At 40.5% G+C, this 63,494-nt stretch overlaps 1 protein-coding gene across 1 annotated transcript; it reads left to right on the top strand.

Annotated features, from left to right (window-relative positions):
• The first annotated feature begins 9,632 nt into the window (after positions 1 to 9,632).
• wnt10a (wingless-type MMTV integration site family, member 10a) lies at positions 9,633 to 29,395 on the top strand. The gene is made up of 4 exons (XM_031858439.1): positions 9,633 to 10,085; positions 11,762 to 12,027; positions 17,584 to 17,957; positions 28,835 to 29,395. The coding sequence occupies exons 1-4, from the start codon at positions 10,024 to 10,026 to the stop codon at positions 29,393 to 29,395; spliced, it is 1,263 nt and encodes a 420-aa protein (XP_031714299.1). The 5' UTR covers positions 9,633 to 10,023.
• The last annotated feature ends 34,099 nt before the right edge of the window (positions 29,396 to 63,494 follow it).

Genomic DNA, 63,494 nt, shown 5'->3' with positions numbered 1-63,494 from the left:
ACACACACACACACACACACACACACACACACACACACACACACACAAATGCAACCTCCCACAAAGTATTAATGAAGGGTTGCCACTGTAAATGGATCTATAGTGTTGAGCTGCAGACAGCCATTTCCGTAAATCAGTCCAATAAGTAGAGTCTTCCTATTTCTTATCTCCTACAGTGGAGTCTAGGTGGTCTGCTGCTTTTATTTACCATGCATTTCCTGTACACGTGTGTGTTTGTGTTGACTTCCAAAAAAACAAGAAGAGAGCTAGAACATGGATAGGAGGGATGAGCTTATATAAAAATGAGAAATCGGTGGGCCATTGCAGGGAAATGAGTGACAAGGGAGGGAAAATTATTAATGAAGGAAAAGGGAAAGGAGGCAAAGACTGAGTAGATAACGACAAAGAGAGAGAGACAGAGAGAGAACTTAGAGGAAACCTGACACTATAATGCTCCATTTGTATGAACTCCTCCAATTCTCCATCAATCTAGCAGTGAGATGTTGCTTACACAAAGGGAACATCTCGAGATCAACTCTGTGTGGGGTTTCATCTGATACCAATGATGGTAATTATGGAGTGGGAGACTCACACACACACACACACGTGATTAATTCAGACCGTGAAATGAAGCAAGCTTACTTCTTTTACAAATGAAACGTGCACTAAAAGTATAATTTTTCATGCTTTTAAGATAGAGACACATTCTCACATTTGCACACATCCGCATGAACACGCATGACCTCCACTTTGGCTCAGTGTGTTTGGAAGAGACAGTGATCTTTATGAGTTAATGCAGGCCCCGGAGGTGATGGCTCAGCTGCTGCCTATGTTCCACAGGCCACCCAACTAGGCTGCCAGTGCTATGAGATTTAATAGTCCATTTTGTGCAAAACACTGCATCTCCGCCTTTTAGGCACAGCTTGCCTCGGGACCCTGAAATGACATTTACCGTACAGCAAAACACATCCAGTGGTTGTTCTCTGAACGCGAGGTGAGTCGAGTGTTAAGTCAGACAAATTGCTGTGCAGATAAAGCTGAGCTAGTTTCATTTTAAAATGTATTTTGGCAAAATCCCCCTCCTTGAGAAATGCACTTTATGAGAAAATATGAGCGCTTTCATCGAGGAACCTGTCATCATTGCAACATCCTGAAACAACACTTGGTGCCTTGAGAAACACTCATTGACCCACATCATTGTCGTGGGTGGATAAACATTGAGATGACCTCGCAATGTATCTTTTACTCATCTCTTTCACCCCCCCCCCCCCCTAAATATCCCAGCATCTGTCCCACATCTTCCTCTCGCTCTCTCTCTCTCTCTCTCTCTCTCTCTTTCCATCACATCTTCCTCGCAATTGTGTCATTCATCAAACTCCGTAACTGTTTTCTCTACAGTTAACTGTTATCTTGAGTTGTGAAAACATGGCCGCCAGAGGTTTGTGGGAGATAGAGTGGGGGCTGCCGTCTACAGTGGCTGCGTTGGCTCAGTGTTCCCATGTGAAGACGAGGCAGGTCTCTTTCTCTTTAGGGCAGAGACAATAAACATGGTTGTTTGTGTAACAACAGTCGTGGAATGCCTTGATGGGAAGCAGACAACCAGCTTGCTAAAGTGTGTACACATGTGCATGGGCAACCTTTGGTCAGCTTACAAAGCATCTTTTCCATTTGGGGATGAGTGGGAAATACTCTCACTGCACAGCAGACATACAGACATGAAGGCATCCTTTGATCTTTGACCCGTAACATGTGAGCTGCTGCGGTGTTTAAATGAAGAATGATGTAACATACAGTATATATCTGTTTAGGCCTTATTTATGACACCAAAACAGTAATACAGGGATAAGCATTGTTAGAATACTTTCACTACCTTTGTTTTGCTGGATGATATATTTGTAAACATAGTGGACTGAGTAGCTGTTTTGGTTTTTCAACACAAGATGGCGTCCTTGGAGTACGACACCTCAATCCCACTCAGACTAGACTGAGGGGACTGCTGGAAATGATAACCCTGATCACAAATGAATATCAACTGAAGTAAAATAAAGTGGAGTAAAATCAAGTGAAATGCACTATAATAAAATATTGACAATAGAGCGTAAACGACTTGCACATGCACATTAAAGTACAGCTGTCAGTCATGTGGTTCAGTTTCAATCAGCTAAACCTTTCAGCCTATAACAATGTATGCTTGAACTATTCGTGCTTATATTTGAGTGTGTGTGTTTGTGTTTGCCAAAAAGCAAAAAAATAGTTTTTTTATCGACAGTTGTAGTTAGTAATCCATATAATTATCCAACTGTTCCTTACAGGGCTCGCTCTGAAGCAAGGATAAGGGTTTGGATACACAGTGTTGGGTTGGCTGTGCCTGCTACCTTGCATACCTCCCTAGTTGAATTACACACACACACGCACACATGCACACAAAACAACATTTTCCAGAGGCATGCACACACACACACACACACACACACGCACACACACACAACAAGGCATTGAGACAACAACAGCATACAAACATGTTGTAATCATTCCCACTTAGAGATACCCAGGGGTAAGTGAGGCGGGAAGGAAAACAAGCACTTCTGATTCCACTAACCAAAAAAGACTGCAGGAGTGTATAATTGCATGTGTGCATAAGTACATTTTGAACAGAATCGTTAAGTGTTCAGGATAGCATGATTCACCTGTCTTATCCATGACCCCAATTTGCCAGCACAGTTACAGAGGCAGCTTCTTCAACTTTTCAGAACATATGTGATGGGGTGCCTCGGTCTGGTTTTCTACTGGATGTTTTGATTGCTTGAAGAGTTGAGACAATGTAGTTTAAACTATGTGATTGTGTCTTTTTTTGAGTAATGTGTATAGTAAAGAAACAGAACGTTTCAAAGGTTCTGAACTGTGTTTAAACCAGGACATTATTGTCACACATACAACTGAAAAAAAATGTTAAAAAACACTAAAATGTAAGGGTCACTATATGGACAAAATACTTCATTAACAATACTGAAGTTGTCAAAGTTGTTGTGTTTCCTTTTTGATGCAAACGTTTCAGCAATTTTATTTCTTTTTTTTTGATGCTCCTTAGGAAGTTTAAAGAACAAAAAAAGCACAATGACAGAAGTCAGCTAATTCTAAGCAAGGCATTATTGTGAACAGAGATTCTAAACTTTCACGTCCTCCCTTCCTTATTTTCTTTTCCATTCATCGGGGGTTAAAAAAAAAATCACAGAAGTTTTGCATCCCTCTTAGGTGCCTGTTTTGTTAAAGGATCCTCAATAAAGTTGTACCTCCCCTCAGGCATGTGCTCTCAGTACATTCTGTGAATCGTCAGGATCATCCAAAATAAAGCCAGTTCTCACAACCCCGGGATATTTTCATTCCCCGCAGTGACAGGCTAATTGATTAGAACCACACTGGGTTCTTGGCGTGGGGATTGCAACACAGATATAATAGTACAAAACAGCTCTGTGACTGCTCAAACAACATGCATGTGTTACTGGCACTAGAAGGTACAACAAACATTAGGTGTAGGGGTTGGATTATTAGATTATGGACCACCTCCCAAAAGTAAGAATTCCAATATATTATTTCCATGCCCTAGGAAATTAAATCGATACTTGTGACCACGAGCTACTCTCTCTCAAAGTCAGAAACCAGTGAAGTAAGTCTCAAAAGTGTGATGCCATCAAGACTAAAGTCTGGAGCTGCTCAATAGAGGGAGACAGATTTTGTGGACACACTGAATGTTAGCGTTCCTTTTTTTTTGTACCCAAATTACTTTTATTCTATTGCAGCGTTGTCAGTTCTGACACAGAAAATGAACCCACATACTCAGAACATTCCCCCGTGTGCTCTCAGGTTTGCCTATAAAGTCTTTCCCAATGTATTGTCTATGGAGCAGTTCCACACTTTATGCTTGATGACATCACAAATTTGAATTTTAGCACTTTTGGTTTTTGAAAAGAGTTGTTTTTACAATTTTCTTTGGACTGTCTTAGACCATAGCAATAACAGGCATGCAAATGGGTGTAGTTCCCCTGTAAGATAAAGTGGTTGAGTAATACTGTAAATAAGAGATTATTAAATGTCAATCATTGTGAAGAAATCCATGCAGAGCGCTGCTCGTTTACCTGATGTTAAATGATATCCCTGATTTGCTGCCAGATAAAGCCAAACAGAGTCATATTGTTGCTTCAATCAAAGTGTCCTCGGCAAAAGAAGTAAAAAAAGGTTTGTGGGAAAAGGAGAGTAAAAATGCTTTACGACTACTTGTTGTTTTTAACTTTCTCTTTTTGAAACACTTCAATCACAGATGCCATCGGAATACTGATTGTCTAACTGACAGCCCTGTCATTTGTCTCAGTTCCCTCTGGTGTAATTGCACAGCTGTCCCTTCCGTTGTACTGTTTGTCCTGCCTGCTCTCCACATTTCACACGACATCCCAAAACATGTGCCCCTGCATGCAAAAGCCTTCAAACACCGGTGCTTATTGACAGCCTTGTGCACCCATACTGCTTTTCTCCCCTCTCTGTGTCTACGCTCACAAAACACACACACACACACAGAGCCAAAAATTTGCTTTTTAGAAGTTTGTTACTTGAGTTGAGCCTTGTAATTGACTAACCTCGGCACCGACGCGCTCCCCTCTGCTTTGCTCATTTTCGTCAGCTTGGTCCAAAACTCTCCAAGAAACATGAACTTCGCTTGAACTCCCTTCTCAGAGAGACACAGAGAGAGAGAGGGTGCGACAAACATGACTTTTGTCAGTTAGTATGTAGCACAATGTACTGTCACGATGTTATGGGCCCATGTAGTGACAGAGAGTAAGGTAATGAAAGGCCAAGACCAGCCAGAGACACAGCAAGAGAAGATGAGGGAATTTGCGAAATAGCCACAAGCTATCATTAAATTACTATATGTTGTAATTATTTCTGACCTTCGATCATAAATCCTATCGGAGTGCACTACCTTCCACTTAATTTGGTATGAGATCCCAGGGTTCATGAAAGTCCTGTGCATGCATCAATTGATGACAGTAACCATGATACCCGCGCTGCTATTTCTGCAACAATGAAGTAAAGCTTAAAAAGTTCATGGCAGTAAAGGGGGGACGCTGCAAACTAATGAAAGCTCAATACTGTACTGTGTAAAATGCACCAATGTCAAGAACACAATGGGAACCCTCTTCAATGTAAAAGGCAAAAATATACTACATCACCATTTATATATCACCTTTGAGTTTACAAGTGTGACAGAGATACTCAGACTTAAGTTACCATGGTTTGCAACCAAGCAGCACAGCAGCAATGCAGTTGAACTCTGTCGTTAGGAAGGAGATTATCTGGATGCTAACCAAGTGGAGATTGAGAAATGTTGAAAAACAGTTTTGATCCAGTTTACAGCAATAGTTAATCACTTTTTTGCCAAGGGTTAGATGAGAAGCACTCTGGTGTTTGTATGCTATGTGTGAAGCTACAGCTACCAGCAGATTGGCTTAGCTTAGAACAAAGACTGGAAACAGGGGGAAACCAGCCCGCTCTCACCAATTGAAGTAATGAATGACATGACAATTTGTAAGTCATTTTGCAGGCAATAAGAACTCATTTCTCACTCTGAACAAGTGAAGTAGTATAAACTGTGAGAGAGACCTGGATGGGTCAAACAAACACAGGAGACCAAAGTGTTTTTTGTTTTGTTATGTTTTGTTAGTGACATTTGTGACATAGTGAAGTTCTTGACATGTTGTCTTGTTATGTTATGTTGTTTCTGTATGTATTTAACTTACTCTTATATACTTGTTTTTAGCCCAATAATGTTTTTCCGATACCTAACTAAGTGGTTTTGTTGCTTAAACCTTACTGAAGCCGTCACTGCAGTTGTGTTGCCTATGAACATAACCGTGACCGTTTCACGGTAATAATGTGCCATTATATGAAACGTAAAAATGTAACTTGTGTACCGTCGTACAACACTGAAGCAACACGCTTGTTTTCCTCTGTTTCCAGTCTTTATGATAAGCTAAACTAATAGGCTGCTGCTGGTAGCTTCATGTTCAGCATACAGAATGAGAGTGGTATTGATCTTCTTATCTAAATCGAATCCAGTCTCAACGCTTACTGTATTTAGTTCTTAAACCCACATTGTACAGCTAGATTTATCTGACAGACACAGCACAAACATAAAGATAAAGTATTATATTACCATACATTTCAGTTCCATGATACTGCTACACTTAGAGTTAACAGTTTGATTGCACAAGACCAGAACCTATATCTTCATAAATACTGTATGACCTAATGTGTTTACATGGCACTCGCCACCAGACTGTGAAAACTTAGCTCGGCCGTGTCTCTCCCTGCAGGACAATAAAATTTCAATTGAACCAGACACTGCAACTCCGCAGAAATACTGGCGAAAAGTCTATGTTTTCCTTTATTATTGAATTAAACGTTCAGCAGGTTCATATTTCACGTAGCGGAGTGAGTGAGAGTGAGCAGTGAAAGATAAATGTTTTCAAGGTCTACAGGAACATCATGTGTAAAATAAAAATAATGTTCAGGCACAAAACAGGGAACTATAAACCTGGCGTTAGCATTTGACAAAAATAAAGTCTCGAGACAGAAGTCAAGTTGAACCTCTTCCAACACTGAAATGTTTCCCATATCATTTTTAATGAATGTAAGTGAACATGGGAAGCAATAAAAGTGTGTGTGTGTGCGTGTGTGTGTGTGTGCGTGTGTGGGAGAGAGAGGAAGAATGAGAAAAACACACAAATAGAGGCAGGGAGAGAGTAAGACGGCAGACCCGAGTCTTTGGCAGAGGACTCAGGTCCAGATGTGGAAATGGTGTGTATTATGTGTCTGCATGTTCGCGTGTGTGTGCGCGTGTATTATGAATAATGTGTAGTAGGTCCGCAGCATGAATATGTAACGTGTGTGTGTAAAAAAAGTGGTGTTGCCTGCTGGGACCTGCACTTGTCGTTCAAGTTTTAAAAATGAGGCCCGAAAGTCATCATCCCAAACACATTTTGAGAGAAATAATGCATGAAAACAGTTCTTAATGGTATTTGCTTGAGCCACATTGACTTTGACTGAATACTTGGTGAATAATTTGAGGTCAGTGACAACCACTCTAAGCACAAACTTGACATTTCGGACTTATTGGATCACTTCAAAGTAGCGTCCCAATGGAAGCTCATATCCGCAAGGAAAATTAAGAGAAATGTTGAAAAGTTAGTCATGATGAAAATAAAAAAAAGTTCTCGGTAGATATGCTAAATAGATATAAACTTCAAAATTAGTCATGATAAAAAAAGCTCAGTATGTCAGATTTTGACTTTTGAATTATTTTCTTTCTTATTGTCTTTTTAAAGCAAGACTATGTAACTTTAAAATGTGATTTAACTTAAGGTAGATTAACCCAGAGGAGACCTTCTGCTGAGTTTATCGTTCTTTTCTACTGCTGTCTACAACATTATGAAACAGGTCACTTAAAGGGACAGCTCACCACAAAATAAAAAAATACAGATTTCTTACCTGTTGAGCTATTTATCAATCAAAATTGTTTTGCTGTGACAGCCTATATATAGAAGATATCTTTAAAAATATGCAACTCACAGCAAAACAATCTCAACTGATAAATAGCAAAAGGAAAAATATGAGAGAGTCAGGAAGTCAGCACACAAAATGTGGGTTACAAAACAATGTCTAGCAAAGGTTTGTTAGCATTTGCTGACATTAGTCACAGAAAGCTACTGTCATGCAAGATCAAGTACGGCTGTATATCAGCAAAAGGGAGTCTATTGACCTGAGCAAAGGTGCATTTTACTGAATATGGATTCAACTTTCTATTTTTAAGAGGAGATATTAGACATTTCTTCCTTAACAGGTTACATAGTCTTGATTATCAGGGGTTAATTTGTAGGGTAATTTTGACATATAGTGTAATAATAATAATCAGACTGTTTTAGAGCGAAAGAGGAAAAAAATCAACTTCAACACCTTTTCATGATTTGGTTGATAGCTGCCTCACTGAATCACAATAAAGCCGCTGTTGTTGATTCTCCAAGGGGAGTAATGTATGAGTCATATTTCTAAGGAACGGTGATTGGGATGACAGCATTCAAAACATCCTGCTTTAGAACCAAACTCAAAGTCACAAAAAGCACTAAGTTGACTGACAAGCCTGCTTTGTTTTCATTCCTTGAAGTAATGAAGCAGAGTTCTGTCCATGCCAAATCTTCCAGATCTGGGTGCTGTGATAAATCCCTCTGGAAGAAAATATTTTGGATTGATTCCCTGATCTTCTACATTTGTTTATGGCAACTTAATTGTGTCTGAATGCTACACTCGTGTTGTGTTTTACTACTCTGGTGACTCCATGCTGGCAGAAAGCTTCCTTCCCTCCAATGGTTGGGGGAAACCTTTTTATTTGTGGTCTCTGAATCTTTATTCTAGCCTACTCATAAAGCACTGAGATGAGTGATATCATGTGGTCTTCATCAATAAGGGACCTTTTTGTCATACGTTAAATTGAAAGATTAAAGGCAATGACACACAAGAGAAGAATGAGGACTTGCCGACGATTTTAACAAGCCCTTATTTTTTCATGATACTTTTTCTTCTCTCGGAGCACAAGAGGTTCCTCACATTGACAGAATTCAAACCTTTGCAAACCCACCTCCTAAACACATATAGATGCTTGTTAATGACAACTCATCTAAATCAGTTTACTTGGCAGTACTCAGCCTATGGAAACAGTCATAGAAAAGGCTCTGTGAAAATACGCTGCTCTGATGATGTAAACAGGGGTTACCCCGCAGGGAGGGTGTAACGAAAATATGCAGCTGCATTATAAGTGAAAGATCCAGAGTTTTTGGAGCTTATGCATGGGGATTAAAAGTCAGGATATTTCAGCCTCTGCTCTATCTAGATCTTTCTTTTTTAAAATAAACATTTCTGTTTAGAGTCCTCAAACTTTATGGAAGGGAAACTTTAAAAAAAATGAATTCAATAAATAATTCAAGGCAGGGGTGAATTAGCCTGTAGGTTGAAGATAATTGAAGTTGTTTGAATTCAAGTAGTAAAGCAAAGTAAAGAGTAAAAGGAAGAATTACCGTGTAAAGTAAATTGTTTAATTTCCTCATTTGTTGGTTGTTTTTGTCATTGCAGGATACAAAAAGTGTGCCGTTGTACACACACACACACACACACACACACACACACAGTAGTTTAAAAAGAATGGTGGGATTTGAGGATAAAAAGTCTTCTCTGAGCTTCATTATAATCCTCATTCTGTCCTGCTACTCATCTTCCCTCTTTCAACCAAATCGCTGAAGTCAATACAATATTCTTCACTTTTGCAATACACTATATGTAGTCCACGCTTTGTAGTCCAGCACATCTCCTCCAGTGAATATACATGTTCTCCCTCACAGAGGGCGCAGGCTAAGTGTTTCTGGTTTCCTTATCTAAAAGGATCTCTATCCTGCTTTAACAAGGCACTTGACCTCCCTCGGCGCTCCTCTTCTGCCTGGGTGACGCAAAAAAAAAGTGGGCTGGCGAAGCGCTAAGTGCAGGAGTTTAGAGGACTATCGGAGCACACCGAAACATCACTAGTCAAGCAGACTTCATTTGGAGCGCCTATCTCGGTTCAGCCGACCCGTCTCAGATGTTACATCAATGCAAAAGCCTCGGCGTTAATACCGGGATGTGTACGGATGTGTATGCGAAAGACCACGCTGACTTTTTCCTTCAAGTCGTTGCAACCTCCTCCATTCAGCAAGTTGAGGGGTGGATGAAACTTTTTTTGTGAATGAGTATCCTGCCGCTGGTTGGCACATCTGGACGTCGTCGGAGCTGTCAAGTCCATCGCCAACGTTGAACCGGACCTGACCTGACCCCGCTCTTCTCTTTCGTCCTCCCTAAAGTTTAAGGCGGAATACTGGACTTTAAACTCTTGTCTCTTTATTTTGAAAACTTTTTTCTATCTTATTTATTTTCAAAAGTACGAGGAACAAAATGGAACACTCGATCATCAGAATAACGTGCATCTTGGTGGTTATCTGTCTCTTGGATAAAAGGTGAGTTGAGTTTAATAAGGAATAAATTCGCACAAAAAAGAAGTTAATCCCTGTGTTGGTTTATTACACTAAAAGGCATCTCTGTTTTTTTTTTATTTCATGAAAATGGGTTTAACAACTGTATTTATGTATCTATGTATCTATTTTCATCATAGCCTCATTTATTAGTTTCTGTGAATTAAATAATGATGTATTGAAACAACATTAATGTCAGCTTTCCTTCTCAAAGCAAAATGTTAATTACCCTCACTATCTAGGCTGACGTGCTGAGAGCCAATACATAAAAACATAAACTAAAGAAGGAAACATTTGTCTATTTTTTACAAGGTTACACCAATTGCCTGCCTCCCAGGCACCACTCATTCCCGAACAATGTTGCCAATCAGTAAACAGTTGCTCTTTGCAAAGATAGTTGTTGAAACAGGTCTACTCTCAAAACACAACAGGTAGGAACAAAAACTGAAATTGACACAATGCCACCTAGAAAATAAGGCACCACTATATGCAAATAAGCAACATTTGATGTCACAACATGTTTTGCTGTAGCTTGTAATTATACTCCAAAACTACTGGTTGCTTTTTTCAGTCAGAAAGATTTTTAAATATTTTTTTTCTTTTGTTAAAGAGGCTCACAGAAAGGAAACTTGCAGTTACACATGTTGAAGAAACTCTGGAAAGAAAAGTTTCTACAGCTGTGTGAGTGCCTCTGTGTGTGTTACCGTACACTCCTCCCTACACCTGGGTATTTGTGTGTGCATGTCTGGCTGTGCAAGCATGTGTGCACACAGATGTGGATGTCTGCGTGTGTGCCCACCGCCATACATAGTCTTGATTTGTGTGTCTCAATCATACAAATGCTGTGACACACAACCTGTGCTTTACTTGTAATGATAATGAAAAGATAAAGCTGGGCACCTTTCAGCTCTCAAGCCATCATCAGCGCAGCCTGTGTTTTCCTTGTTACTGCTCTTACTGTTTCTCTGTGAAGTAGAAAAGGGCTTTGACCTCTGTCAGCTGAATTACTGTTCACATGATTGATCTCCAACAGAAGCAGCAGACAGTTGACTACAGAGACACACATCACAGCTACAAAGCCATTGCATTTGCTTGTCAACTGATTTCCTGAGGTGCTTTTACAGTACGAGGGGTAAATAGCTTTTTCCCTGCTGTGTATCTAAAACTCTTACTTGAAATATTGGATACATGCCAACGAGTGGATACTGTTTCCTCACTCCCCACTTCAACTCATGCACAGCATCAAAGTGAAGATCAGGATACAAAACCTGAATGTGGCCTAAATTGACACAAAGTACAGTGCGTTGCAGCTTTCAGCGTAGGCATTTCAACCACATGTCATAGTCTTAGCTCTCTTTTTATATTGCTGACAACTTTGCATGATCATAAAGTGAATCAATCTGAAAAACAAATGCATAGATATATGAGTGCATTTCAAACACCAGCAAGTGTTGACCAACCCACAGTATGTGTACTATTGAGGTTTTACACTGGGTACCATCAAGTCAGGGCGACTGTTTGGTACTGTGGGAACTGACTGCTGTGGCACCCAAGGACCAACAGAAACCCTACTTGTCCCAAGTACACTTTTGTGAGCAAGCAAAAGATATATTAGTTGAACTTTTGTCTTGTCAATAACCTGGCCTGTATGCTCCATGCAGGGTAGACTCCAATGAAATCTTGGGTCTGAAGCTCCCCAACATCGACCCGATCCTGAATGCCAACACGGTGTGTCTCACACTGCCAGGTTTGACGCGGCGCCAGCTAGAGGTGTGCATGAGGAACCCTGACGTGACGGCTTCAGCGATCCAGGGCATCCAGATTGCCATCCACGAGTGCCAGCACCAGTTCAGAGGACACCGCTGGAACTGCTCCAGCCTGGAGACTAGGAACAAAATACCCTACGACAGCATCGTCTTTAAAAGAGGTCAGTTTTATGGTCACGTTTCAGTTCACAGTCTGCTTTTCTTGTAACCATTTTTGTATCTCTTCCATCAAACATTTGAATCGCAGCACTTGGAAAGCAAGATGATGTCGATTTTAAAAGTTATAAAATGCACAAATCTCATTTGAGAAAAATTAAGAGACATCTTTACGGCAATGGGGGCGGGATGTCAACTCAAAGTGCCTGTTGAAAAAAACAACAATGAAGTACAGTTCAAAAGTTTATTCTTCAAACGGGCTGTGGTTTCATCCTCAAACACACTTTGATAGAACACCTTGAAAGGATGGGCTTAGAAAGATTAGTTTCCACAAAAATACACGTCCTAAACAAGCATTAGTGTAATATTATTCTCCAAACACACTCCTCATGCAATTATTGAATGTTATCTTACAAGTATGATGTCCTCTAAATTGTAAAGTTATTTCTAGTGACTAGCAGACTGGTATCTATACTTTCTACCCCTTACTGTATCTACTCAATAGATAGTACAAAAGAACAAGTAACATCAAAAGCAGTTAGTCACCTCAAGATTACCAAACATCATGCAGATCACTTTTCTATGACGGTTTGTAGAGCTTGGAGCTTTGAGAGTAAGCCACAAAGGATGAAAGAGGATCTTTTCAGTTGGGACGCTCTTCAGATGGACTCATTCGGGTTATAGACTGGAAAAGGCATCGGTTTCTTAATAGCCAGAGCACCTGGATGGATGAACAGCGCACAATGTAGTTGGTAGTTGAGTCTTGAGTTTGTTTTCAATATGGCCACATGAGGAACAAGATAGTGCTCGAAGCTGAGTTATTTATAGATCCAAATCTTTAATAATGACTGACAAATAAGGCTCTATGTTAGCAAATTAATTTTCACTGAAAAGACCCTGACATGTTGAGATGAAGTGCATCACAGTGCTCTAATGGTGCTTTTTGCATTTTATATTAATGTATTGCATTGCAGTGCATTGGCTTTGGCACGACGAAATATATTTGTTAATTTACATTTGGAGTTTTTAGAGTATAAAAAAAAGTATGCCAAGTATAAAAAAGTGAAGTATCCTTTAAGACCATGTCACTAGATTGTTGATGGAATTCCCCATCATAAAAAAAACCCTGAACTGATTAAATGTGTCAGATATTACCTGGAGGGGTGTTGCTATAATTTAATCTGTGTGCAAATACAATCATGAAGCCTACGTTTTATAACCCTCAGTAAGGACTTTATTCCCTGTCATCGCTGTGTATTGCAGAAAAAAAACTTATTAACTGTAACTACAGTTTGCTCACACACCTCTGGTCTTACTTTCACTCCTCACTGACTCATTGAATGGCTGTTTGTCATTATTAGTACAGGCAGTTGCTGGTTGTCTGGCATCCCTGGTTGCCTCGGGTGCAGAAACTCTAAACCACTGACATAAATCTCTTTAATTGGATGATTCATCTGTTACAAGTTGATGCGTTCACAAAATCTCCACAGAAGCTATAAGAAATGGATGTAAGTTAGCGTGCTGCAGCCATTGTTGCGTGCAGCTGCAAAGAGGCAGTGCTTTCATTGACACAGAGTTGCAGACATGAATAAAATGGAACTGTGGAGATTAACACATATTTTAAATGTAACTACCCACAAACAAAATTTAGGAAAGGCAAAGTATACCAAACTGGTATTTTGCTTTTTAAATAATATACTATAGCAACAAATGCATCTATTTTTACACAATGAAACAAAACCTTTCCTGTAGAATGAAATATTTTGGGGAATTGGAACATCTCCTGTTTCAATATTCTTGCAGAACTTTCTCAAATCTTCTGATTAGTTGCAAAGTGTTGGAGTTGTCTATCAGGGGCTCCGTATCTCAGTGTTTGTTTGGTGTCTAGCTTTACTACATCAGATGCTGCTCTGATCCTCTCTGGCTCTGCCACGTATCTTGCTGCTGATTGATTCCGATAACTTTTATGGGCTCATGTTCATTCCTGTTTAGCTTGCATCAAAAACTAGGTTAAAGAGGACGTCGGGCAAATCATGGATAGACAGAAATAGGAGAATCTCTCTCTGTCTTTCTCCCTCTTTTTCTCTGTCACTGTGTCTGTGTCCTCCCTCGCTGGGCTGCTCCTAATGCTTTTACTTCCCTTTCCAGTGCAAGTGCTTGTGAATTTGCTCTCAGCACTTTCCCAACTCTCCGCAGCAGAAGCATAAACCTGTTTAGTCGGTTTCTGTAACACAAAGTGACAGTTCCCTTTGAATCTTTAATTCATTTTGTCACTTTCTCAACCATCAGTTCAGCCGGGCGTGTCGCAGCCGATAAATTATTTGTTGGATTGATTTGTTCCCAGTCTTCCGGGGGCCTGGGTTGCAGAGCCCGACTCAGAGCAGAGCAAGAGCTAAAACAGGCTTTCTATGTATAAGGATGTGCCTAAGTGCCAACCCTTTCACTTCCCCCACCTTGTGCGAGTATAGGTGTTAGGGTGGGTGGGGGCAGATTGTGAGTTAGTTTGTCAAATTATCTATGTGTTAGTGTGAGTGTGTGCATCTTCTTTTTTTTTGCTGATATAAAACCAAATTCATAATTGCCCCTAATCACACGTTGAACTTTAAACCTGCAATAATAATAATATTCTTTTATCATAACGACAGATCACATGTCTACTTGACTATGACTATGAATCTGTTTTTAGCAAACAAAGCTCTAATAAACCCACTGTGGTTTAGGGATAGGGTTAGCATACAAGACACACTACAGACAAAGTTAGCGACAATAGCTTGTGAACATAGTGGGCATATAGCCTCCAAAGAGCCAGATATTTCCCTCAAGAGTCGGTGGAGACCAAAAACTGAGCTAAAAGGAGAGTGAATATTGGATTTACATTCATCAGGTGGACATAAATATGACTCTAAGTGAATGCTAATGTTGCTCCATATATGCTGTATATGTTAATAAGGACATTTTTGCTAACACTGTCGTCATATCAACCTAAAAGTGTTGTGTATATAGCGTGTAAAGTAATGCAGTTTGTGTGCAGCTGGAGACACTGTGGGTAATGTTGCCAGCTTGTTGAAATGAGGATCAGAATCAGCTTCCTTGCTAGCTGAAAATCAACCGGCATCTGGTCGGCTCACTTTCGGCTCACAAGTCCAAGTTGTTATTCAGTGCTTCAGACTGAAAACATCCCTGCGTTTAAACAGCCCGACATTAAAACAGCGTAGAAGGCTGCCTTGGTGGGGGGCTTGTTTAAGGCCTGCAGGTTAATGCGACGCCTTACCAAATTACATTGAGTTGAGCCTTTTCAACTTTTTTCACGGACGACCCTGTGTTGTTTTGCCACAGCCCCCTGTATTGACCGACTGGCCCCATTCAAATAAAAGGGCTTTGGTTTCTGTCTTTTTTTACACTGTGTTGCTAGTACTTGCAAACCCACAGTACAGTTGTATGGGAGAGCTACAGACTGTCACTTGCTCCATGGATGAATTTCTCGTTTACTCGTAATTGCGCTGCCTCCGACTTTTTATGTGCCCGGTGTCAAGAAAGACAAACAAGTCCAGCATGACAGCGAATGTGTCAAACTTTACATCATACCTCAAAATATTATGAAGTTTACTTCAATATACAAATAAGGAAACACATCAAACAGTGCTAAAAGGGTAAGTTCCAGTTAATAGCCTTTTATTCGACTCCAACAAGCAGCCTGAATCACTTCCCCTTAAGGCGGTGTGCTATAAACCCCTAAGTGGTTTCTTTTCATGTTTTCTTTACAAGTTTCCATACACAAGTAAGTGACTGCCAGTGGGGCTGCTTTTATAGAACCTGAGGGCACCATGCTTACAGGCAGTAAGATGAGATCTAACAACAAACACTGGAGAGTGTACGAGTGCAAGCGCTGTTTTCGCACTTCATTCTTCAATATTCATGGATTCCACAATTTGAAAAAGTTTTTTTCTTTGTTCCAGAAATATATCAACATGGAGGATGAATGTGTACAGTATGTTTGTCTGTATTGCTAGTGCGTGTGTGTAAGAGAAGAGCACTGTAACATTAGTCTTTGGAATTACAGATCAGTTGTGGTAGGGTTGAACTCATTACATGTGCCGCGTGCAAGTTAGACTTGCTGTCCAGGAGAAAGGGATGTGTTTAACCGTTAAGGCAAAAGCAGTCGCACGTCGTATGGAGAGATTATATGGACACAGCCATTTAACCACCTCCTCTTCCAGCAGTGGTCCGTCTAAGCCATGGAAGTGATTACAAGGCAAAAGCTGCGGTGTGGCATAATCAGCCTCTCTAACCTAAACACATGCACGTAGAGTAACACATAGTTTGATCCCAAACCTTCATTTTAAGATATTGAATTACAAAAAAATACAATTATCTGAGATCATCAGATGCTTCTCAGTCAGAGAAGAAGAGAATAGAAAAGATCTTTCAAAAGTGCATCAGTAATAGTTGGAGAAAGCTGGACTGAGGGAGCCAGCGGAAATGTTTGGTACAGTGGTGCAGCACAACAGATTAATTGAGTTAGTTAATCTTGGTAGACAGCAATAAATTGCATAGCCACATAACTTGTACATAAGAAGGAGACACAGCCTTATTCTGTGTCTGAGTCCTCTGATGGGAGTGGTGGGGGTCTGTTAATGTTCAGATGGCCCACAGAGACAAAGTACGCAAGTGTTTGGAACACTTAATTGCTATTGTCCCAGATGTTTCCCCAGGTTTTTTGAGTCTTGGCATATGTGTATATAGTGTAAACGTGTGAATAAACTCTTTTGTGTATCTTTATCGAAATAGAGGAATCTCTTTTACGACGGCATTACTGAATGTGTATGAAACAAAGCGTGCGAACTCACAAATGGGACAGATGTTGCTAACAGAAGTAAAAAATGTCTTTGTCTCGCTCATTTAGCTGTTGTTGAACTGAGTTTTAGTGCTAGAAAAATCACTTTGCAGCTGAAAGTTGTATCCAGCAGTTTTACAACAGAACTTTAAAATTAAATAGTTTTGTTGCTATTTCTGATGCCGTTTCAGTTAAAAATAGAAAATGTGACACGACTAAAAATCACTTGTAAACAGCGCCTTAGTAATCTGGATTTGGATTGTTATCAAATTTCATCCTTCATTGACTTGGTAATCCTCTCATTTCACCTGACAGGTTCATGACACACTCGCACTGGTATTTTGTGCCTGCAGGTTATTGAAAATTTGTTGACATTTTACATAAACTCAATTTTGTTTAAAACAACATTTTATGCCTCTACAGCAGCTTCTTAAAAGAAACATATCACATAGTTGAATACATTATATTTGCATTTGTTTCTTGTGTCATTCTGAACCTTGCAGTGAAGCACAGTCTCAGTTAAGTGAGTTTAAATTCCATCTTCCTCTTGGTAACCATTTTAACTGAAAACATGTCTTGTGTTTCAACACGTTCTCTTCGACAAAATATCCCAGACTTTCCTTTCCCAAACTCGGATTCCTGACTGTGACAGTTCTTATAACCCTCTACTTCCACATGAGGCATAACACCACTATAACACCACTGTCCTGTCCTTTCCCCCCCACAGGTTTCAGAGAGAGTGCTTTTGCGTATGCCATCGCAGCAGCAGGCGTCGTGCACGCCGTGGCCAATGCTTGCTCCATGGGCAAACTAAAGGCGTGCAGCTGTGACGAGAAACGCCGTGGGGACGAGGAGGCCTTTCGCATCAAACTGCACCGCTTGCAACTGGAGGCCATCCATCGGGGGAAGGGTATGGTACACGGCGTCATGGAGCACTTCCCCGCCGACCTGCCGGGACCCCAGGACTCCTGGGAGTGGGGCGGCTGCAGTCCCGATGTGGAATTCGGTGAGAAGTTCTCGAGGGACTTCTTGGATGCCCGCGAAACCTACAAGGACATCCATGCCCGCATGAGGCTGCACAATAATAGAGTTGGGAGACAGGTGAGTTGGGAGGGGATGGTGAGAGGATGTGGCTGTTTGTGTGCATGTGTTTCTCCGAAAATTTTGGGAATTCTATGCAGGGAAGGTTTAATGAAAGATGCAATCCAGCTGCATTATTGCAATTGTAGGATCAGGTCTTTTTGGAGCTTGACCCATATATCTGGGACTAAAGGTCAAGCCTTTGCTGTTGCAATTGTGACAGTTAAATGACACAAGTTAATGAAACCAAATCACTTAAGGGCTCCTTTAAATTGAAAATAATTCAGTGTGAGAAGGTAGTTTGTGCAAAAACAATATTCAGATATTACCATTATGTCACCACAAATCAACTTGTGTAGGCCTGCATTACATTTAAAATTGACGAGGTTAAATTAGGTTGACCCTAACCCTGCTGTGCTTTATGTAACTATTCAAATAATTTTAGGTTAGAAGATGATAATAACACATCCCTATAGAGGTTTCTGCCTTGGGCAATGGGAGAAAAGAGATGTAAATGACAGTGATAAGCCTTGATGATACAGCAGCGCTGTGGTGGAACAGAGACAAGAAGCGACCGTAAATTGCTCATTGTTCCCCGTTTCCTCTTGAGTAATTTGGGCCTGTATCTCTCCATCAGTTTTCTTCTGGTTTCCTTGATTATGCAGACAAAACACTGTGGACAACAAATGTGGAGCGCGTCAGCCGAACTTGACTGGCCTCCCTGCAGCAGCTGTGATGGTAGAAATAGTTATAGATGTAGAGCAGGTGACTTAAATTCCAGTCAGTGCTGTGGACTTGGAAGTATAAACTTTGGATGGGGGGCTGATATGACATGAGTAGTAATGAGTTCATGAGCCAAGGAAAGAGGGTAATTTGTCTTTTGGGACCTTGTCTTTTTGTGTGGATGTAGTAAGGTTAAGAAACGTGGTAACAGGCAGTGTCACAGTGTGGCCTCATGTATGTTGTGTTTACTCTACATATTGAGGCCACATTCTTGCCAATAATTGATGGATGAAGGGAGACTTACAAACTGTTCCACATCTAAAACAGGTTTGTCTTTGCTTGTTAGCTTGTCCTTTTGAGGCAGTGTATCCTGTCAAAATGCCCTTGAGCATTTGAAACCTCTGTTCTTGTGCGTAAGTGTGGAATTGAGCCACTAACATGTGAAAAATGCAAAAATAATGGGTTAAACACCAACCTTCACTCGCTGTAAATGCTGCCCTCAAAACGCAAGACCTTAGTTTTACAATGGCATGTGGAGATGGTCATATATCATTGTCACTGACTGCTGACTTTACATAATACCCTTTTACTAAGACACGAAGACACAGACACCAATTAGCCTATTAGCCTCACATTCGTATATGATAGGCATAACCTCAATTACATTTGAAAAGTGAAGATTACAGAGATCTGTACACTGTATTTTGAAAAATTCACCGAATAATTTGGATATTGCAGAGAGTCAAAATGAAGCTGATGTTTCTCTTCTGTTTTGGCTGAGACTGCATGGTAGTTTAATGGCTTGATGCCTGCGATATGAAATACAATAGACAGAGGGATGTGTTGTAAATATAAAGAAAAGACAACTTTACCTGTAGATGTTACCGGAAGCAACAAAGAAGTTAATTTGCATGCTGTACTTTATTATATGGGACATTTTTAACAACCCGATGACATTTAAAGCCAAACTGCAGTAAATCATGTAACATTACAAACAGCATTTGGCAGGTGGAGTGCCCTGAGGCAATTCTGAATATGTAATCACACACTTTTGAACTTTGAAAATACAAACAGTGGCTCAAAGAAAACTAATTAAAAAAACTAATTAAAACTGGCACTACTTTGCCTTATTTTAATCTACAGGTTGATCTTTCCAGAAGGTTCAGATGGTTCATTAGAAGAACAAAATATTGGTTCTCAGATTCCTCACAATAAATTTAGCTTTCTGTGTGGCAGCCTGTGAATTTCCAAGAAAGCTGAAGCATCAATCAAACAAGAGAGACTTTGACTCAAAGTCATCAACATCAAAGAGATGGTACCTCATTTTTTGGAAAAGATTTTGGTGACAACCAGAGAGGACTAACTGACTCCCACTTCGCCTGACCTTTGCTTCTTGTATTTTGACTCAAGATTGACGACCCCTTGGCAGGGTTCAAAGCTAAAGTCTTTTGCCTGCTCACTTCTCTAATCGATCTGGTTATATATCAGTGTTGCACAGAAACAAGGTAAGCATCTCCAAAATGTTAAAAAGGACAGGACATAGAGGAGACTCCCCACTGTGCTGTTGAAGTTACAAAATGGATGTCGTTCAGGGACAATAGAGGTATACAAGGAGGGGACGATGTGAGCTTTCAGTACAATATCAAATCAGTATCAAATGATTGTTTGCGTGGAGATGCTTAATAGGGCTGGCTTGTTACACCTCAACACAGGCTGGAGATCAGTGCTTGAATAGGTGTAATGTACAGAGGTAGTTCCTCTATATAAAGAGGGAAGAGAGGAGACAGAGTATCATAAAGAAAGAAGGCACTGAAGGATGAAGAAGATAAGGGAGAGACACAGAACACATTTAGAATGAGTCATTGCAGAGCTTTTAAACTTTAAAATACCATGCACCTTGATGACTGCAAATGCTATGGAAAGAAAAAAACTTGGAGCTTGGAACACACACACACACACACACACACCCACACAGACACACACACACACCCACACAGACACACACACACACACACACACACACACACACACACACAAACGACCCCTAGAATCAAACAAAAAACACTGACAGGTGGGACTTCAAAATAATGCCTACCCTTCCCGTATCTCTTTCCTCCCACCGACCCGACACTACCACCACCTCCCCTCCCTCCGCCCTGCTCCTCCCCTCCATCCCCTGCCCCACTCCCCCTTTTCAGAGAAGTAGTCTTTAGGCAGAGGAATGCGGTGGTTTTTTAGTGGGGTGTGCATGTCGCCTCATGCCCACCCCAGGGTTCTCACGACGTTCCGTCTTGTTTTTAGCCCTAATTAGTGGCTGCTGGCAGTTTGGAAACAGATGTTTAAAACCCTGCAAAAGATTTTAGACTTCAAACACCGGGGCGGAAAGTAGAAAGAGATTCGCCCTTCCTTCCCTCCTCTCTTCCCCCACTGCCGCTCTACCTCCTCCAACTTCTCTCCAGCAGGGCTGATTACAGAAATAATACTGAGCACTAAGGAGGCGCAAGATATTAATGCGGAGGGCAGGTTTATTCACATATGATGTCAGCATATCACTAACGCCATAAATAGGTGATATTCAAACTTTACCAGCTGCTTGTTAACATTTGAAAAAAAGAAAAAATATATATACATATTTAAATACATTTCATACATCTACATTGTTCGATAAATCCCCTCCCAACAACTTTGCTAACCTAGTATTTATGGCGTCTTATGAATATGAATTGATAGTTTTCAAGAAGTCTGAATTCGCAGATGCGCAGTTCAGCCCTCCATGTTGCAGTGAACCAAAATAAACTACTGTTCAGTAGTTAATAAGAACGGTTTTAAAGGTCTGACTACATGTTTGAAGTGGCTGCTTGTAACATGGCAACACTTAACCGGAGCAGTAAATTTGATTGCCAAGATATTTTTTTTTTCTTCCTTTCCTGAGCGTTCTACTCCATCGTTTAGTGAGCACACCTCAAAACAAACGCTTGGCACGCTTTCCTGTGTTCATGTTTTACAGCTTAGAGCCGTGCAGAGGTTCTGTTGAATCCTGTCTGTTCATTAGGCAGGTGGAGACAGTGCTGTCTCTGCAACAGTCTGCCATGTTACTGGCAAGCATGGTCTGGTAATTACAATTCACCATCAGGGCCTGACTTCAGGGGAGTAAGGAAATATGGTATCCCCCTTTTCACGATTATCTATAAGAAGCTGATGTTTCAGGCAATTGAAGACCTTTTCTGTGAGTCAAGGCACAGCATTGCTTCACCAGAGCATTGAATATATATAGAAGTGATTTAAACCATAATGAATCTAGAGCAGCACCCCCCTCTTGAGCCAAACCAGCAATAGTATGACTCCAAGGATCCTTTTATGCCTAATTTAACCCTTGAGCGATGACAAACAGCTCTGCAGTGCCCATTCACGTAAAATCATTGACTCAGAACCCACACGAAAAGAAAAGTGTTTGATCAAAAATAGCAACATTAGTTCGCCCTTGGTCCTGTGCTCTTCAGAGGCCATTTCATATCATCCGTGGTGTGCAGTACATTCCAGCGTCCTGACAGTACAGCGGCAGAGCATTTGCTCTGACCCACCCCGCACTGTACACACACCAACACACACACACACACACACACACACACACACACACACACACACACAATCATATGCATATGTACGTACATGCCTCTCACACACTCACACGTAAATATATACACGGAGGAAAATGCTTCGTAGTAAAAGCTCAGCAGGTGGAAGTGCTTATGCTGGTAATAACATTTTACAAGAGTCTCTAAGTAAGAGCTGTGGACATTGTTTGCAATTAACAGTGAGTAAATACTACTACACACACACACAGACACAAACAGACATATTATAATGTAGTCCTCACTGTATACTGTAGATATGCTTTTGCTCAGTAATTGCATGGTATTGTGTTTGCATGTGTGCGTGTGTATTTGTCTGCGTACGCTTAACTGTTCTTTTGAAGCAAGGCGTTTGATTTGTTTAAAGTGATGTCTGGGCTTAATGTGCTGCTGTGGGATTTGTTTGTGTGCTTTGATATCGCCGTGGCTCTCTGCTTGGCTTTAAAGACCATTTAGCAGATTGTCTTTGAACTGAAGAAACACAAGGCAGCATGCCTGTTTATCAGCAGGAAGGGTCGACTGTGGGACACAAAGACATTAGATTAGGATTTTCCCAAAAAGCGGTTCGTGGTGATGACACACGGATTGGCCAACGATTAAATTCAATGCGCCCAACAAAACAGGGAATAAGGCATAAATTATACATGTACTGGTACAGTGCAGCTGGTTATGACAAGATGGTGAATATGTACTTTGTAAGTCTTATAATGCAAGAAGTTTTGATTATCAATTTGGATTAAAATTGAGAACAAAATTAAAGCATTTTACACTAAATAACACAGTTTTATAGACTTCTTATGTTGCCTTTTTTTAAAAAACAGATTGAAAGATTATACAAGGATGGGACCACATATTTGACAGCAAGGAATATTTCTGGTGTGGTGTTCCGCATTATTGTTGGTACAAGCAGAGACAGAGAGCAAATTGCTCAATTCTTCAATGGCTGTTTCCTCCCTCCATCAAAGATTGGTGGTGTTTTGTGTATTTTGCTACAGGACTTTCCCTCGGCAAAGAAAATAAACTATGCTTTAAGTCACCCTTCATTACTACTGAGCCAGTATTGACATAACCAAATCTTGATATTTGGTCCAGCTCCAGAAAATGTGCTTCATAAATATTGACTTTTGCTACAGGGAATGTGTTAAACGTGTGCAAAATGGTTCATTGACACATACTGCACTTTTGTATTCGTTTAACATGAGACAAAAAAAAGCAGAAAATGGTGTTGATTGGCTACAACGTGACCTGCGACTTCATCATGTTGTAAGACAAAAACAAACACACAAAGACAGGACAATGTGTGAGAGTACAGTTGTCCTAGATGTCAAATACTCCAAATAATTGAAACTATTGTGGTTTAATTCTGGCTCGGTCACCCTTTCTTTCTCTGCTCTTGTTTTATGGCTTTTGATTCTTCCTCTCTAGTGAAGCCAAAGCATCAGATTGTGGTACCCAGGCCTGACACCAGCTCTGATCTTTGGTTTACTTTGTCCGCTCCTCTTCATTGCACGGTAGACTGCTCTCTAATCCAGTGTGCTGCACTTTTCCCCGGTCTACTGTAATATGTAGCCTGCTGTCCTAATCTGCCACCAACATGTTGTATTTGATCTCTGTCTGGGGTTGTTTTATAGAAGCCTCTGTCTTACTCTCTAAGCCAATTAAAACGTGCCAGATGTTTGTTTCTAACTGTGGTCCGACCGCCATTGACTTTGAAGCAATTACATCCCTCAGTGTATGTGCAATGTAAGCCAAAGGACTGCAGTGGGACATATACTGTATCATTGTCACTTGTTTTATCTTTAAAACATTAGCTCTTTTCCTTGTTTGACATGGTAACCTATTTCATTCTTCTCAAACTTTACATAAACATGCATCACATAGCTGATAGTGTGTTATGAAAAGTGTTCGTTTCAAGCAGGCTTTTGATTGCTTCATCTTGCTTTATCAAGTTGTGTGAGACATACGATATTGGTATATATTTCCGTGTCACACTGCCCAGACAATCACAGCTGATGACATGTTAGATTGGATTGCTGATTACAATGTGATATCGCTAACAGCAGCAGGACATGATGACTGAGCCTCGATAGAGTGTCAGCTAGATGGACAGGTGATTTGTTCTGCTCACGCAGACCCTCACACACACAAACAGCGTTTGTGGATCAGGCGGTGTAGGGAGAGCAAAGAAATCACCAAAGATCACCTCCTCCCCCTGTCGTGATCTTTTCCTCTCTCTCTCCCTCTCCCCTCCCTTTACCTCCACATATACTGTACACCCCCCTTCAGCTCCACCCAGCCCCTCCGCCAGCCCTAGTGCCCTCAGAGGTAATTCTAAAGATCTTCCCCTTTTCTGCTGCAGTCAAGTTAGATATCGTAAACACAGACCAAGGAACGGTCAGACATAGCCCCCAGGTACAGATGGGAAGGAACAGGAAGGAAACAGAAAATCCCAAACATTTCACCTAATCATCTATAAAACTATTTGAAGAGTGATAGGTATTTCATTATGTTAAATCAGTAAAGACTAAAAAACATGTTTTTTGTGACTCTCATCTTCTAACCCTGAATGAATGATCTAAGCTCACTTCTCCAATTCATTTCTAAGTTATGAGATCAAAAACAATGTCATGCATTTGAGCTTTCAATTATTTTGACACTGTGAAAACACATTTAAAATGTAATATAGCATTTCCAATAGATTAAGATAAATCAGGTGCTCATTTGTTAATGTTTTTCTTTTTCTCCTCTTGTACAAAACATACTCAACTAGTGTTTCGCAGCTCTTTTGTCAGATGGATCAGCACTTCACATGTCATACTGACAGACCACTTTTCATATGGCAAGAGCAGACAGCTTCCATATTTCCTGTTTATTACCTGTTGAGGATTTGGATTGTACCTCTTTGCCTTTCAACTACACGTGAAAAGAATATTTGACGTACTTGTCACCCAGAGTTATTTTCTTTTGATGAGGTTTTCGGAGCCTGCAAACTTGTATTAAGCTCTGCCAAGTCAGAGGACAGGGTGTGCAGCATGCCTTGTGTGTTTACCGAATGAATCCAACCTAAAACAGAACTCACAGATGTTATTCCTTTGATGCTGAATTATGTTAATTTTTAATTGCTGTGGTATTACTTCTAGAAAGTTCTTGCAGGCCTCCCCAATCGGTAACAGGTTGTGTCTTATAGAATAAAGCAAAGTTTTAGGATGCAGCATTATCCATTTATTTCCACATAAGGCATTACATTAGTTATTCTAAAACCTGCACCCCTTAGGCCTAGTTACAGTATCTGCCACTAATATCTACCTGTTTGTATTTGTGCTTGCTGTTAGTGCAAACTTCCCCATATCCAATAAAGAACACAATAGAGCTGCTAAGGTTGGCTAAACCAGTGTACACACAGTGGGGAAATATGTATTATTATTATCATTATACAGTAGATGTCTTAGTTGTCTATTGTTACTTTTGTTACACTACCTGTAGCTCCAAAAAATGTATTTTGTGAATGATATGCTGCTTGGACTTGGAAATAACGCTCTGTTGCTACAGTAGGTAGGCTACTAGTTAAACTAGGTAGCCTTACGCGCTAACAATTTAATGTTACGTTAGATCTGCAAGCTGTTGAATCCATTCCATGTGGACAAATCCAAAGGCTTTTTAGGCTATGGTTGGACAATCACTGTTCAGAGGAGGGTCGATTTCATTTTGCTGCAATTAATTGTAAACATTAGGTACAGAAGTCAGACATGCTGCAGCCTACTACTGGAGGCATCACTGTTTTAGTGAGAACATTTCCATATGTTGCTTCCAGGAAACCCCGAGGAAACTTTTTCTCTACTCCGATACACATAAAAATAAAATAAAAAAGTCATGCTGCTGTGGTCCATAATCTCCCAGAAAAATGTGGCTTTTTATTTTTTCCCCTCCCAAAATATGACAGAATGTCATTAGAAATAACACTTTACTTGTCTGCTTTTTCTGTTGTTTTACTGTCCTTTGAAACCCCTATTCTGCTGTGTGAATGTACCTTCAAAGCAATGTGGATGCAATTATGACTTAGGTCAGTTGGTCCCTTTAAGGTTTAAGTGGGTTGGAGAGTTTTATGATTACAGACTTTGCTGTGTGTTTAAGGCCAGCGCGTTTGTGATTCTGGGGTTGCCTCTGCCCTAGAAACTGAACCAAACGCTGCAATCTGAACTCAGTGCAAGTGCTGTTTGAGCTGTTATAATGTTGTTTACTATAAAGTTGTACAGCCTCTCCTCACCACGGAGCACAGCTTCTTTAAATGCTGTCAACACTCCCAATAACAGTATACCCATGTTTATCCAAAATGCATGCTTCTTGAAAAGATTTTGTATTATTTCGTGTAATTGTTATAACACAACACTGGAATGATTTAAAGCTGCATCAGCAATATTCCAATCAATTCATTTTCTTACAACATTACTGGGAGATTTGATGAGTGATAGTAACATAATCCTATCTTTTTTTGTTTAAATAATCTAACCCAAACTCTATGAACACATTTACCCTGCCTTTCATTTTTTTGTATTTTAATTATATTTTATAACTTTTCTTTTGGACTGCGACTGATCAACTTTGTGACAAACAAAAGTGTTTTTTTGCTTCTCTTTTTTCATTCTTCATTCCAAACAGATGAGTCAAGTAGCTCTATTTATCACTATTTCATTCTCTCATCCACCTCTCCACTCATCCATGCTCCAGAACAAGGAAAAATGATTAATGTTTCCTTTTTCGTTTTTACTCTGCATGGTTTGCTCAATTGGGAACCCACAGCACAGCATACAATGGAGCCTCAGAGCACGCAAGCCCTCAACAACTTGTTCTAGCAAAAAGAAGTAGGACTAGTGAAGTACCTGATTTTTGGCAGCCGCCCCGAATTGACCCTGAATTTATAGAAGTGGGGAACAGGATTGTCGCACTCAATAGATATATATCATAGATCTCTCCCATCACTATTTTTCCCTCTATCCTTCCGTTCCTACTGCTGCTTATCTAATGGATGAGATCCTAGTTTAATAACAGAAGGGGGTTGGACTATCTGATTTCTTAACAAGGGAAATAATCCGTTTGATCTGCATCCTGGAGTTTCATGTTCTGAAGGAAAAGCAAGAGGAGACTACAGGATTATTCCTGCACACACACACATACGTTCAACCGTAGGCACGTACAGGAAGTATCACACACAAGCATGAACATACGGTAGAGGTTTCATGCTTACATGTACACAGACACAAAGACTACACTCCTGTACTCATCTCTTTAAATTGGTCACAACTGTGGTTCGCCATCTCTGTCTCATTCTTGGCGGATGATAGAGAGCGTGTGGGTGACAGTCATGTTTTGTGTGTGTGTGTGTGTGTGTGTGTGTGTGGAGATTAGCATTATTGCTAGCACATGTGTGGAATGTGTTGAACTGTGCAAGTGTCCAGCATGTGTGTGTGTGTGTGTATGTGTGTGTGTGTGTGTTGATAGGGGTGGCAACAGCAGCAGCATCTGTCAGTAGTCTGGGTGGCCTGAGTGTTCCTGTTGGTAATTGGATCTTAAAGTTTAGAACAGGTGATGACTGACAAGCATACGCAGACACACACACGCACACACAAATACATACACATGGCCTTGAGGAAATATCATCGGGATGGACAGGATTCAAGCCATGTGGGATGTACCTGTGTGTGTGTGTGTGTACTGGATAGGTATTGCAGTGGTCATCTTGCTCTGATTGAATATTTTGTTTTCATGCTGGCTCATTTATTCATATATACTAGACACAGAACCTTGAATCGTTCCCCGGGAGTTCCTCAGCAGCCCACTGCTCCCAATTGTCTGGGGATGGGTTAAATGCAGAGGCTAAATTTCATATATATTTGCAATGTTTAATGACGATGATAATAAAGTTTAGTTTAGTTTAGTTTTTTATATAGACATCCGCAACATCTTTTTAGACCTTTGTAGTACTTTGCTAGTACAGGGCCTACAGCAAAAGCAGTTTGATGAACCACTCTGTTATGTATACAGCATTAAAACTATAAGTGAAAATATAATAATAGAAATACTTTAGTGCTCCAATGTGCCACTACATGTGTGTCATGCAGAGTCATTATTTGATGCCAAAAAATGAATAATGACACTACTGTCTGTTTGGGAAATGCCTGCATCCGTCGGTGTTATTTGATATCAGTATGTTTGCCAACAGGCTCAGAGTGAGACCACCTGGCTTGTTAAATGCGGGACCAATATTCCTTCAGGGAACTATGTGTCATTCACTATACTGTGGAGTGCTTAAAAGAACAAACAAATTCCCCCCAAAAAAAATCAAGTTTGAATTATGACATGCAGTCTGCAACAGCCTGTATATATTAAACTTCAAAGGTAGCAAGTAATCAAGAGAGCCATTAATCCTTCTCCTTTTCTTTCTTCTCACCTCCTCCATCCCCCTCCTCTACATCCTCGCCTCTGCTCACTTCCTCACTCCATCCCACTCTCTCTTTTTTGTCTGTCTCCATCTGTGTTTTTTCGCAGGTGGTGCTCGACCACATGAGAAGGAAATGCAAGTGCCACGGGACGTCGGGGAGCTGCCAGCTGAAAACATGCTGGCAGGTCACCCCAGAGTTCCGGGTGGTGGGCTCAATCCTCAAAGAGCGCTTCCACATCGCCACGCTCATCAAGGCTCACAACCGAAACACCGGACAGCTCGACCACTCCAATCACAACAACAACCACCACAACCACCACAACCATCACAATCACCACAACCACCACCACCACCATCATCAGAACAACCACCACAATCACAACCACCATTCACATCGGCGGCGGCCAAGCGTCAACGAACTGGTCTACTTTGAAAAGTCCCCAGATTTCTGCGAGCGAGACCTGGGGTCGGACTCGACAGGAACGCAGGGTCGGATCTGCAACAAGACCAGCCCCGGCATGGACAACTGTGAGAGTCTGTGCTGCGGGAGAGGCCACAACATCCTGCAGCAGACGCGGAGCGAACGCTGCAACTGCAAGTTCCATTGGTGCTGCTATGTGGTGTGCGAAGAATGCAGGATAACAGAGTGGGTCAGTGTCTGTAAATGAAGAAACACACTAAAAGACTGTACACACGAAAGAAAACAAAGAAAAAGAGACCCTTTTGAAAATCAAGACTATTAATTTGAAAGGGGAATATGACTGTAATATATGTGCCCCATACCTTTTCGCGGTGGACTGCTGTTTTCCAGAAGAGCGAGGACAGAGTGTGAAGCGATTGAGCAAGCTGAGAGATAGATGTGCATGTTGGTTAAGAGTGTGCACATGCAGGGTTTGCCTAAAGCTGCCACAACTCAGAGAGCTTGGATGTCTTCTCCTTGCGATAAAGGAACATAGTTATATCGGTTAACTATCTGAAAGCTCTGAATATGAAATCTGGGCTCAAAAAACAACAAAATATTGTTGCGTCATCAGCATATGTTGACATACAGCTGCGTAATATTCAGGTGAGCAAAGAGGAAGTTGAGAGTAAGCAGTAGATTGCATGCAGAAAGAAAATAATAACGCTTCATAGCACCAGCAGTATACAAAGTGGAAGGGCTGAGACAACTATAGACCTTTTCACACATCAGGATTCACAATGCAAAGGATTTGACAGCACAACACACCTGGAGCACTTAAGGATTTAGTGCCTTGTTCAAGGGCAGTTCAGAAGTTTCAATGTTTAGAGCAACTATCATGTTACACCAAAAAATACAGCAGCGGATTGTCTGCCTCAACTGACACTCTAGATGTATCAGTCAATGTTACTATGTTGTATGCATAATGTGTAACTCTGCTTACAGTGATGACACCCTTCAAAAAATGCATTCACACAAGTCCCATGACTGGTACGATTCCTCATATAAGACCCTTAAAACTGAAACCATTTCCTTCCCTCTAATAGAGGGTGTTGAAATAAAATCCACACAAATCAGCTTCCAACAGAGTAAGTACAAGCACTAACTCTATGCACAATAAGGTTAGCCTCGTAGCACAGATATATTGTCCTTCCTTGAGATCTAACAAAAACGTTCCATGTGTTGTGTGTGGTGTGTAATGTAAGAGGACTGTCAAGAGTACAATGCACAATAGACTTTCATTTAACAAGTAGCGTTTTCATCTTCAGCATGATCTTAACAGCGTTGTAAATAGAACTGAATGATGCTGCACAAATACAATCAATAAAGTTAAAGTGCCTCAGGAAACTGAGCGCACATGAACAGGCTTCGGTTCCTCACACTATAAACATCCTAAGCTGCCATCAATCAAAGTGTTTCCTGTTTTGTGATGTAATGTACTGTGTGCGACACTGTAAGCTTCTTGTGATATAGCTACACTCACCTTCTACACACTTCATCCATGTGTGAAAATAGGGATTTTCTGATGTCTATGTCAAAGTATATAAAAAACAAAGATGATTCCTGTCTATGCACATTTCGAAGATCATATTTGGTCTCAAGAAAAGTGTATGAGTGAGGCTCCTTATCAGACGGTGTAATTTATTTCAGGCAAATATGTTTCTGTGTTGAAAGCGGATGAAAAAAAATATGGAATTGTGTTTCCAGTATAACGGATTATTTTGATTCTGATAAGTAGTTTGCACATACAGAACTGTGTCCAGGAAAACTCTGGGAGATATCAGCAATATGCATTTGTTTCATGTCATAAATGTAATGTATGTATGTATGTATTTTTATGTTTTAATATGGTTATTATCTAAGTTATTTTATTTTTGTGGATAACTTAATATTTGTAAGACAATAATGAAAGACCATAATATTGAAAGGGGCTTTAATGTGATAAATAATAAAATACATGAAAGCAGTGTATTTGGTAAGAGAACCATTTCATGTTTATTTTATCACTCGTAAGCATGCTAATGATGATGCATCCGTTAGTTACTGTATGCTAGCATATTATGGGTTACTTCAGAGTCATTCGTTTTCTTCCTATGGGAACACCTACAGTATATTCCCGTGATTATCATTATTTTGTCCATGAGTTATTTTGAACAGGTTACAAGAATAACAGCTTCCTCATTGAAGATTACACTATTGTTGATCTTTTAGCCACAAAGGAATCAGGAAAAATGGTCATAAAAAACAACATGCTGCATTAGGTCCTGATATAGAACCGTAAAACATTTGATATCTTGCTGTTCCTTATGCCTTTTGAAGGCAGAGATTTAGTTATGCACGTCTATCTTAAATAACTTTGTAATTAAGGTCACTATTTTCATAGACTTTTGTATGTTGTCTTCTGCCCAGATGTCAAGCAAACATGGGACTTCTGCAGAAGTTGGTACTTGGAAAAGGAGACCACAAGCTATCTCAGACCAGTTACTTTGGTCCATATCAGAGGACTGCTTTCACAACTGCCCAAACAAGCCATACAAGGGGTTGAACCACAACAAAGTTTGATTAAAACGGACTTAATGCTGGCTTGTGAAAGCGCCATGTGGCTCAAGCCCATCATCACTGAGTCCTACATTTTCCTTAGCATAACCCAGTCGTTGATCTTTCTTGCTAAGTAAATACTTATATATCTCAAACTCCACACATCCAGTTAGTTATTTTTTTCAATTGAGTCTTAAAAATGTAGATTTTTTATTTTCCATATTTTATACAATTGGAACGTGAAAAATATATAACAGAAGAAAATGAATACTTTATTTGACACAGCTTTATAACTGGTTGTTGCCCTTTTATTGGGGAATATTCTGGTATAAAAGAGGATGTAGTCTGGGAACAGCGGTTTCTCATGCTTTAAAGACGGTCTTTGACAGAAAGTTCAGCTATTAAATGTCAAATCTGATGTGGAGAATGTGTGCAGAAGCTTTTATTCTTTCCACATTGACTGAAAAAACAACAAAAGAGACCCATCATTGGAATAGTTGGGCTCCATATTCTAATTACAGAGATTACAGCGATTGCTTCTGACTGCACATAGCCTGAATGTTTTGTTAGAAACCTTAAGATATACCCAGACCAGATAAGACTGTGGTCAAACGTAGACCCTCCCTTACCAGTTGCTGCTTGCGTGCAGAGAGAAATCCTGTTGAGCGTCCTCACTCACTTATACGTATATTCCCTGCCCTGAGGGAAGTGATGAAGTCACCAAGTCAAGTGTAAGAATGCAAGAGATACACTTTCAAAGTAAACAGATGTGCAGTAAAAAGGTGCTATTCCAGAGTCATGCGGTTCTATTCTTATCCAAACATACCGCTCACTTTCAGGGGGAAAAAGAAAGCTTCCTTTGAAGGCTCCCACCTCTCCTCTCTACCCTTTGGAGCACCATCTGTACGTTGCATTTAGCATGCATAGAGCAGCTTCTAGTGCATTGATTCAAGCGAACATGCTCTTCAGCTCCCTTTCTACATGTATAAATAGTTTATGAGCAGATTTGTTCTCATGGTGACAACACAATGTGTGAATTGCATGTGCGTGTTTGTTTATGCAAGCTTGTGTCTTTCTTCTTGCGGGCACATGCATTTAAATGACAGGGTGTGTGTGTATGCATGTTCCTATTATATGTTGACAATGACCTGATGCCAAAGTTGAGAAACCTGCTCTATCCCTGCTGGGTTCTTCCACCGGTAGGCTTCAATGGCTGCCAAACCAAAGTTCAGCTGATCCTCTCTATTGTGTTTAATAAGAAATTGTGCAGAAATCAATCAAGACTTCTCTTTTCTTTCTAATTTAATGATTTCATCTTGCGTAGAAAGAAAGACATGCCAAATGATTATGCGGCTATTCAGAACCTGAACAGATATCACAATCCTTGATAAATACTTGTTTAATATCAGATCACTCAAAAGAAGAAAAAAAGAAAACATTAATCTTCATGAGAATAGCTCTTGCCTGTGAAGAAACACCAGGCCTGGACTTGTGTGTTGAGTTTATTTGAACAGTGGCTGTTATTTTGATAGAGCGCAGGTCCCAAAGGGACTACAGATTTGAGCTGAAACATCATTACGCTGCTGAAGGAGATTTATTATGTTATGATCCCTTTGCAAGAACTGGCAGGTCTGCATCACTTGTAAGACATTCTTAAATGTTTTCAAGGACATGGTCAGTTGTTTTGCAATGATGCCTAAATGGACACACATGTAACATGTAGTGGCATGTGTGTCTTTACTGTGCAGAGTGAAATGGCTTGTTAAACCATTAGCTTGTAAACCAATGTTTTTCCCCCTTAGAAGGGAAAATACACCAGTTTCTCTCAGTTCTGAAAATAAAAGGTTTTGCCAGCACACTGGCACTGCATGCCAAACTGTCTACAGGTATATTCATTAATCTTAACCTTAATTGTTTAATTGATATTGTTGTTTTCTGAGATGACTGGTAAAGAATGTTTTAATACTTCAGTTAACCTCCCAGTAAACAAGCTAATTAAATGCATACGTTTTTCATATTCCTACAAGTAACAAGACCACAGCGTGCAAGCTGTAATCAGTGTTTTTGTAACTGCTGTGCATATACGTGTAAAGTATGTGAGCAAGAGATAGCATGAGAGAGCATACCTCTGTCTTTCTGGCATGTTTGTGTATGAGCATTTGTGAATGCAAGTGTTTGCACCTCATTTGTTGGCATGTGTGCATTTGTTTGAGTGTGTGTGATACTCAACTGATCTGGTACTTCTTGAGGTTTAAACCTTGAGACCCTAAACTGTTACACTGGTCACCTAAATCCAGGTTAACCAAAATGTGCAGAAACCAACAAAAAAGTAAGTGAGCAATAAGGTGCAGAGACGGTAATGCAAGAAGCTTCAAGATGGAAAACAAGACATGCAGGACGCTGAAGATATGGAGACAGAAAGGCAGCTAGTTGCTACAAGCTTGATTGGGAATAAATGTTCTCTTTGCGTTTTCCCTCAAGGGTGGATTGAAAAAACAAATGTAAGGGACCAGTCCCTACAAGTAAACCCAGGAGAAAGACACATTGAATACTGCAAAATAATAGTTATCTACAGATGCTCTGCCAAAGGCCTCTGATCAAATGGGTTGTCCAAAGAGTCAGCTGACCATTGATTACGTTACATTGGTGTTTATTAAAGCGCTGTGGATGTTCTGCGCTGGATTAGGACATGTAACTTACTCTTAGCTACAAATATCTGCCTTTTTTGCTCTGATAGCAAGATCATCGTGCAAATGGTCAGTGATTTGGTTGTTAGTAGGGCCCTTCATTTGTCCATAAAGTTGTCAGTTTGTCAATCATCAAGTGTTTTCAAGAACACTAGTTATATTTATAATGGGTCTTGTAGCAAAGTAATATTAGCAAGTGTTTTTTTTCTGTTGCATGGCTTACTCTTAATAGATTTCTCATGACCAGTCACTCCAATTTCAGTACGGACTGCTTGAAATGCACGTTTCAGACATACCACATCACCATACATGGCCAAGTGGATAGTTTAATCCAATTAGCTGAAGCAGACCAACCCTCTGAGGTTAAATCAGTTTGAAGTTATCTGCTATTGATTTGTTCACCATTTTATCAATCTACATTCTCCAGAAAACTGCTGTTTTCTTTTTCTGGTTGCAGGTTTTTCAGTTTAAACTTCATTAAAACAGCTTTTTAAAACTCTTTTCCAAGACATTTCTGTCTAAAGATAGGTTTTGTGTTTTGATAATTAATTTATCAATCTTATACCCTGTAGAATTGCTCCATTCCAAATTAAAATTCAATGTGACAGGAACAGGGAACATGCAAGCACATCCACATTATCTCATAGGACCTGTCTTGTATATAGTCCTTTCAGCTTCTTTACAAATACTTGATCTGCGCTAACACTACAGTTTGATCTGTTTTACTAATTCATGCCCTCTTCCACCAGGGAAGGATCGAAGAAGAAACAGGGATCATTTTTTTGTGGTTCTTCTCTCATTAATTATTGAGAGCGGAGGCCAACGAGTACATGCTTTTAACACCATTTGCAACATGTTCCGCTCGACCTAAGCTGACACTTGCTCCACTGGATTTGAGTTCCACTTTCTTGAAGCCTGAAAGGGAATGAGATGTGGGGAGGAATGCTATGGGCTTGCTGACGCATTCACTTTAACTCAAGCCTCATACACACACACACATACTGCAATCCCGTCCTCGTCAGCTTGGGAGATGTGGAGTGACACGAGGAGCAATTTCCTAAAATATTGATCAGCGGGGGTCAAAACATTTCCTCACAAGAAGGGCTATATATGGAAGAAGGGCAACCCCTCTGGTCCAGTGGTTTTCCCCAGGAGGAACCATTAGCTTTACTGATTCCCCTAGAACTGGTTGAAACTTTGAGCTCAACCAAGTAGAAAATAGCAATATGTTTGCAGGTATTTGGGCCATGCTTGGCTAAATGCGAACTTCGAATCAGGACAGTACTTGTCTGGTAATGTTTCATATGTGCATGGGAGCAAAAGTACAGACAAGAATGCAGATTGAGAAAGGCCTATTTCAGGTGCATATTGAAAACTGCATGGCTCAGCAATAATCATTTCTCTGCAGTTTAAAATAATTGTAAATAGTGATCCAGCTAGTGAAGACATTTCCCGTGAAGGATTCCCATCGGCAATCCTTTTTTTACAAGTGCATGACCAAACGTAAGTGAAGACACATAATTACAGTATTTAAGATATATATAATTGCATGACATGGGCTGATAGTGTTTGAGGCACCCAGTGGTGTTGCGGTGGTAGGGCGGCATTCACTGGCTTGAATATAACTAAAATCCTTACCTGACGGCATCTACAACCGAATTTTTGGTTTTTTCAAAACATACATTGTTGAGGTTTTTGATGGATGAAAACATCATCCTGAAGATTTTAGCAGAATCTTGATTCTACAAAAGGTATTTCCCATATTATTATAGAATTGACGTTTCTTGGTCAGGTGTTTTTTTGTTTTTTTCATGAACATTTTCATTTTTACAATACAGTTTTTAATTGAACAAATTAAAAAACGTAATAAGCAAGCTTTAGAGGTGCTGGAAAAGAGCCTGGCTAACCTTTTCTCCCTGTTTCACACTTTATTTGAAGCTAAGCCAACTAGCTGCTGGCTGCAGCTATATATCTGACAAACCTTTTCACCTAACCTTTGAATGCAAATTCAAATAAGTGTATTTCACAGGAGACTGGCCTGAGCTGAATAACAAAAAAACACATCTGAGGATCGCTGAAATCTTGGCTATGGCCCCCAGACAAAGAAATGTACTTAGTATGCCATTAATGTTTTGTCTTTTGTGTCTGCATTCTTTCCTCATCTGTCATGCATTTTCTTGAATTGCTGGAAACTCTTTCACATCCACGACATTTAAAGTATTACAGCTATCACGGAAGTCCTCATCAACATCCTTCCACGTTTTTTTTCATGTACCTGCAGTGTTTTTTTTCTTTCATATTGTATAAGAAAATGCTGAATTGACATGCCTGCATTAATCTCATACCATTCATGCTTTGTCCATCAGGAATCTTGGATGTTTTAGAATTGTGACTCAGCAGGCCAAGGTGCCCACGATCCACCTACGCTGCTGACAGCTAGACAATATAGGTAATGTTCTTGTTGATCATCACAACTGCATACTCATACAGCACAAATGGATCTGATGGGAGTACTTTGGCAGTAACAGGAAAATTCTTGTATTTTTCAACTTCAGAGTCTTAGTCTAACAAGTGTGGCCATTCTGAAAACAAGTCACGCTATCTTTGCACATGCCACTTCCTCCAGCAATTTGTATTACTGGAGCACTTGGGGCATATGACTGAATACACTCATCAATATCAGAGAAGGAAGGGTGGGGATTGGATTAATTCATATGGGGGCGGACCTTGAGACGATTACCGCCCACGGCGGACCACCTAGCCAGACCAGCCAGACGGCCACCAAATGCCACCAGATGGAGAGGGAGGAGGACCGGGATGGAAGCTATGCACAACTAGTTAGGATCTAAGACTTTTCCACCACACAGTTGGTTTCAAGCTAATGTCCGGTCGCAGAAAAAGGAGGCGGACTCTGTGTTTACATTAATGATGCTTGGTGCTTCAACGTCATCAAAGTTGATGGACAATGTTTCCCTGATTTTCTTAATTTTTAATTTTATTAAGATCTGCCCAGCAAATTGTTTTGTTACTGGTGTTTGCATACCTCCTGATGCAAAATAAAAAAAAATGCGCTACAGGAATTCACTAATGTTTTTGTTTAGTTTTTCTTGTGTAGCAAATGGGCTACAACATCATTTTGTTGTGCAACCCTGTGTTGGTAAATGATAATGAATTATCCTTGAATCCTTGAAACCATGAGTATGTTGGGGAAAGCAGCAAAAGATTTCAAAAGATTTCCAGGTAAACTGGTTCACCTTTATAATTTCAAAGGTTTGGCATTGTCTTGAGTCGGTCCAAAAGCAACAGATAAAATTAGACCACTGGATTAGTAATTGTATAGCTAACTTCATAGGACTCTATTTCTGAGGCACAGGGTTGCTGTAGATTAAGTGTGTGTTCTTGATTTATAAGTAGTAGCACATAAGGAAAAGATTTATAAAACGTTGGTCTTTTAAGGTAATTCAAGAAAACGTAATTTATTACTGACCACTGAACTAGAATACACAGACAAGGAGCTAAATCAAATGGAAGAGAAAATACCAAGAATGGAAGCAGAGGCAGAAAAGCAAAAGAGGACCGTCCCCCAAGTCAACATACCTCAGGAACTGGTGGTGTTCCTGCAGTCATTTATTTTTAAAGCTGACTAAACTTTGCTGCAAAGAATGGAACCCGTTGATGCCAGACTTCTAGACGTGATCCCTAGCTGCTAAACAAATTCATTTGCTGCTCTGATAAAGATTGCAGTGGGGGGTACTGTGCTTCACCTTCCCAAAATCACCAGGAGAAAAGGCTGGCCGGACCAAACATTCAGCTCTCCATAAAGTAAGCAAATGTAGCCTGCACAATCATGCTATATTTGTTATTACTGCAGATGAATGGGCAGCTACCTTGGCCAGCGCACAAATTTCGTGGGAACTGGGATTCCAATATCGTTAGCTACAAAATCTATTCACATGCAATGCAGATCGGGAGTGCAAAGTTAACCCTTTTGTCTCTAGTTGTACCACACTTTGTGGTCTTTAATTCAGGTAGTTTAAAATAAAAATAAAACTTTTCCTGTCAAACGTTCATATTCAATAAACTGTATGAATGAAATTATTTGCTTTAACTACGTATATAACACATGTCATGCATGTGCAGGATCTTTATTCATTTCTCTCTCTCTGTCTCTTTTTCTACCTTCTCTTGTAGTAGTTGTACTGTATGGACCTCAGCCCTGCCCTTTACGACCCCGGCTGATGTCATGCTTTGATCAGTTAACTGCCCCAAACTTAAAATGCTGGATCATCAACCAAGCATTAAAAACATCAGAGACAATTATAGTTACTAATTCCGGCATTAATAACGCAACGAGGGACAAGCAGTGGTACCCTTTAATCTTAAACTTGTTAGAAGCTTGTTTTTTTTCGGCCCTTCTCCTTTCCACCTCCTACCATCTTCTTTATTGACCCATGTTGTGCTGCAACCCACGGTCTTCTACCAAACCAGACTTTAAGCCTCAGAGAAAGGGTGTGTGTATGGTTCTATAGACAGATCTGAAAACTAGTGGTTAGCCAAATGACTTCATTTGTGAGTAATTTCTCATTTGTAGTCTTTCAATTCCTTAGATATTCTCCTTTGACCTGTTGTGCATCAAAGGACTGTCATGAACTCAGTAACTCAGTGGTACTGTTGGTGGTCTGGCCTGCTTGGGTGATTAAGCATACTGTTAAGCTTGAGTTCGTGAGCTGCCTGTGCATGAGTAACAAGAGCAATCTTTACTGAGCAATCTTTATTATGCCATTATAATGGATGCAAATAGACAATATGGTTCCTTTGCTAACATTTTGTTCATTATAGCATATTAAACCTTGTATTTTATAAATTCACATCCCCATTAGAATACAGGTATTCTTCAGGAAGGACACCATCATGCTGACTGATCATTTTTAGTGGAGGTATTTGACGCATTGAGGGGTGAGAATGTGTGTCCAGTAACGCTACTGGTTAAAATCGTGCAATGACCAAAATCAAGCCATCTTCACGGTCGTGACCTCAAAGTTAATGGAGTCCAAAAAATGGACGAAGCTATTGTAATTTATTAGCTGTGTGTTCCCTTCCACTTTGATTTTACCCAAACTGCCCTATAAAAGGGACATTTCTTTCCAGGTAATAATGAGACCAGAGTCGATGGTACAAATACATCTTTTGCTGAACTGTGTTAATTAGAGACCAAGCTATCAAGATCGTTGGGAGAAACACTACTGAGAGTACAGACTGATACTTGGCCACGGATAGAGACAGTGTCAAAGATTGGGTGTGAGGGTTGATGCGATGTAGGTTAATCAGTAGCAAGTTATTTATGCCGAGGCAGAGAGATTTGTCCTTAGGCCATTTTTAGTACCTTACATAAAGTTAACTGCACATGCGGTCTCTGCACAGACCTGCCGGGCTGAGTTCACCCTTCATTCCTTACATTCTTCCCTCCTCCGATCCCTCCTGTCCATCCCTCATATTTCTCTTCCATGATCCCGCAGGGCAACCTTGTTTGCAGACTCTGGTACAACTTGGGCAGATATGCGGGGAACATGCTGGATCACCTGGCCTTCCTTACTGACACTGGTTCTACTTATACAGAACTGTATAGACTGTATAGAAATTAAAGTAATTGATGTCTAAGTGCACATCTCTGTGTCTCACAATAGCTTTCCAATTTTCCAATTAAACTCCCTTTTGGTATCACTTCGCTTTGCAACAGAAACAGACATGATCTTTTGTCTACAGTGTAGCCTACATGTCTGTGCCTCTAACTGTTACCTCTTAAACACACACACACACACACACACACACAAACAGTTTCTAACTCTTTTGCACACATAAAGGATATACAGTACATTCCATGTGTTTAACTAAAGGGAAGAGTATGAGGAATGTAGACTAAAACTTTCACCTTCTGTTTCATACAGGTGTGACTCGAGCTTACAACTCCTATTTCATGTCCACACCACCCCAACATCCACCACCCACCACCACGCCATCATCACCCTCACCTCCACTCCCACCACCACTTAAATCTGCAGATGCTGTTCCTTTTTCTTCCAGTTTAACTCAAATGTGACCTTTATTGGCCTCTAGTACTGAATTGACATAAAGAAACAAATTGCAGAAGGGCACACAGAATGCAACATTTATTTCTGCCGCTCCTCCTTTCACTTTTTGATGTGACAGACAGAGGCAATGAGGTGCAGATTAAGTGGAGAATCAGTGATGAGGACAGATTTAAACATGTCCGATGGGGAGTGCCAAGGCTTCACTGCTACCGCAGTGTTCAAACCTGCCCCTCGCTGAAGGCTGGTGTGTAAGTGCACATGTATATGTGCACTTACACACACATAGAATATTTTCAAAGTATGTATTCCTTCAGACCAGGGACCTCTCAATAGATGAGACCTGAGCCAAAAGTAGACAGAGACATCCAAACGCAAATGCATTAGGTTGGTTATTAATGATGGTCTTTATTGTCTACATACTTTTGGCCTTTGGCCCATGCCAAAATTATGCTTTTTCTGATAATTAAAATTAGGTAAATGTTGGACAGGAAAGACAAAGCATTTTGAAAATAAGGACATAAGACCTTCACAAAGTGGGTGCTGTGTAGCATAAATGTTAAGAAAGAAACTTTCTGTGGCCTCCAATTGTTATTGCCCACTTTAAATGCCATTATAGCTACAGGGTTAATTGTATACCAGCATAACAGCTAGACTCTCTGAGACTGTACTTATGGGCAGAGGTGCTTCGAGGTGGACGCTCACGTCAGCATGCTAGCATACTCGAAATGACAGTGCTACGCATCTACTGTATACTGTTAACTGCGTTGACAATCTTTGTTTAGCATGCTAAATAACAATACTTTTTGTATCTAAAGATGTGTGAAATATTGTTTGTGATCTCTTTGTAATCCATGTGACAGGCTGTCTCACACACATTTGTTCTTCTATTACATTTTCTTGAGTCACCATATTATATTTACATTATTACTATTCCTGAAATGTCACGTGTAAAACGATCCACAGAATGTATTGTGCTTGTGTGTCAAAGACAATGAGACAATATGTTTCATTGTGTGAAACATGAGGTGTACAAACATCCCCTTCTTCATCACCAGCACCTGAACATGATGACACAATATTTGACCATTTAACATCCTTACCTGCACCAGATGTCTCATGAACAGCATTCCTTTTTGTATGAGGCAGCCACTGGTGTCTCACCACCTCTCTACCACTGACACGATCTCACCTTCTGGATGACGTGTGTGTCAAAGGGAATTGAGAATTCTTTCTGATGTAGCGAGTGGGCATTAATCTTACGTGATCTGCCCAATACAATGATACACACACCAGACATCTGGAGGGCTGTACTTTTATTGGGGTTATGACATAAAGGGTATACTCTTACAGGGATCAACTAACTGCGTGTGTGTGTGTGTGTGTGTATGTCTGCGCGCTTGCAGGTACTTTTTTTTTCTTTTTTCATTGGTGTGTGTGTGTATTTTCACTCATGCATGCCAGTATGTATAGGGAACAAAGAGATCAGACACAGAGAGGGAGCATTTAAGAGTTCGCCTACCTCCCAGTGTCACAGCAATAGCCTTCATCTCACCCAGAGAAACCACAACAGAGGATCAGGGGGGGATACCTCACTGGCACATGACAGATAGCTCCCGCCTAAAGGGGAATTCCACCCTAAAATAGATTTTATGCACAGGTGGGATAGACGGCAGTCACCTAGTCTTCTAAAGAGGTCCTTGTACAGCTGTCAAACAAATTGAATTCAGTTTGAATACATGAAAACGCCACTGCAGTGGGGCACCTTAAATAGTTGTTATACAATTGAAGTTTTAACTATTGGGTGGAAAAAATATGCTTTTTAGACATCAACAAAGGAGATATTAGTTCAACTTTACTCAAGACTTAGCTGTACTATGTCATCAAAGGAAAAGGAGTGAAGAAAGATCTTTGTGGATGACAAGCCCTAATGATGATTGTACTTCATCAAGCCATATCATGTTAATATTAAGCACTAAACCAAATTCAGAGAACATTTGTGTGGAAAAGCCATCACACCAGATGAGCCTCTGAGCCTTTTTCCTATAGTATTTTATTAGGAGCAAAGGTAGATAAGACTCTTTATTGAATTACACTTGTGCTGAGCCATTCATGTGACCATTCTGATCTGCTAAACTTATGGTTAAGTTTAGGTAACCAAAGCTACGTGGGTTATGTTATAGAAACGTCTGGTCAGGGCGCACTTGTAGCAAAATTATAGCGACAGAGCATGCGACATAACCACAATGTCCCACGTTTGGTTCCAGGGACCCCTTGCATCTGTCACACCCCTCTCTCTCTCTTTGTCTGCTTCTTCACTATTGCCTGTCCAACAATGGGAAACATATCAAAAATAACATTGCTTTAGGTTAGCAAAACATCATTTTTATGGTTTACCTGAGTTTTTCAAGTCAACTGTGTACCCCAGCTTCATTTCAAAGTTTTGAATGTTTGAAGTTAGTTTGATGGTCAGAGGACAGTGATTTAGACAAATAAAGCTCTAGCGTAAGTTCAATCAGGAAGAATATAATCTTGTATGCTTAGGCTTGTAGTTTATTTCTCATACATCTGCCATTCACTCCTCACGCGTGCTCACTCATAATTTCCTTGCTCGGGGCTGTCAATCATGATATCAGCTGTTTAGATCAGCTGGTCTCCTCTATCCAACGAAACAATTGCATCGTTAGCCTATCATCTTGCTGCTATCGCTTTTAAATATGATTGTCTCTCTACCTTCAGTAGGTTCATGCTGCTGTTACACGCCCCTACACTTCCCCATCTCCACCCAGTCTTTGCAGATCCATCAGCTTCATCTGCTCATCATTCTATCAGCCTCATCAGCCAACACCACCACCAGTGTCTGGACTACACGGGGGGATTTATCTTGCTTCTGCTATGCCCCTCGATTACAAATCTACCTGTAGAGTCCAAGCTTCAAACATTCTGTCAAAACTTTATCATCACATATCATCTGTTAATAGTAAGCAATTATATTTACTTCATCTGACTTGTCTCTCCTGATTGGACTGCAAGAGGATGCTTGTCAGGAAAACAAAGGTTGGAAGCATTTGAACAAATGTCCAATACTGTCACTTTTCTTTTCTCTCGTGTGTTGTTTGACACATTAGGTGGACAATCTGTGTGTTTTGTCAACTAATGTTAGCACATTGAGAAAATTAAGAAATCTGCTTTTGTCAACCTCAGTCTGAAAATCTTGAGTGGTAAATTTCCCAATATTATGATTGTTTATGTGCCGTGCAAGAAAGCTAAACTTGTCAGGTGTAGTAACTGTAACTAAGAGGGTCTTAGTGAACGGTCAGTTCCCAACCTCTCACCACTATCCATCCATCCATCCATCCGTTCATTCATCCATCCATCTAACCACTCACTAAGGGCATCCAGTGCAGTGCAAGCCTCTAATCTGTGGGCCTGAGCAGCTGCTGCCTTGTGGCTGACAGGCAGCAGGGCTCTTATTATTGTACACACACACACACACACGCATGCACTCACATGCACGCAAGCGCACACACGCACACGCGTGCATGCACACATGCATACACCAAAGTCCTCTAATGTGGTAGGCCAGCTGCCAGTGGCGTGCCTTCCCCTCACCAGTGTGTCCCAAACACTGCTGCTGCAGCTCCTGGTGCCACTGCTAAACTCAGGGGACTTTCCAGTGGAGAAGTGACAGAGAGCGCTTCATGGGATCAAAAGATGGTTGGTGATAAAGAGAAGTAAAGGCAGTGGGGAGAGAGCGTAAGGTGGCTTGAAGGCAAAACAAAGTAGTAGCAATAGCATGAGTAGGGAAGGTGGGAAATGAGAGCTAATGAGAAGAAGAGGGTGAGATTGAAGGAAAAGTGCAGAAGCATGGACAAGGAGAATCATTTGGAAAACAAATAAAACTTTGATTACTGAGAAAAAATCCTGGAGAGCTCAGTCCAGATCCAATAATATTGATATGGCATGACATGTAAAGACCTATAAACACACCAACATGGGACTAAGTCTTCATGTACACTGGGCCGTTGGGGGCCAAGCGTTATTTTCTTCATTGTGGTACTTTCAGCAGTTCTCAAGAGAAGTTGCCATAACTTGCTCGTCTTTGTGCAGGCTTTATCCCATATTGTAAATCAGCCTTACATCCTCTAGTACAGAGCAATATACATTACAAACACACTGATATAGGCCAGTTGTCACATAGAGATTTGTAGTACAAGGCAAAGGACTGACGTTCCCCTGGCTGTTGGTTTCTCATTCCAGATGTTTTGGATCCCGATCTTCGTCCTTCATGAGATTTAGCCTCTTGTCTCTCTCTCCCTAGGTATGTTTCTTTTCTCTTGTCTGTGTTTAGCCTCTTGTGTGTTTGTGTAGTATGTCCTCTTTCAGGTCTCCATGATGGAGTTGAGGTTGTGTGGTTTAGGTACTATATCTTTGCCAGCACCTGGAAGTTGCTCAACGTCCTCCTGGATCCATATATATAAAGTTAAAAATATTAAACTTTATGCAAATTACGTTTCAGCGTTAGTGCTTAGTCCTGCGTCACCTGGAATCCCACAATGCCTTGCGAAACGATTAACTTGCGTCCCTTAAAAAATGAATGGGGTCGTATATTGCATCACACCACCGTCTGTGCGTCTTTGCCTTTGGAATGGAGGAATGGAGTGTGTTGTATGTTATTCAGATTGTAAAGTACCTTGGGGAAAATTTGTGATCTCTGACATATGGCTACGTATATAAAAATATTTTGATGTGACTCGGGTTTGGTTCCTGCAACCCACATATAGTTAGGTCTAGGCTACTAAATCACTTAGAATAAGGTCAAATATCAAAAACATCAAGTTAGTATGTTCAGACCCAGCTGTATCAGCTTTGCTAAACCCCCCTAAAAAATATTTCCTTCATTTCCCTTGTGCATGAGTGTACTAGGTGACTGTTCAGTTCTTACATACATATTTAGGCTAAATGATCATAAATGTGTACTAGCAAGATGACCATTCAATTATAAGCATGCCAGCTAAATGGCCATTGAAAAACCTGGATGGGACAACCCATGTAAATTCATCAGTCCAACTCATCCCTGGCAAACCCAGCCCAGCTAGCAGGCTCCACATCTGCTGGTGAGGTCAGCAATCTCTTCCCATCGCAGTAACATGAGGATGATGGATGCTTTGGCCACAGAGGTTTTCTCCTCCCTCCTTTATAGAGCTCAGTTCCACACTCACTCTGTCCATCTCTCTCCCCTTCTCTGATCTCTCCTTCTGTTATCTTCCTGTTTGCTGTCTTTAGCGAATATGTCATTCTCAGAAACATGCATTTATTACTCCATCTTCTAATGCATTTCCTCCCCCCATCTCTCTCTCTCTCTCTCTCTCACTTTCTGTGTGTGTCTCCCCATTTTTACTTGTCAGGAAAAGCTTTGGGCAGAATTAGGTCTATATAAAGAAAGCGGGGCAATATCTGTCATATGTTCTCCATCGCCATGGGTTAGCAGTGGCAGCAAAAGGTTTTTAACAGAGGCCTACAATTCTCATCATGGCTGAACTGTGAGAACTGCTTACTGGTTCCACAAAGTGAAATATAGTAATATCAATATTTAACTTACCTTCTCATAGATATGGCTATTTTCTGAAGGAGCAGCATTACTGAGGGCATGTGAGGAAAACTTTTGTCTTTCTCATATCCATGTAATGCATCCATGTGATGAACAATTGGTCTTCCAACAGCAGCACGTGACACACTGGCCCAACAAGCATGTTTAATGTGTCTGAGTGGAACAAACACACTAAAACGACTCTGTATTTTTTATTTGATCCGTCAACATTTGGAAAGTATTAGAAGAACCATGTGATTAGATTACATTTTGTGTGTGGGGAGCCAACAGGAAGTAATACGGCTCGGCCACAGGACATAAATGCTCTCAACTGGCTTGAGATGGACTTTGGTGCGCTTTCTCCATGGGCCCACAAATGCAGAAGCATAAGGACGTTTTTTATGTATATCTGCTCACTGAGCAATTGTCAGAGGAATGAATGGGGTGCCATCTTTAAAATTGTTACCCAGTTATCCTTAAGACATTCAGATTTGGAACCAAACTGCAAAAGTAGTCCCTCTTGCAGAATTTGTAGCTGTTAACAAACAACTTCGGGTGTGTATTCCACCACTCGCTGGTCTTGGAGGAGGCCCGCCCCCCGATTTGCACGCAACCCATTGAAAAACTAGACGGATGAAATCAGATTTGTGGTCATAGATATAGACAAGATTCATTAATTGGAGAGTGACTGAATCCACATCAGGATGTGGGTTTATCCTGTATAGGTTCTAGATGACACTATTAAAGCATAAAATCAAGGCATTGAAGCCACAGTGGTGTGTCTGTACTGTTCTGTCTGTTCATAACTGTGTATTCCAAATTCCAACAGCATAACGCTGCATTGAGGACAGTGTTTACAATGCAACAGAGACCTTTGTATCGTGTTACAGTGAGATCGGTGGTGAAACAATGTGTGGTTTAGTAAAAGCTGAATCACTTGGGCAAAATGCAAGCGGACCATACAGAAATATTAAAACATTTAATAAGACTAACAAAACAGCTCATTTACACTATTTGTTTGTAATATCTCTAGTCAACATTAATGCCAAGAGGTACAAGTTAATAATGAGTTGCTTGAAATATGCTTTGCTTCGAGGCTTTTGTGGTTTATAAAAAATAACAAAAAGCATCAATGCTCCTTAATGTTTTAAAAAGGTTGTGTTGAATAACACTTTGTAACCTAACCTCAATTTCACCGTTCCAGCGTTTGAAAAACATGACATTGTAAAGGCTCAATGGGACGAGCATCCCCCCCTCTTTTGTAGAAACAAACTCAGCTGTTGTCACCTATGTCCACGCTGTGTATTGGACTTCCATTCAAGTGGAGCATGCACAATACAGCGCACACACACACAAATACAGTACATACACACACACACAAATACACTCACACAGCATTGTGACCAGCTGTGTCTGTTCATGGGAGGTGATGGTGTGATCAAAGCAGTCATCTTGTCATCCCACACCAGAACTGATCACACACACTCGCACACAGGCATCAGGATGTGACTAATCAGTAGCAGTGGCAGCTATTGAGGACGGGAAGGGAGGAGAACTAAAGCATTTCTCATGTAATGTTCACATGGCTGTTTTACGAAACCTGCAAGTATGAAGCTTGAATTTGAAAGTTTTCAAATGAATACATATGATTAGTTAATTGAAGTATTTATTTCTTACAAGATCCAATGAATCCATTGGGCTATTTCATCGAGAAACCTACAGTCATCTAAATAAAAAAGTCAAAGAGGTCTGTTGCATGAATACGAATGCGGCGGGGCTTTAAGGGGAGAATGAGAGGGGAACCAACAACGCCACAATATAACATCAACCACTACTAGCCACAACAGAGGACAGGGGCCAAAAACAATGAGGCTATGCCAACAGGTGCATTTTGTAAGAGGTCCCCGATTAGGGAATTGGTTGGGGGAGGAGCCAGCCTTATTGCTGTGTTCACAACACTACACCCTAAACTGCATTCACTACTTTTGGAGCACTCCCCACCACCAGATACATTGAATCACGCAAGGAAGACAATCATTAGAGAAACATATTCTTAGATTGCGTTAAATCTAAAGATTAAATACACTTTAAATAATGTTGATAAAAAGAACAAGCAGCTACCCCACTGGATGTTAAGCCATTACCCAAGACCCAGAATGAGTCACAAACTTGTGTCTGGTGGGTCACCACATGAACTGTATGATTCAAAAGGACTGTGTCCCAGGATGAGACTGTTTCCCAAATATAGGTGCCAGACTGAAAGACACAAATCTTCTGCTTTATGTATTTGCTAAACAGACAGACTGACCAGACATTGCCTTTTTTTGCTTTTTTTTCATTAAAATTAACTATATTTATACTGTGTAGCCAGTATAAATCTCTCTGACCGTTAAGATGTCTAAAATGGCCATAAATTGCTCTACATGTGGGATGAAGTCTTTGATTTTCGGGGCAGACTAAGTAATGACTTGGGAGTCGTTAGATGAAGAAGTTAGTGCTGACCCGCTTTGAGGGGGAAGGCCATGTGCTGCAGCAAAATAATAGGGTGAGGTCGACTCAAAGATCAGGTGAATGAGTGGTTGTCAGTTTTGAGGATCAAGAGAAAATTATTTGTTAAATGATACACACACACATGTGTGCGTGGCCGCATTGTCACACACATTTGCATGACAGCTACACTTTCAGCACACAGTCATAACATGCTGAAGGAAAATGAGAAAATCTCTATAGTTATGTTAATTGAGCCATTTTCTCTGCTGAGAATCTAGTAAGAATAGAGGACACCCTCTCTCTTTTCACTACAGGGGAAATTACAGGCATTTTGGTGCAAAGAGGCTGGTATACTAAAATATTTTCAAAATCTGCACTCTAGAGATGATCATGCTTTCTTTTCATAAATTGTTTTTTCGATGTATTCAAAACCAGGTGATTTTACACAAACCAATCTCGCTTTTTCAATCATCTTTCCAGTAAAAGCTCTGCAGCTGCTCTATGACTTCCAGCGTTTCTAGCAGCTATACACAGTTGCAAGCCGTCTCACTTATTTGAAAATTTTACGGGAACAAGAGCACTGAGTTACGGTAAGTGTTTGTGTGTGTCTGTGTTGAGTCACCATTCTTAAACCGGTCACAAAGTGAGGTCAAAAGTCAAATGAGGTCCCACTTGCCGCGACGGGAGCAACCTTATTTAATTTATTCCCCAGCTTCTTGTGTGGCGCCTGCGACTGGATACATTGAAAGACCGAGAGGGAGTCAAGCGAGGAATGGATTGAGAAAATAAAAGTTTATTTTGAAGCCTTATCATCAGGGTGTTTAACTGCCCCTCACTCGCAGACAGGAGTCGGAGCTGTAATGACACAATTGTATCCAGATGATGGTGATGCAGGGGAGGATCTCTTTAAAGTCTTTTCTCACAGGAACTCTTTTACTTGCATTTACAAAACCTGAATAATTGGTGTGTAGCTTGTGATTGAGATATGCATCATTGTTAGACTGTGCTTTCATCATCTGTTGATCAAACATGATGAACCCATGCTCAGTGTGTCCAGATATCATGAGCAACAAGTGTCTTCACTTAGATTTGTACTATTGCTAAATTTGTGTTTCTAAATTTTCCATTTCTGCCAATTCAGAATTCTCATTGGTAATACAATTTCCCTGCAGCTAACTGCTTTTCTTTGATGAAGTGAGAAATAAAGAGAAAAATAAGCTTAACAATCACCAAGGAAAAATGGTGACATCTTGCTGAAAATAGTAGTTTGGCATCGAGAAGGCAGTCTGTCAGTCACTTTCTTGTGAGTCAAGTTGCTTGTTTTCTTCAGAGATTTGTGCTGACCCTAAACTCTAACCTCAGCCAAATTGTTTAAGTGGTCTAAGGTTCCTAACCGTAATAACATCTTGAACCAAAGTTGTTTTGATTGCCTAAATGGAGCATTGACACATAATGAAGAGCTGAAAATGGACTGCCCAAATCATAATGTAAACATATAATCCCTTCAAGGAAAGGGGAGCATTATCATGACATTTTTTTTTGCTTTAGATTTGATCCTCGTTTCACAACTTATTTCGACACTGTGGGACTGAGAGAATGATGACATCTCATTTAGACCTTCTATTGAAAGACTAATTTTGCACCAACTTGGAGTAAAACATACCAGCCACGAGTCAGCCACGAGCCAGCCATCCAGTGTAATTTCTATCTTTTCTCATTTTCTCGTGTTATTTTAAACTTGAAATCACTGCACTGGAAAGAAGAATAAAGCCGTCTGTCTCTGAAATATACAGTCGTTGGTTATCATGATGCTTTTTCGGTCTTGGATCTCTGTGAGGTTTCGTTACGGTTGAAATCAGGGCCATTCGTAGCCATAGTAACTATACAAGACAGAGACGCTATGATGAAAATGGGATCACGGTTGTGTGTGAGTGTGTGCGCACATGTGGTATCATGGGAAGGTTTTATGGAGCGGACTAGAGGTCCAGACTGAGGGGTCAATATTTCCATTAAGTCAAACGGTTGCTTCACTCCACACTGGCCTGACATTTAGCTTCCATGAGTGTAGTGTAGCTTTGGTCTTGGAGAGCTGCCAGCTAACAGAGACAGATACCTGCAGGAACATGTAATACTTACTTCTTAATAGTCACTAATTATTAACTCTATTCAACACAAACATGCATACTTATTACACAGTGTATGTACCACTGCTTTACTTAGAGACGGTACTGTTATGAATCAAGAATATCTGCTTTTGGTGTTAACGTTAATGATATTTTAATGTCAAGAACTATTTTGAAGATTTTCTTTTATTCCAACATTAACACTCATTATTCTACTTTAGAATGATCGATTCCAGCTCATAATTATATTCCCATTTTCTCTTCAATCTTTCCTGCACTCATAATCACAATGACAATTTTTTTCCTTAAAAATACTATCAGGAAACCATACAGTTTAGTTAATCAAAATGAAAGAATATTTAAAAAAATGTGTATATTCATTCCTATAGCTCATTTTGTCCATGTAAACTACGTCACATTTAAAGATAAACTACATGTAAAATCATGTCAAAATATGTATTAAAACAAATGTCCATAAGACATCAGCACCTGCATGTTCTTGGCTCCATAAAGCCACTATTAACACCCTGCCACCATCAGCAGGTAATTTATTGCTTTAATTACAGATAGAAAGAATACCAGAAAGAGTTTATAACCACTCTAATAGGTGTGACCCCCGCAGGTCCACTGCCGGGTCAAAGAGGGTCACCATCACTCTTCACTAAACGGGGTCAGGGCCTGGGAATCTGGAGTGGATTCAAAGCTTCACAGATTTGAGTTTGAGGTGAAAACTGCAGAAGCAATATGTGATATTGAATAAGTATGCTCTTCTATACCTAAATGATGAATTATTCGAAATTACTTATGAGGGCAAATTACTGGCACATAAAGGAAGATGAAGCTGCTTGGACTCCCTTGTAGAGAGTAAATGAAAGCTTTGAACTTGTAAGAAATATTAGTCTGAGGTACCAGGGAGTACAAGTAAAAAATGAAATCAGGTGTAGTTCTTAAATAAATAGCAAAGATAAGTGCCACAGCAACATTTCAAGCATATAATTGTTGTTGAAAATAATTATTAGTTATATTTAATAGTGGGTTCAGGAGACCCTGGGAGGTCTGTAGGATAAAATCATACCATATTTTCCTGTAATACATACGTACGTTATGTTAGACTGAGAAAAAAGTGAGTTCTGTGATCTATAAAATAGCTGGAAAATCACATTTGTGTCTTGAGGAAAGTTAGAATGTAAGTAAAATCTGGAGAGTCCTGCATTATAGCTCTTCTGTGACACAGTCAAGAAATAGAACTACAACACAGTAACAAAAACAGCTGCAAAATGCATGAAACAACATTCATTAAACATTTGAAAACTGGGATTCAATACTTGTCTTTGATGACAATTCAAATTCTTGCTGCATTCCTTTCCCTTTCCTTTGTGGTTTGCGAGTGTATTTGGATATGCAGTCTGTCTGTGTGTGTTTTATTTGTATATTAGTGTTCATTCGTGTTACATTTATATTACAAAAGGCTCACAGGCGTGTGTGTGTGTGTGTGTGTGTTTGTGCTTGTGTGTGTGTTAGATGCTGTGGCTGAGCAGGGTGGGGCAAAGGACCCTGATGTGGTTGCCTCTGCGCTACTTCAACACATGGTGACGGAGGCATGAGGCTCCACGCTTCACCAAGAATGTCTGGGAATCCTTCGTATGTACAGTGTGATATTTGATGGGCCGATGTGGCCATGCCGATCATTATGTATTTGTGTGTCATGACGATGGCCTGGGAATATTTGCTCCAGATACAAGGAACAGCTGCCCCTCTAACCCCCAACGGTACACCGCCATCACTATCAATCTTTCCGGGAATGTATCTCTCTTTCACTGTATGCATATGGACTTCGCCTTCTGTGTTCATGTGTTTGTCATGTTTTTACATCATAAGAATTTTCCCTTTGTATATAAAATTATGTTTAAACAGACATCAAATACAACACAATAATAAAATGCACAACATCTGCATTGCTTTAAGTGGAGGTACAATTTCACAGACATAGGTGCCCTGTTTTTTGTCTCATATATTTAGCAGAAGTCTTTATGGGTCCTGTAAGAAATCAGTGCAGTAATGTCTTACAACATTAGTGATTTGATTTTAACTAGTAATATTTCCTAATTAATTTAATTGGTTTGCCTTTTGTTTAGTCTTGTTGTGTTTTCCTATGTAGCAACAGCGTGAGTCAAGTCCAGCTTGTGTTCATTGTGGCAGAGGAGGGTATGACATCCCATGTTTCCATGGATGACGGCTTTTTGTCCCTTTAACCCAACACATTGTCTGTATTATTAGGTTGTCTTTTTCCTTTATCTTCAAGGTTTTATAAGTTTTGACTTTGTGAATTACGTATGCAAACATTGGTGAGCCTTTTGTAACATGAATGAGCCGGAAAACACACACTTACACGTTTAACTGTGTTTATTCATACAAATACACCAGCAAACCACATAAATAGAGAAGGAACAATTTAATAACTGATGGAGATGTAGTGTTTTTTGGGCAGAGATCTACATAACAGCTGTCGTCTCTGTATTGTAAAAATACGCTGCATTACCACAGACCAGTGGGACTGACTGATACTGAGGAGTATTAGTCATTTCATGGTGGATGGAAACCAAACACCAGTCACATTCAAAATGTAACTTTGTAAAACATGACTTTTAGTTAAGCATTTGACTACGTCCTGCTCTTCACCGAGCAATAGCATCCCTGTGTGTGCTAATACACTGCACATTACAGTGTGGTTGTCTGGGTGTACATGTTTCTGCACTGTTTGGTAAGACCTTCAGGCATGAGAGTATAATGTGCAACAAATAAGTCGAGAAAATCTACATTGCTGCAGTCAAGCCCCGCAGTTGGTAGGACTTATATACCATTTCCAAAATAACTTTGTTAAGTGTCGTGGTATCATATATCTGTTTCACAACACACAACTCTGTAAATTGTGGCTATGACACATGTCGAGGTTCTCCGCGCGGTTCCGTGGCGGTTCCCCGAGCGGTTCCTTGAGCGGTTCTCGTGGTGTTCGCTCTCCGAGCAGCTGCACAGAATTGGGGCCAATCCGCCGCTGACTTGACTGTTCTGCTTCCAGAAGTCAACCAACCCAGGCAAATGGAGTTCAGCTTTTCCAGGGATCTCGAGCTCCCGGGATCAAACATCGCTGCTAACAGGCGCCCCGGCAGGCAGGCAGCGGTCACCACAGCACCGGCCCCTAGGCCAGAGGGAAACACCCTCCCTGTGGCTTCCCTCTTCTGACAAATATTAAAGACCTGGCCTTCCCCTTTGGCCGTGTCTGCTATCCTTTATTGGCATGCTATTTTGTGGTGGTGTAAATTAAAAAAAAGTAAAAAAAAAAGAAAAAAGATCTTGCCCTCAAAAGTGTGTAAGTCTACGAATCTGTTGAAATCCAAAAATGCAACAAAACACATTGAAGCATCAACATCTGTGGAACCACTCTGTCGCTCACTTTAATCTCTTTTTTCCAGTTATAGGCTACTTCCCCAACTATTTAAATATGGGAATACATTTTTCTGAAAGGGTTTAACAGAAATCATTACAGAGATTTCCATCATAATCTATAACTGCTCTCTTGTCCCTCGTGGAGGAAGAGCTCCCTCTCTTTGGCCGTGCTTCTATCTGTCTTCCCTCCCTCTCTTTCTCTGGCAGGGTTACAGGATTAGTAGCTAATTCTTCAAAGACAGGGGATATGCGTGCAGATTTACGACAAACACACCGAGGGCAAATGATTTACACTCCAACACCTTAGAATCACAGGACGCTTCACTAACTGCTGGTAAAGTTTCATTGTTATCTTTGCCGGCTTGACAGAAAACCCACATGTATTTAATCCATTGTTCAAGTTCAGACTAATTTTCTTGCTGAATCATTATGTGACTCATAACCCATTTGCGTGTGGCAACTCCCTCCTTCTCTTCATTCCCAAAGACAAATATACTAATTTAGCCACAGTGCACTTAGGTGCTGAAGTGTATAAAAGGGGCATTAAAAAGAAATACCTCATCGCTGTCGGTTTGAGGGGCTATATTGAGCGTGAAGAAGGCATATGGGAGGGAGTGGCGTCATTGGAGTGATGTGAAGAGGTCCCCTTGTGTCTTTTGCATTCTGTCACCAGGTGATGTTTCAGTTCCTTCACTCTACCTTCGCTTCCAGCAGCTTGGGTGTCATAAAAACTTCTATAAACAATCATGGTGTGGAAAAGTAGGGCAGTGTGAGACAGAAAGTGAGAGGTGAGAAAAGAAAGGTGAGGAGAGTTCATGAAGAAGGTTGCCTTTGTGAGGATAGTAAGAGAGAGAGTGGCTGACAGAAAAAAAAGTACCACAAAATTTGAAAGTCGAGCTCATTTTCTCCGATTGCAGAAGAAGACATCTGGAGAGCAGGTGTTCAGAGCCAGCTGCGGTAGAAAGAGGACATGGTGGAGGAGGATAGAGAACTCCTCCCTCTATAGGTCATTTTAAAGCATTGCAGCTTCGTGTTAATGACAGGAACAGGCCAAGACATGTCCAGACAAGGACTATTCAATAAAAGGACTGATTACCCCCCTTGAATAACCTCCATGAAGATCAAAGATTTTAAAAAGTCATGGAGCACGACCCTCAGTAAGCTGAGCATTAAGTAAAGCATGATGTCTAGGCAGCCTGGTCCCAGTTGACAGAGTGTAGCACCAGTGAAACTTTGATGACACCAAATCTGTATGTTTTAGCTGGAGATGCTGTTGACGCCAGGAATGGCTGTCTCTGCAAGTGATGTAATGCCAGTGTTATACATCCCACCAGTGGGAAAATGAACATAAAAATGGAATGCAATGTTGTAAAAGACAATGGAGCATTTTTACGGCTTCAATGAAAAATAGTTGAATGTCGCGGACATGTGGTCTCCACACACTCCAGAATTTGGTTGATGTACAGTTAATGCCACTGGAAAATGGAATGAACCATGTTGGGTGTCAGACAAATCCCTTTCCCCCATTCTGTTCTCTTTATTACAAACATGTCTAGTTGCCCTAGCAGCAATGCTGAGACTCAAGCAATTCACATTAAAGTCATGGTGAAAAACTATCTCAGCATGACACAGTGTGTCCTAAGTAAAAATACCAAAGGTTGAAGATTTATTCTATCTTGTAAAGATTCCCCGTCCTTGTATGTGTGTGTGTGTGTGTCTGTGTGTGTGTGTGTGTGTGTGTGTGTGTGTGCGTGTGTGTGTGTGTGTGTGTGTGTGTGTGTGTGTGTGTTGTTTCTCTCCTATACAACTCCAGTATACAGCATTTGAATAAAAACTAGAAAAAATGAGAACATATTCAGAAAATATAGTGGTACATATGTTGTCAAAGTATTATAGTGGCAATAAATTGTCAGACAAATTTGTAATATGAGTGAGCCAAATAGTTTAAAAACCTCTAAAATAAACCCTTAAAAGTACATACTCCAAAATCATGATATACACTGCCATAAAGAATAAAGATGTCCTTCCGTATGTATTTACAATTGCTGACTTTCTTATTTTTACATCCTAAATGAGGTTTCCAACTGTCAAGGCCAGGCCCCAGCTGACCCGGAGCTCCTGTGCTGTTCATGAGGAAAAGATGAATGTCAGCCAGAGACATACCAAAGCCTGCCACCTCGTAAAAAAAAAAAAGCTTTCCAAAGGAAGCGTCAACCTTTACTTAATAAACCAAGTCAATCACTATGTTGACGATGCCAAAGCAAAAATGTTGAAATTGTTTCACAAGGAATGGGTGTTTTGTCTTGTCTCATACCACGATGAAATGATCACAGCAAAATTAGAAAAAAAATGAACAGTTAAATTAAGTCATTAAATGAAGTGCTTGAAGTGCCTTGGGCCCTGTTAGGCATTGACCAAGTATGAGCAAAGTCACTCTGCCGTGAGTACTTTGAAGTTCAACCATTTGTTAAAAATGAAACATTTAATGTTTAATTAAACTGTCACATTTAAACATTCAACATTACTGTTTCATTGGCATTTTTTTTCTGCATGTGATGTCCCAGAGGCAAAACAGCAAATTCAATTATTCTATTCAATTAGTTTGTGATGTTGGTTTCGGTCAAGACACACCAGCCAAAAGTTTGGCCTATTGTTTTGTCAGTGTCTAAATATGGATATTTACACAGTGCAAAACAGAAAACAACTATGTAGAAGATAGAAAATGCCATGTTTTTATGGTTACTGACCACAGTTTTCATTCAGCTGTTGTCGATGTCCTCAATTTACAAGTGAAATATGGGGCCAACTTAAACATTACAAAGATTTTGAGTTGGACCTCAAATACAGAAAAAAACAAGGACATGTGACTATCCTTACTGTGTTATTACCAGTAACCTATGAGCCTTGCACCCTTAAAAAAGTCTAAGCCTGGCTTTTTTTTTTTACTGTACATCACAGAGATAATCTCCACATGAAGCTGTCTTAACAGTGATTATGTTTAATCCACTCTTCTGTATGTGTGGATAATAACCCTGAAAGTGTTTAAAGCTCATTAAATACTGACAGTCAAGAAGTTATGACAAAGGACAGCGTATGTGTGTGTGTGTGTGTGTCTATACACACATATATCACAAGCCCATGTAAAAATACTTGAAGGTATATGTTATATATTTTTGAAAATAGTGTTTGCACATTTATGTATGTGTGTGTGCCTCCATATGTGTGTTCGTGTACGTGAATTAGTGTGTTTGCACATTCCTGGCCCTCCAAACCCATGTTTAATAAGCTTTACTTTGACGTGCCCTGAAGATGAACTTGCAAATCAGCATCGTTTGACTCCTTAGCTTTTGACATGGCTGCCAGTCAGCATCAGTGGTTGGATGAAACCAGAGCTGCTGCCCTCAGAGGATCTTCTCTCACCCTTTCTCTTTCTCCCCTCCCTCCCCCCTCTGCTTGTTCTTTCTGTTCCTCTCTCGGCAGTTCTCTGCTCTCGCCAGGTAAATCTGTTTCATATGACTTTGCAAAAGGGGCCCTCTGCAAAGGTTAACACCAAAGGTGGAACTCGTGTATCTCTTCCTTCTCCAAGTTATTAATTTGTATTTGACCTACGTTGAATCAAAAACAACACAATAATGAATAACCATGTAACCTGAAACAGAAAATGTATTTATACATGTTCGGTAGCAAAGACATTTCAAGAGTTAGATGAGAAGTTCGCCCCCATTATCATGTCTATACGATGTAGGAACAGTCAACTCTAGCTTGGTTAGCTCAGCATAAAGACTGTAAACTACTGTCTTCGTCCAAAGGCAACAACACAACACATTAAACAGAACTGAAGTGTAAAAACAATTTAACACCTCGGTTTATCCAAATTAAACAAATAAGATATATGTTAATTAGTGAACATTAGCAATGTTAGATTTGGACAGGTTAGCTGTTTCTCTCAGTCTACAGCCTTTGTACAAAGCTAAGCTAACAGCTAGCTGTTGGCTCAGCCTGTGCTCATTCACACTGCGTCAAATACTAACACTTTGTCACGCCTCTGGATGTCTGATACCGACGCATAATGCCATAGGAATAGTTACACTTTGGATATGTTTTCATTCTTTGGATTAAGCTGTACTATTACCAGTCCTGGTTATAGTACAGCTTAATCATCCCCAAAATGTCTGACCTGTATACACTGAGCAGTTCAAGCTAACTAAACCCATAAAACATTAGTTTGGATTCTCTCTTTTTTCAAGGCTTTTATTTCCCAGGCCACAAATTGGCAAACGGGAGATGCCGGTTGTTGCCGGTTACAAAAGGTAAAAGGTTAAGGAATGCCTCTCCCTGTGACGCTGTTTTCAGAGGCCAGTGGATCACTCCTGGATACTTAGAACATGCTTGTCTTAGCAAGGAATCAAAAAATTCTGATTTGGCTCCGTCTTGTTTGATTCTTGTCTCTCGGTCTGTGCCTTCTCTCTCACTCTCAACGTTTTATCTCAGTGCTCTCTAACTTTTTGACTTTATTGCTAGTTTGTCTCTGTCTCCCTCTGGCTTTGTCTCTGTGCCTCTGTCTACACTTTTTTCTCTCTCCGTGTTTCTTTCTCTGTCCTCCTCACCTCCTCACATTTCATTGGTTCGGTTGCTGCTGTGTGCTTTAACAGATTGTTCTGTCTGAAGTAGTCCACTACTATGTGAGAGCCAACCAAACATTACTTGTCCAAGAGCATGCATGCACAGACACACACATACTCGTGCAAGTATAGTCATACTTGCTAATACAAACTTAATCTGAGAGCTCAATTAGATTTGACATGTTCAGATGTTCTTACAGATATTTTCATAAAGGTTAAGCGGACCACAAATCTGAAACTATCAACCAAACCTACAACGTCTAAGATCCAAGGTCCCTGAACCAGAAATCATCTTTGGCAGCTTTTCTCTCAACATAAACTGACATTTTACGTCCAAACTTGGTTTCCAGATATCATCCACATTTCATTGATCAAGTAGTTATTCCACAGATCATCTCTGTCACACACAGCCTCTTTCTCCCTGTGTCACTGCCTTTCTCTATCCATCTCGCTTTCCCTCACACACACTCACATTATGGAGAGCCACCAAGCCAAAGACGATTGGAGAACACAGGGCAACTTAACCCCAAAAACCCAAAGAGCATGATAAGATGCTTACACGGTGGTCAGATATTATCATATTCATGCCTCATTCATAACAGACAAACTGATCCAAAAAACTTGAGTTGCTCCAAAAGGTCTTCTTGGGGTTCACCATAGGTCAGACCAACCCATGAAAGCTGAGGGTCATGGGAAGCTGCAGTTCTTGGCTTGACTGGATAGGAACTCCACTGACAGGTTCTCTTGGAGGATGTTTGTAAAATGGCCGACCACTGATACCACAGCAAAGAGCAGCACTCGGTGACTGTGCCGTACATCCTGGGCCAAGGACATGGCGAGCACAGCATGACCAATGATCTGAACCAGGGAGGAGGCACTGCGAAAGGAGTGGAAGAGTATGGCCTTTACTCTGGGTTTGGAGTAAGAGAGGACATGTGCGTGTGTGTGTGTGTGTGTGTGTGTCTGTGTCTGTGTGTATGAGGGAGAGTATGTGCCTGTGTGTTAGTGGGTTGAATTGGTTTGATTACATTTGGAGATAGCAATCAGCTCCATTCCACTCGCTGCTTTATTGTGTTTGATATCCGACGAGCATCCAGACGGAGCAACTCAACGGGCATAGCATGCTAATGTACACACACACACACACACACACACGGTGGATAGTAATCTCAGACAGGGCACCATTTAACTGCCATACTCTGGGTGTTTTCTCTCTGTTGTTCCAACACTGTGTAGGTGATGCTAGCAGCACAGGTGAAAAATAGCCTGACACCGTCTGGTAGAACCTTCAGACAGTATATCATCTATCATGACTTTCCTTGCTTTCTATTGCATTCTATTTATGTATTAGTCTTAATATCTCTCTTTTTTGTGGCAAGTGTTTTTCTTTGTAAGTAAACACATTTGGAAATGCTTTGTCACTGTTTAGGGTGGGAAAGAAGTGTGTCTGTGAGTGATTGTGGCTGGGAGGTACTGCTTCCACACACACACACACACACACACATGCAAATGTTTGACTCGATGCCGTGGAAACGGGCGATGTTTGGTCCTGATAGTTTCTCTCTCTCTTTAATTGTGGGGAAATGGGTTTCAGATGTTACAGCGCGACTGATCACTTTGGGCCCCGCTCGGCCCCGTCATGTCCTCCCAAACCACATCAAGGAGCACAGGCTGATGTGGGACGATAGCAGCCCAGCGAGGGAGGCCCAGTGTGGGGATAAAATGCTCCTCTGGGTGCCCTTGCAATAACAAGATCCACATTAGCAGTAGCCGTGTGATCTGTCTGCTAAGCTAGGCTGTTATGCTGCCTACCATGTGATATGTGATGCTACTGCAGAAAAACAACTAATCAAACATGATTGGAGCAAATGATTTTCAGCTGTAGGATGCAGCTTGCTTTGATATCTACATGAGTCATTTTTAATGCTTAAATTACAGCTGGTGTTGGGGGCTTCTCCGTTAGCACAGGATGGGTCAGGGTCATCTACAGACCTGTATATTAGGGGCTGGCAGGCGTTTGGTGCTTTGAAAAAGGACCTTTAAGGAGGCCAAATCCTTGACCACACATCTTTTAGAGCTGAGATTCTAGTGTACATGTTCATACTTAAGTACTCTTTGTTTTCCAACACATGTTTGTATTTTTGGTGACAGCCAATTTAAAAAACAACAACATGAAGCTACATTGAAAACTTTGTCAAACTAATGAAAACTGTCCTTCGCATATTTTCAGCACCTGTTGAAGAGATGGTAGATCACTGTGGGTGTAACAAACCCACATTCCAGTAATAGAACCTTTTGGTTGCTTTGGTTTGTTTTCCTTGGATGACTCCTTACCCCTGGGTGAGGACTCTGGTAATTCACATGGGAGAATGTAGGGGTTGATGTTATGTGTTTCAGCTTTAAGAGCGGGAAAAAGAAAAAAATACACAAAGACAGAGATAGAAGGAAATATAGGATGCAATGCTGCCCTCTGCTGTTGGGTAGGACAATAATAATATCTGACCTCTGGCCAGAGACACAGCCTTTTTACAAAGTAATGACTGCCATTTAAAGGACTGACCTCCCATGCATGCAGCCTATACATAACATAACACTAAGTCGTAGTGACAAACCACAAAAAGATGAAATACATCTAGCATGAGGATCATTTTCAGGTTCTTATTCTTTACTTGCACTGTTCTTTTACTATAACTCAGAGTGTGTTTTTGTGTTGGTGATGGTGGGATGGAGAGAAAAGGGGGGGGGGGAGAAGGATGTAGGAGGGAGGGGAAGTTAGATAGCCACCAGTTGATAGAAATGTATCAGCCAGCTGGCCAGCAGCCACAGAACTGTGGAGCTCTCCCTGATCTCTGGCTCAGAGAAAATACAACAGCCAGAGGCAAGAGGGGGGCTGAAAAGGGTCTGTTTGCATTGCAGCTCACAGGGTAGTTGTGTTTTGTTGCAGTTATAATGAAAATTACAATAGCCTGTGTTCTTTGTCTTGACAGTTGACAATTGGAGAGCAAATGGTTTTCAAGTTTGTGAGTTGGACTTGCACCTGCGACTTTGCAAAAAGCGTTACTTTGTGTGGTGAGTTGTTAATAATTGTTTGAAGTACAATCCAAGTTAATGAGATTTAGTTGAATAAAATACAATGCCTGAGCTATAGTTTTATTTTGAATTTACACACAAATTCACAGAATCCAGAACAGATCACAGTGCCTCTGCCCTGTGGGCATGATAAGCCTTCAGACAAAAACATACAACATCTGTTACCCATATTTTGTGAACTTTCCAAGCGGAGCAATCCGAGGTTACTCTAAGAAGGTCAGCACTTCAATCTGTGTCTCTCTCCAACCCAACTCTCTCTCCGTCCTCCTGCTCTCTTTCAGTAGCTCCTATTGAGCATCAAAGCCTCAACACTCTGGTCCTATGGAGCAGGAATCTCCCTACTGCGTAAACAGCACTACAGTCCTTCCCAACTGTGAAACAGATGAACCTGCGTGTGAACCTTAACATCGATACTATATTCAGTCAAAGGGAAATTAGGGTGTGAGCAAAAAGAGGTTTATCTTGCTTTGGGTCTGATTTACCTAAAACACAAAGACAGCTGATGGAGAATGATCACAAGTTTTTAGGATTAGGATTTGAGATGGTATCGATCTCAAGTGTTTATGTAATGTTTTAGCTTTGCAGGACAGGTACACTTCAATATACAGTATGGAGTATGGAGGAATCCTATTAGAAAATTATACTTATTCAAAGATTTCTAAATGAATCATGAGGCCCACTGCCAGAATAAATGGAATTTAAACTGTGTAGATATATTAAGGTCCTCTGTGAAGACAGTAATATGTTGCCACTTGTCGCTGTTGTTATTCTCACTTAATCTTTTGTGTGTCCACTGTCTGGAACACTAAGTGTGACATGGTCTTCCAGACACAGAGGAGAGGATGAGAGGGGAAGGGGAGGCGAGAAGGGTTTATTTTGGAAGAACAAAGAGGGGTTGGTAGACAGCATGCCATCAAAGGCAGGGGTTGATGACAAGCAGAGAAAGAGTTTGTGTGTGTGTGTGTGTGTGTGTGTGTGTGTGTGTGTGTGTGCGCTAAAATAAGGGAGTGTGGTTGTATGTCTGCTATCTACAGTACTTGGGCACTTTTATGAAGGGTGGGTTTTGTCTAGCAAGGACTTGGCATTGAGGATCAACCAGGTCTATGAATGTACATAATGCCCCCTCTTAAGTGTACTGCTACACACATACACACACTGCAATACACCCGCTCACAAGGCCGACTATCCTGCTAAAAATTGATTGCTTAACAGCCAGACAAGGGTACAGCCTGGTGGTTATGAAGAGAAGTGTCACCTAAGCGGTATGTTTCATTTATTACAACATCTGCATTTTATAAACTCTGGGGCTAAAAAGAACATGTCCGCAACAAATATTTTACACCAAAATGCTCCCTTAATTTCAGAATGTAATGTGTCTGATTCAGCACTTTATTGTAGGTAAATTAACAATTAAGTTGTTCTACATACTACAGGTGTAGCTGGAGTTTTGACCTCTTCAGACTTTTTACCTTCTCCACACACTTTGGAAGCAGATGAAGTTGTGACAGAAACTCCCACTCTGCTTTTACAGGTAATTGATGTCTACAATTGTACATCAATTTAGACACATTTCCCATCAAATGACCTTGAGAGCATCTTTGGAAACTGGATTTTAGAATTTAAAGTTCAGTGGGTTT

Source organism: Anarrhichthys ocellatus, unplaced genomic scaffold (genome assembly GCF_004355925.1).
Source record: "Anarrhichthys ocellatus isolate YVR2014 unplaced genomic scaffold, GSC_Weel_1.0 scaffold20, whole genome shotgun sequence".
NCBI lineage: Eukaryota > Metazoa > Chordata > Actinopteri > Perciformes > Anarhichadidae > Anarrhichthys > Anarrhichthys ocellatus.
This window is presented reverse-complemented; position numbering and strand designations above follow the sequence as displayed.

Bases quoted from the DNA above. Each gene is read 5' to 3' on its own strand.
- wnt10a (XM_031858439.1), top strand. From the start codon at position 10,024: ATGGAACACTCGATCATCAGAATAACGTGCATCTTGGTGGTTATCTGT. The intron at 10,086-11,761 runs GTGAGTTGAGTT...TGCTCCATGCAG, and splicing joins ATCTGTCTCTTGGATAAAAG to GGTAGACTCCAATGAAATCT. The intron at 17,958-28,834 runs GTGAGTTGGGAG...GTTTTTTCGCAG, and splicing joins ATAATAGAGTTGGGAGACAG to GTGGTGCTCGACCACATGAG.